Source organism: Aquarana catesbeiana, linkage group LG01, assembly GCF_042186555.1.
Source record: "Aquarana catesbeiana isolate 2022-GZ linkage group LG01, ASM4218655v1, whole genome shotgun sequence".
NCBI classification, from domain to species: Eukaryota; Metazoa; Chordata; class Amphibia; order Anura; family Ranidae; genus Aquarana; species Aquarana catesbeiana.
In genome coordinates, this window is record NC_133324.1 from 105,771,069 (window position 1) to 105,843,157 (window position 72,089).

The 72,089-nt window shown below is 44.4% G+C and overlaps 1 protein-coding gene and 1 pseudogene across 1 annotated transcript; both read right to left on the reverse strand.

The window, feature by feature from the left end:
- Window positions 1-16,191: 16,191 nt before the first annotated feature.
- On the reverse strand, window positions 16,192-56,604 carry LOC141133213 (granzyme A-like). Its single transcript, XM_073622443.1, has 5 exons — window positions 56,487-56,604; window positions 49,870-50,011; window positions 40,503-40,641; window positions 27,959-28,225; window positions 16,192-18,529 (listed from the first exon to the last, which is right to left on the reverse strand). The coding sequence occupies exons 1-5, from the start codon at window positions 56,536-56,538 to the stop codon at window positions 18,359-18,361; spliced, it is 771 nt and encodes a 256-aa protein (XP_073478544.1). The 5' UTR covers window positions 56,539-56,604; the 3' UTR covers window positions 16,192-18,358.
- A 2,773-nt stretch (window positions 56,605-59,377) lies between these two features.
- Window positions 59,378-59,510, reverse strand: LOC141124441 (U2 spliceosomal RNA; annotated as a pseudogene).
- Between the last annotated feature and the right edge of the window lie 12,579 nt (window positions 59,511-72,089).

Below are 72,089 nucleotides of genomic sequence, written 5' to 3' on the forward strand. Positions count from 1 at the left end.
CCCCCCCTCTTCCCCATGTATCCTTTGGCAGTTCAAATAAAGCTTCGGGCCTGTGAACTCTTTACTCCCTCCCCTACCCCACCTTCTCCACCCCCCCCCCATCACACCCGTTGCCCATTTGAATGTTATTTGACTGCATGACTGGACTTTTTGTGAAATGTTTTTCTGAAGTACTGCTTTCAGGGTAATGCGGCGTCATGCATGATGTGATGTTTCGGGGTATTACTACTCTGCACAACACATTAGGCATCATACCGCAGGATGAATGTAATTTATTTGTATGCTTGGCAATGTATTGTTATGTAGTGTATTTATGCGCTGCGTCGCAGTACAGATTGGAATGTTATTTGACTGCATGACTGGACTTTTTGTGAAATGTTTTTCTGAAGTACTGCTTTCAGGGTAATGCGGCGTCATGCATGATGTGATGTTTCGGGGTATTACTACTCTGCACAACACATTAGGCATCATACCGCAGGATGAATGTAATTTATTTGTATGCTTGGCAATGTATTGTTATGTAGTGTATTTATGCGCTGCGTCGCAGTACAGATTGGAATGTACCCTGTTTAAGTATTTGTTTTTTGTATATTTTCTTGCAAAATAAAGTATACATTTTCAATCAAAAAAAACTTGATTTATGGTACCATGGTCACTTCACCACCACACATTTTTTTTGCACCTGTCTCTAGGGCCGAGCCTTTTGGTTAGGACCAGGGGAACTTTTTATTCCTGGCCGGAGGGCCAGCCATTGTATTACACAGTCATCACTTTTCACTCTCTTGCTTTCTTTTTATTCATCCCCGTGTTTGTCCCTTTTTTTGTTTGATGTAGGTATACATGTTGGTCACTATGTGATGAGTAGGGTGTGGGTCCTCGGGCCTACTCTGAAAGTCTTGGGAGGGGGTGGACATAGGCCTTCTGGCTTGGTTCGCCCTCTCTCATGGGGGGGGGGGGGGGTCTCCTTTCAGGGGAGTCCCACCTAGTACTTGGGTGGGTCTGTTTTGGCAGACCTTCAAGAGAACGGGGGTCAGTCTGGTTATGGCCAGAGGGACCCAAGTGAAGTACCTCAGTGTCTGGAGCCTAAAGTCCTGGGGGATCAGGGTATCACCCGTTGCACGTTTTTGTGTGTCGCTCTTTATATGTATGCACTTTTTTGGGCACCGGGTGGAAGTTTTTGGGTGTGTTTTGCACTCCACTGGCTTTAAAAAAAAAGTATGTGCCCCTGGAGTGGCAGTCCAGGGGTGCCATAAAATCACTGTGAGTGAGGGTCACTTTGATTTGTGGCACCACAGTCACTGCACCATTACATGCTTTTTTTTGCACCTGCCTTTTGGCTGGGATTGGAGGGCCTGGCCATTGTATTGCTCAATGGCCACCTTTTCACTCTCCTCTACTTCATTCTCCCCCACTTTCTTTTTATGCATTTCCCTGTGTGTCATGTTTTTGTATTTTTTTGTTTGTAAACGGTTTCGCACTGTGTGACTGGTAGGGTTGCAGGTCCTCGGGAGGGGGTGGACATGGCCTTCTGGCTTGGTTCGCCCTCTCTTGGGGTCTCCCTTGGGGGGAGCCCCACCAAGTACTTGGAGGGGTCTGTTTCGGCAGTCTCTCCAGAGAAAAGGGTCCGTCTGGTTTCGGCCAGATGGACCAAGTGTAAGTATCCTTGTCCCTGTCAGGAACCTAATGCCCCGGGGGGATTCAGGGCAAGGCCCTCTGATTTTAGAGAGCTTGTGTACCGTTGCACTTTTTTGTGTTTCACTCTTTATGCGTGTGCACATTTTCTTGGCACCGAGTGAAGTTTTTGAGTTTGTTTCACACGCCATGGGCTTTAAAAAAAACAAACATAATTGTGCCGCCCGGCGCCATTTTCAAATCAATCAAGAGAGACCACAGCGGCCAGGTGACTCTGTCCTGTCATGTAGTGCATGAGTGCACACTCCTCATAGGCGGAGGTACCGGAGGATAGTGAAGCTGTGGGGGGATATTGGTCGTAAAAGGAGGACATTACTGGGAGCCAGGAGAAGTAAGATGATGGTGGACAGAGCACATCAAGTCTCTGTCCCCTGCATGGCACATACAGGGGACAGAGACTGATGTGCTCTGTCCACTATCATCTTACTTCTCCAGTCCACATCATCAGTGTGCTGTGTTCCCCTCCTGTGCCCCTTTCATCCCTCCACAGGTCAGGGCAGCACAGTGAAAGGGGCACAGGAGGAGGACACAGCACACTGATGATGTGGAGAAGTAATATGAGGGTGGGCAGAGGATGAGGCTACTGTGAGGAGGACACTATCATGTCCACAGCCTCTGTCCACCTCCTGTAGTATGTCCGCAGCCTCTGTCCACCTTCTGTAGTATGTCCACAGCCTCTATCAAACTCCTGTAGTATGTCCGCAGCCTCTGTCCACCTCCTGCAGTATGTCCGCAGCCTCTGTCCACCTTCTGTAGTATGTCCGCAGCCTCTATCAAACTCCTGTAGTATGCCTGCAGCCTCTGTCCACCTCCTGTAGTATGTCCGCAGCCTCTGTCCACCTCCTGTATCATGTCCGCAGCCTCTGTCCACCTCCTGTATCATGTCTGCAGCCTCTGACCATCTCTTGTCTTTTATCATGTCTGCAGTCTCTGAGGGGATCCTAGAAAGGGGTCAAGAGTGGGAGCGCCGCCACCGGGATGGGGGTTACGGGAAGAGACAGACATGTGTGGACTGTGGAGAGGAGACTATAGAATAGCCGCCAAGCTGGAGCCGTATAACTGAGCCCTGCACGGTGCACCTTAGAGGGGTTCAGTGACAGCACCGCCAGGCCAGTCTGACGGGGGTCACTGATGTAAGGGTGGAGTGAATACAATAATGTAAGGGGGCACTGATATGAAGGTTCCCCCTATATTAGTAATCCCCCGTTACCTTAGTGTATTGACTCTGTGGAAGGTGGTCTCTGGTCACCATCCTGCAGACTCCTGATGTAAGGGAGAACACTGTGCTGGCTGGGTTATAGTATCCTGACCTTCATGTAAATTGAGAAATATGTTTTTTAACTTTTGTTTAACTTAAACACATTGCTAAAAGCACTGGCTATGTGTTTATAGTTCAAATATTGATATTTGCACTGTTTAGCACTAAAAACAGTAATTTTAGGTACTTTTTTTGCATTACCAGTAAAGAATGTGGAGCTGCCTGTAAATTTCATGATTTTCTGCCAGTAAAATTTGATTTTCTGCCGTTTGTAAATTTTGGCGTTCTGCCAGTAAATTTCACTTCGGGGGGTGGGGGGGATTGGCAACACTGGTATATGTGGTATCTCAGCCAATGGGCAGGGGTTTTCTTGAATCCCTTGGCCTGCTGGGAGCACCTATATATTTGGGTGGAATCAAGTGATCTGCATTCTGTGCCACCTGGACGGCTGTCTGGGTGGACGTGTGTCATACGCTCTGGCTGCTAGGCTGGGGAATGGGCCTATCCCAGAGGCATCTAGCTGCTAGGCTGTGTGAGGGCCTATCCAAAAGTAAAGAGAGCAGCGCAGGGTTGGAATTGCGGCTTGCAATCCAAAAAGAAGTGATGGTTCTGTCGGCCAGAGAACCTGTCAATGGTTGGAGGTAGAAGGGAAGCTGTCGCCACAAAGGGACCAACCATCTTTACCAGGGAGCACATTCTTACCAAAAGGGCACAGTGGAGAAGTCAGGGACCCAACCTGCGGAGGAGACGCTTGCAGAGCAGCCTTGCGAGTCAAGACAGGGACCTCGCCGGTTAGCAGGGGTGAAGCTTGAGAAGTATCTGGAGGGCCAAGCTAGGGACCCAGCAGGTAAGTGTGGGCGACGCTTGAGGTGATACCACCAAAAACCTTGGAGGACCTCAAGGGATTCAGAGTCCGTGAATCAGAGGGTCTAGTGAGAGACAGGGAGCTCAGTGTTGTCTTCAACAACAAGAGGCAGTTGTAGTGAAGCTGAAAGGACTGTATGTTTGAGTTGGGAATTGTTAAAGCCTGTTACCATAGGAGACAGCATTCCTGCATGTGCAGGAGTGGCACCTTGCTGGGGACTTTCCCTGCACGACTGTCTTCCTATTGAAATTTCGGAGTCTGCCAATTAAATCTACAACTACTTAAAGGGTGTTCTGGCCCTAACCCTCTTTCCCCCAAAAAATACAAAAAAGGACTGTCAAAAGAAATAAAACCTCTTTTACATCCAAGAAGTGTCTGGCACCCAATGGCTTTCACCATCTTTGCACCCACTATGCCACAACTAGGGATGAGCTTTGTGTTCGAGTCGAACCCATGTTCGACTCGAACATTGTCTGTTCGCCTATTCGCCGAATTGCGAACGATATGGGCCGTTTGTGCCAAATTCGTGTGGCGCGTCACGGCCCATAATTTACTGCGGCATCGCAGTGCATTGCTGGCTGATGATTGGCCAAGCATGCACTATGACCCGCATGCTTGGCCAATCACAGCGCCGTCTGAACAGAGAGCCGTAATTGGCCAAAGCCAAGGAGGCTTTGGCCAATTATGGCTCAGGGGATTTAGTACACGCCCCACACTATATAAGGCCGCCTGCACGGCGGCTCTGTGTAGTGTGTGTTCCGGCGTAGAGAGAGAGAGAGAGAGAGAGAGACAGTGACATTTGATTTGAGTTAGATAGATTAGGCAGAACAGTCAGTCAGTTTAGCTGCACTTACAGTGTATTGTGTATATATATGCATCCCAGGTGTTGCATATATATATATATATATATATACACTGTATTCAGTTTAGCTAGATCCGTTCCTGTTATCTTCCTACTGACAGGCAGGCTTGTCTTGTTACAGTATTTACAGCTACCTGAAGAAAATTACTGGTGTTCTTTTGATCCTATTAGTACCACAGTCAGGCAGCTAGACTATTTACAGTTAGTGCAGTGCGTCCTGCTGACAGTGTTCAGCTAAACCTACAAGTTAGTGGGGTGCGTCCTGCTCACAGTGTTCAGCTAAACCTACAAGTTAGTGTGGTGTGTCCACCTCACAGTGTTCAGCTAAACCTACAAGTTAGTGGGGTGTGTCCACCTCACAGTGTTCAGCTAAACCTACAAGTTAGTGTGGTGTGTCCACCTCACAGTGTTCAGCTAAAACTACAAGTTAGTGGGGTGCGTCCTGCTCACAGTGTTCAGCTAAACCTACAAGTTAGTGAGGTGTGTCCTGCTCACAGTGTTCAGCTAAACCTACAAGTTAGTGGGGTGTGTCCTGCTCACAGTGTTCAGCTAAACCTACAATTTGGGGTAGTGAGACCTCTGCACAGTGTTCATCTAAAGCTACAAGTTAGTGCAGTGCGTCCTGTTCACAGTGTTCAGCTAGATCCGTTCCTGTTATCTTCTTACTGACAGGCAGGCTTGTCTTGTTACAGTATTTACAGCTACCTGAATACAATTGCTGGTGTTCTTTTGATCCTATCAGTACCACAGTCAGGCAACTAGACTATTTACAGTTAGTGCAGTGCGTCCTGCTCACAGTGTTCAGCTAAACCTACAAGTTGGTGTAGTGAGACCTCTGCACAGTGTTCATCTAAAGCTACAAGTTAGTGCAGTGCATCCTGCTCACAGTGTTCAGCTAAAACTACAAGTTAGTGCTGTGCGTCCTGCTCACAGTGTTCAGCTAAACCTACAAGTTGGTGTAGTGAGACCTCTGCACAGTGTTCATCTAAAGCTACAAGTTAGTGCAGTGCGTCCTGCTCACAGTGTTCAGCTAAAACTACAAGTTAGTGTGGTGCGTCCACCTCACAGTGTTCAGCTAAACCTACAAGTTAGTTTTTTGCGAGCTCTGCACAGTGTTCAGCCAAAGCTACCTGTAGAAGGTTGGTGGTGTTCTCATACTACAGGCAGGCAATTGATTTTGCTAGCTGCAGTATCAGTACATATATATATATATATATATATATATATATATATATATCCCAGCTTAGTGCAGCTACAGGCCATTAGTATGTCTGGAAGGCCAAGAAGGAGAGGCAAACAGTCACAAGCCAATAAGAGAGGGCAAGCAGGCTCTGTGTCTAGTGCTGGTCGTGGAGACGGTGCATCCTCATCAGCACGTGGCCGTGGGACACGCTTGGCCTTTTTTTCGGCAGCTGGCCGTGTTGAGCCGCAATATGCGAAAGACTTGGTCGAGTGGATGACCAAGCCGTCCTCATCCTCCTTATCCTCTCTCACCCATGCCCAGGGTACTTTGTCTGGCAAAGCAGCGGCCTCTTCCCTCGGCTCAGTGTCATCAGTGACTCCTTCCCTAGCCCCACCAAGTCCTCCTGAGGAGTCCCTCGAACTGTTTGACCACAGTGTTGGGTACATGCTCCAGGAGGATGCCCAGCGTTTGGAAGGCTCTGATGATGATACTGAGCTCGATGAAGGCAGTAACATGAGCACGGACAGAGGGGGTGCCCAAGAAGGACAGCAATCTGGCAGTCATGCTCCCCCTGCTGCAGCATACTGCCAGGTTTGCTCCAGTGATGAGGAGGGAGGGGATGATGAGGTCACTGACTCAACGTGGGTGCCTGATAGGAGAGAGGAAGAGGCGGCACATCACCAACGAGGCAGGATGGCCAGGGGCCAGCCTAAGGGCATCACATTGACTGCATCACACCCCAAAGCTCCACATGTGCAGGGCGCTGCAGTCTCTGCGCGTTATTCAAAAAGTTCTTTGGTGTGGGCCTTTTTTGAGACGAGTGCATCAGATCGCACCGCTGCTATTTGCAACATATGTCTCAAGCGTATCTCGCGTGGCCAAAACATCTCCCGCTTGGGTACCACATGCTTGACCAGACATATGTTGATCTGCCATGCAGTTCGTTGGCAAGCGTATCTAAAAGACCCACACCAAAGAACAAAGAGGACCTCTCCTTGCTCCTCATCAGCTGAGATCTCCAACCCCACTATACCTTCAGTCCTCTCTGAGACCTGCACTGAGAGGAATGAAGGTGTAGAATTAGGTGTGTCACAGCCAAGTACTTGTTGGCAATCTGCTTTTGGTACACCGACGTCAGATTGTACCAGGCAAATTTCCCTGCCCCAGCTGCTGCACCGCCGAAAGAAGTTTGCTCCCAGCCATCCACATGCGCAGTGGTTGAATGCTAGCTTGGCAAAATTGCTAGCACTTCAACTGCTGCCTTTTCAGTTGGTAGACTCTGCCCCCTTCCGTGAGTTTGTGGAATGTGCGGTTCCTCAGTGGCAGGTACCCAAACGCCACTTTTTCTCACGGAAGGCGATTCCGGCTCTCTACCGGCATGTGGAAGGCAATGTCCATGCCTCGCTGGACAGGGCGGTCAGCGGTAAGGTGCATATTACCGCTGACTCATGGTCCAGCAGGCATGGACAGGGACGTTACCTAAGTTTCACGGCGCATTGGGTGACTCTGCTGGCAGCTGGGAAGGATGCAGGACAAGGTGCAGTAGTGTTGGAGGTTGTTCCGCCACCATGCCTCCAAAATGCTAATGATTGTGACACACCTCTCTCCTCCACCCCCTCCTCTTCTTCTTCCTCCATGGCCTCTTCCTGTGCTTTGTCCACGGAACCAGCAGTGCTCCGTAGCCATTCAAGGGGCTACGCAAGTACGCAGGCCAAAAGATGCCATGCGGTGCTTGAGCTGGTGTGCTTGGGGGACAGGAGCCACACTGGGGCAGAGGTTCTGTCAGCTCTGCAGGGGCAGGTTCAGAGGTGGTTGACGCCACGCTAACTTAAGGCAGGAATGGTGGTTTGCGACAATGGCACCAACCTCCTCTCTGCCCTCCGACAGAAACAAATGACCCATGTGCCCTGTTTGGCTCACGTCCTTAACTTGGTGGTGCAGCGGTTCTTGGGCAGGTACCCGGGCTTACAGGATGTCCTGAGGCAGGCCAGGAAAGTCTGTGTGCATTTCAGTGCTCGTCTGACGGACCTCCAAAAGGAGTTTAACCTGCCCAAGAACCGCCTAATCTGTGACATGCCCACCAGGTGGAACTCAACGTTGGCCATGCTGCAGCGGCTGCACAAGCAGCAGAGGGCCATCAATGACTACCTGTGCGACTATGGCACCAGGACAGGGTCAGGGGAGCTTGTTTTTTTTTCCCCACGCCAGTGGGCCATGATCAGGGATGCATGCACTGTCCTGTCACCATTTGAGGAGGCCAAGAGGATGGTGAGCAGTGACAGTGCATGCATCAGTGACACTGTCCCCCTTGTCCACCTGTTGGAGCACACGCTGCGTGGAATAATGGACAGGGCACTTGAGGCAGAACAGAGGCAGGAAGAGGAGGACTTCCTTAGCTCTCAAGGCCCCCTTTATCCAGACAGTGTTCCTGCGTGCCCGCCGATCACACAGGAAGAGGACGAGGAGGAGGAGGAAGATTGTGTCAGTATGGAGGTGGAGCCTGGCACTCAGCATCAGCAGCAGTCTTTAAGGGATCAGTCCCAAGAAACACATGGACTTGTACGTGGCTGGGAGGAGGTGGCTGCGGACCATGTCGTCCTTGGTGACCCAGAGGACTCCGGACCGAATGCCTCAGCAAACCTAGGCTGCATGGCCTCCCTGATCCTGCAAAGCCTGCGTAAGGATCCTCGTATTCGTGGTATCAAGGTGAAGGACCAATACTGGCTGGCAACCCTCCTTGATCCACGTTACAAGGGTAAGGTTGCGGACCTTATCTTGCCATCGCAGAGGGAGCAGAGGATGAAACATCTTCGGGAGGCCTTGCAGAAAGGTCTGTGCAATGCATTCCCAGAGACTGGGAGGTTACCAACTCCTGTTTCTGGACAACGTGTTGCTGAGGCTTCGGTCAGTCAAAGAAGGAGCGGTGGAGAAGGTGGCCGTCTGATCGATGTGTTCAGACAGTTTTTTGGTCCGCAGCCCCAAGGTATGATCGGTTCCAGCAACCATCGCCAGCGTCTGTTTTACATGGTGCAGGAATACCTAGGGGCAAGATCAGACTTGGACACCTTTCCCACCGAAAATCCTCTGGGTTACTGGGTCTTGAGGATGGATCACTGGCCAGAGCTTGCACAGTATGCAATTGAGCTACTGGCCTGATCTGCATCCAGCATTCTTTCGGAACACACATTCAGTGCTGCTGGAGGCATGGTAACCGATCACAGGGTGCGTCTGTCCACCAACTCGGTCGATCGACTGACCTTAATAAAAATGAATCAGTCTTGGATCACCACCAGCTACCAAGCACCTGATGCTGATGTAACCGAATAATTTTTTGGGAAATCTCAGATCCCTTCAAAGACTGCCTATGCTGATGCTGAGTGACTATCCCTGAGTAATTATCCTCTTCCTCCTCAATCATCACGCTGATAGCTTGTAAGAACATTTTTGGTTCTGGGCACCACCACCAGTGCCTAAGGCCCAATTTTTCTGCCCCTGTTTTAACAGGGGCGTGTAATTACAATTTTTGATGCAATACTTTGCAGCAGGGCTCGTTCCTGCGTTCCAACTAGAGTGTCTGTGAGGGGTTGCAGTGTTGTGGCACCAGCACCACCAAAGGCCCAATTTTTCTGCCCCTGTTCAACAGGGGCATGTAATTACAATTCTTGATCTAATATTTCACAGCAGGGCCCATTTCTGCACCCACCAAGAGCGAGTGAGGACTTACAGTGTTGTGGTACCAGCACCACCACCACAGGCCCAGTTTTTCTGCCCCTGTTCAACAGGGGCATGTAATTACAATTCTTGATCTAATATTTCACAGTAGGGCCCTGTGAGGGCTTACAGTGTTGTGGCCACAACAACACCTAAGGCCCACATTTCTGCTGAGTATATAGGGCAGGCCCCTACTTTCAAACATCTAACTTACAAACGACTCCTACTTGCAAACGGAAGGAGACAACAGGAAATGAGATGAAATCTACCCCTAGGAAGGGAAATTCACTCCTGTAAGAGTTAATATGGGAAAAACATTTCTCCTTTCCACTGATGCTTTCCAATCCTTGTTCCACAAAAACCCAAAATTCTCAAAAAGCATTTGTCATTGGGACAAAAAGTGAGGTGAAATCTTCCAAAGAGGAGGAAAGACAGCAAAAAAAATGTCACAGGGGTGATAACCCTTCCCTATGTTTTCCAAAAAGCTTATAAAAGATTTTTTGGCTGGAGCTAAACACGTTAAAAATGTACCCATTCAAAATGACATACAGATTCTACTTAACAACAAACCTACAGTCCCTGTCTTGTTTGCACCGCCTGTATACTGCTGTTCAGAGTATATAGGGCCTGGTGGCCCCACACCTTTCCTTATTTTAATTTGGGTGCGGGGTTCCCCTTAATATCCATACAAGACCCAAAGGGCCTGGTAATGGACTGGGGGGTACCCATGCCGTCCGTCTCACTGATTTTCATCCATATTGCCAGGACTGGACATTACATTAAACCCGCAAGCAGTTTTAAATGAGATTTTTTCCTTTAAAAATGACATTTGGTGCAGGGACTGTTCTAAACACGGGAAACACGGGCCACTTTACAGGCATACTATAGACACCCCAGGTACGATATTTAAAGGAATATTTCACTTTTTTTTTTACTTTAAGCATCATTAAAATCACTGCTCCCGAAAAAACGGCCGTTTTTAAAAGTTTTCTTTGCATTGATACATGTCCCCTGGGGTAGGACCCGGGTCCCCAAACCCTTTTTAGGACAATACCATGCAAATTAGCCTTTAAAATGAGCACTTTTGATTTCGAACGTTCGAGTCCCATAGACGTCAATGGGGTTCTAACGTTCGTGCGAACTTTCGGTCCGTTCGCAGGTTCTGGCGTGAACCGAACCGGGGGGTGTTCGGCTCATCCCTACTCACAACCCACTACATATTAAGGGATGTCAGCTGTCTTTGGCCTTGGAGGTACTCAGACTTCATACACAATTGAAGCACAAAGACAATTTATGGTTTATAATTTGCTTATACACAACTGAAGCACAAAGACACTGTCTGGTTTATGAAATATATATTACTTTTATATTAATTTGAAGCACAGAGACACCCTTTTGTTTATTAGATATTTATTTTTGTAATTATTATATGAATTGGTTTTGTAGGACTGATTTTCTCTAATACTAATTTTGCAGGAGTGTTTAGCAGCTTCTAGCACATAATATTAGCACTAATATTATTTGTAGTCAGAGTCTTCGAGTTTGGAAAGTGATACTCCTAAGCACCAAGGCCTGAGGTGTGCCTTGACCTGACTGGTCAGTATGCCTGAAAAGAGGGCATACCCGGAATGTAAGAAAAGTAATATAAGTATGAATATTGGGGGAAACGGGTGGGTGGGAACCCAGAACGCCCACGAGCCCTGACCTGACAGAGGAGGAGGTTTAAATAGCCCTCTCAGACTCCTCCCACAAATGCAGGCTAGCCTTCGGCCAGCCTTTGTACTTGTAGTCAGAGTCTTCGAGTTTGGAAAGTGATACTCCTAAGCACCTGAGGTGTGCCTTGGCCTGACTGGTCAGTATGCCTGAAAAGAGGGCAAAAAAGACACAAATTTAGGTGAAAAAGGGAAGGTAAAATCCATCAAGTGGAGTAGTGCGTGCCCGAATGGCAACAGTATATAACTGATAAGTGTCCGTTATGACAGGAGAAACCCCCGACTTGGTGATGAGACAGAACCCCTTGTAGAAACCTGCAAATCTACCCCGAACCCAACGAAACGTCCCATGAACGCTTGGGCAGAGCCTGGAGCCCGAGACGACCCAGACATGAGAATGAACTACTGTGAATGAGAGGATGCGTGGGGGAAGGGGAGCCATGGCTGTCCCAAGTAGCCCCTGCAAAATGATAGCCGAGAAGATCAAAACTTCGACCAGACCCTGGGAAGTGCTCCGTGAAACCCTCCCCCCAAGCCCCGGCCCACCCATACTGGTATGGGAAAGAGCGAGGGTAAGTGCCAAAGGACAACTGGCAGGAGTTCAAAAAGCTAAATACCTGAAGGATGTGATGGAGTAGGTGGTTGAGGCCCAAACCCTAAGGCAATAAGCACTGACGACGTGGAGAAACCATGCCAGACACCGAATGCTGGTCCCACCTGATTTGATCAGGTCGTGCTGCAGCCGAGTCTGAATCCTGAACCAAGGAAGCAGGGCCAGACTCCACACCGAGGAAATAAGTCACATGGCCTGAAACAGTCATACCCCAAAGTGACAGAAAACCCCCCTACTTGACACCGGCTGGGGAACGGAAAAAATGACTGAACTGACGTCCCTGAGCAGTCTTCCAGGCCACATCCTAGACAAGATATCAGGCCCGAGTGTAGAATCCAGAATTATGACGACGTTTGCCCAAACCTACCACTTAAGGACCAACAAGGGGATGATGGCTGCCAATGCAGCCCAACCTGAGAACATGAACAAGAGAAATGACAGGCAACAATACATGAGAACAGCAATCCCCCTCTGAGCCTACCCAAGTATGAGAACATGAGCAGAAATGTCAAGACCACTGCGCGTGAATGAAGCTGATGATGGACCACCCCCCCCGTGTAAGTAGTGACTGAGCCCGAGTAACCTGCTGCGCAGAGACAGGTAATTGACTGAAAACTCAGGGCTGGTGTACCCACAGACCGTGGTGGGCAATCGTACAGGTGTGGTGAATGAACGTGCATCGCATGACATATGTTATACGGGCGAGAAGATTGTGGTCAACAATAATTAACAAACGAAACCTCAGCCCGTATGGATCTGTAGACGTGACAGATCCTGACATGTGAGCCCTAGCTAACTGACCCAGGTACAAACATGAACGAAGATACAATGAGACATGACAAACAACGAAGATAGAACCAGCTACCGAAGTATGCCGTGACTGAACAACAACGCCCCTCTGAGAAACGTTGTGACAGGAATGCTGAGACTGAACACTGAGGTAGAAAGGCTATGCTAGAAATCTCGGGGCAGAAGCGCACTGACAGCAATGTCTGACAGAAAAAACCCTATGACAGGAATGCTGAAACTGAAAGTTGAGGCAGGAACGTGAGAACCGAAACTCTGGGCAGAGCGTAATGACAACGGCAATAACAGAAATCCTGGGGCAAAAACACTATGACAGAACACAGACAGAAACGCAGAGGCAGAAAAGCAAAGACAGAAATCCTGGGGCAGAAACGCAGAGGCAGAAATGCCATGACTGAAATCCTGGGGCAGAAACGCAGAGGCAGAAATGCCATGACCGAAATCCTGGGGCAGAAACGCAGAGGCAGAAATTCCATGACCGAAATCCTGGGGCAGAAACGCAGAGGCAGAAATGCCATGACCGAAATCCTGGGGCAGAAACGCAGAGGCAGAAATGCCATGACCGAAATCCTGGGGCAGAAACGCAGAGGCAGAAATGCCATGACCGAAATCCTGGGGCAGAAACGCAGAGGCAGAAATGCCATGACCAAAATCCTGGGGCAGAAACGCAGAGGCAGAAATGCCATGACCGAAATCCTGGGGCAGAAACGCAGAGGCAGAAATGCCATGACAGAACTCCTGGGGCAGAAACGCAGAGGCAGAAATGCCATGACCGAAATCCTGAGGCAGAACGCTATGACAGAACACTAAAGCAGAAATGTAATGACAGAAAACCTGGGGCAGAAACACCAAGACAGAAAAGCTGAGACTGAACGCCAAGTCAGAAATGCTGGGGCAGAATGCCGCTGTGATAGAACTCCTGGGCAGAAACGCTATGACAGAAATCTTGGGCAGCCATGCTGTGACCGAAAACCTGGGGCAGAAACGCCTTGACAGAAATGGCGAGAGAAATGCAGGGGCAGAACGCTATGACAGAAATGCGGGGGCAGAACTCTATGACAGAAATGCGGGGGCAGAACGCTATGACAGAAATGCGGGGGCAGAACGCTATGACTGAAATGAGGGGGCAGAACGCTATGACTGAAATGCGGGGGCAGAACGCTATGACTGAAATGCGGGGGCCGAACGCTATGACAGAAATGCAGGGGCAGAACGCCAAGACAGAAATCCTGGGGCAGAACGCTAAGACAGAAATCCTGGGGCAGAACGCTAAGACAGAAATCCTGGGGCAGAACGCTAAGACGGAAATCCTGGGGCCGAACGCTAAGACAGAAATCATGGGGCCGAACGCTAAGACGGAAATCATGGGGCCGAACGCTAAGATGAAAATCCTGGGGTAGAATGTTAAGACAGAAATCCTGGGGCAGAAACGCTAAGACAAACGCTGAGACCGAAATGCCGGGGTAGCACGCTAATGATGGAAATGCTGGGGCAGAATACTATGACAGGAATGCTAGGTCCGAACGCTGAGACAGAAATGCTGGACATTGCAACAGAAATGCTGAGGTATAAATGCTGCCAGAAATGCCGGCTGAACATGACAGAAACGCTGGGGCAAAAACGCCATGACAGAAATGCAGGGCTGAATGTGACGACAGACATGCTGGGGCAGAACACCTTGACAGAAATGCTGGGGGAGAATGCTGCGACAGAACTGCTGAGGCAGAAAACGCTATGACCGGAACGCTACGACAGGAGTGCTGTGATAGCAAAACGCTGACACTGAAACGCCTAGATAGAAACCTGAGGCTGAAGCACTATGACAGAAATCCTGGGGCCGAAACACCATGATGAACACTGGTACCTGAAGCGGTGAATGCCCGGGAGGCGTGTGGGGGATCCCCCCCCATAATGCCCCATGTAAGTACCGGGAAGTGAGCAGGCGGGTGAGCACCCCCCCCCAATGAGAACCGGGAAGTGTGCGTGCGATTCCACCGTGCTGCACGGTGTGAGTTCCAGGGAGGTGAGGTAAACAGAATGCAGGGGCCAAATGCTAGGTGAGTGGATAAAGATGGACGAACAGACGCCCCCCCCCCAGGAGAAGCAGGCGGCCGCCCCCCCCACCCCACGCTGGCAGGACACACAGGGATGAGGGACTAGGGAAGTTGATGTGGGTGAAAATGATTGACGGCCGCGGCGCCCCCTCCCCCCATGAGCGCCGGGAGAAGCGGGCGGGCCACACTTGACTGGCTGCTGCCAAGGGGAAGGAGGGTGAGTGGAGGATGGACGGCCCCCCTCCCTTCCCTCTGCAAGATCACCAAGGAAATCGGGCAAGCGGGCGCCGTGTGCAGCTGGCTGGACACCCCCCTCAATAGCCGGAGAAGCGGTCGGCCGCTCCCCCCCTGAAGCGAGCTGGTAAGGGGAGACAGGAGCTGGCTGACAAGAGGCTCCCTCGTGGAGCTGCATGCATGGGGAGAGGAGTCGGCGGGCGGGCGGCCGATCGCCCCCCCCTGCTAAATACCAGAAGGGGGATCCGTGAATGTGGGTGCCGAAGGGGGAACCAGGTGGGTGGAGAGGTGCACTCCCTGGTAAAGCACCGAGAGAGACACCGCCACCATCTTGTAATTGATCCGGAAGTGACGCGTAGGCCCCGCCCCCTACTGAACCCAGAACGCCCACGAGCCCTGACCTGACAGAGGAGGAGGCTTAAATAGCCCTCTCAGACTCCTCCCACAAATGCAGGCTAGCCTTCTGCCAGCCTTTGTACTTCAACATGGTTATTTTATTAGTAGCAGTGGATATTCATTTTCATATAAAATATATGACTATAGGAGATTGTGAGAGACTGGACATGCTACTGGTGTGGTTAGGATATGTTGTAGGAGGCAGCACCTTTACAAATCAATGCTCCTACTCCTGGCTGCTGGGGTCCCTAATGCACTAATGAGACATGTCAGAAAGGTGTGAAATGAATACTATTAGCTTGCTGTGCATGCTACTTTTTCTTAGTTCATTGAATAAGCCAGTTATTAGGAGAAAAAAATGAAAACAAAATGGTTTAACTTTATTGTCTTATTTCAATTTTATGCATTGTGTTAAACACAAACTAAGTATATTTATCAGAGACACAGCAACCAGTCTGCTTTCAATGGGAATTGGCTGCTGTGAATAAAATTGACAAGTTTCTCTCTACCTGTTTTACATAACACCAGGATACATCTAGTAATACTAGCAGTCATTTTAAATTTCAATGTTTTTATTTTTTTTATTGTAAAGATCTCCAGAGGCAGAGGTACCCTGTAAAGGCAATAAAATCTCGACATTCCACAAACTACAAACAAATCAAGTACAGAGCTATACAAAACAACCAAAGCATCCAAAGTACAGAGTCATCTTGAGCACAGCGAGGAAAAAAAGTTTTTAATCCCCTGCTGATTTTGTACGTTTGCCTACAGACAAAGAAATTATCAGTCTTTAAGTTTAATGGTAGGTTTATTTAAACAGTGAGAGACAGAACAACAACAAACATATCCAGGTTATAAATTGATTTGCATATTATTGAGTGAAATAAGTATTTGATCCCCTATCAATTAGCAAGATTTCTGGCTCCCAGGTGTCTTCTGTACAGGTAGTGAGCTGAGACTAGGCGCACTCCCTTAATGGGAGGGCGGCCAATGTCAGTTTGTTACCTGTATAAAAGACACCTGTCCACAGAAGCAATCAATCAGATGCCAAGCTCTCCACCATGACCAATATCAAAGAGCTGTCCAAGTATGTCAGGGACAAGATTGTAGACCTACACAAGGCTTGAATGGGCTACAAAACCATCACCAAGCAGCTTGGTGAGAGGGTGACAACAGTTGGTGCAATTATTCGCAACTGGAAGAAACACAAAATAACTGTCAATCTCCCTTGATCTGAGGCTCCATGCAAGATCTCACCTTGCGGAGTTGCAATGATCATGAGAATGGTGAGATATCAGCCCAGAACTACACAGGAGAATCTTGTCAATGATCTCAAGGCAGCTGGGACCATAGTCACCAAAAAAAAAATTGGTAACACACTACGTTGTGAATGACCGAAATCCTGCAGCACCTGCAAGGTCCCCCTGCTCAAGGAAACACATGTACAGGCCTATCTGAATGATTCAGAGGTGAACCTGGGGAAAGTGCTGTGGTCAGATGAGACCAAAATAAAGCTCATTGGCATCAACTTAACTCGCCGTGTTTGGAGGAGAAGGAATGCTGCCTATGATCCCAAGAACACCATCCCCACCATCAAATATGTAGGTGGAAACATTATGCTTTGGGTGTGTTTTTCTGCTAAGGGGACAGGACAACTTCACCGCATTAAAGGGACGATGGACGGGGCCATGTTCAGTCAAATCTTAGGTGAAAACCTCCTTCCTTCCATGCCATTGAAAATGCGGCCTGGATGTGTATACTAGCATGACAATGACCCAAAAAACAGGGCCAAGGTAACAAAGGAGTGGCCTAGCCAGTCTCCAGACCCTAATCCTGTAGAAAATATGTGGAGGGAGCGGAAGTTCGAGTTACCATACATCAGCCTCGAAACCTTAATGACTTGGAGAGGATCTGCAAAGAGGAGTGGGACAAAATCTCTCCTGAGATGTGTGCAAACCTGGTGGCCAACTACAAGAAACGTCTGCACAAGAAACGTCTGACCTGATTGCCAACAAGAGTTTTGCAACCAAGTACTAAGTCATGTTTTGCGAAGTGAAGGGGTTAAATACTTATTTTACTCATTAAAATGCAAATCAAATTTATAACTTTTTTCTGGATATTTTTGTTGTAATTCCGTCTCTCACTGTTAAAATAAACTTACCATTAAAATTATAGACTGATCATTTCTTTGTCAGTGGGCAAACATACAAAAACAGAAGGGGATCAAGTACTTTTTTCCCTCACTGCATGTGGGATCAGGAAGATCGATAGAATTATGGGTCTGCTGTATGACATTATGCCATAACTTGGAACTGCGGTGAGAGTAAAGCTTCGTACACACGATCAGATTTTCGGCAGGGAATTGTGTGATGACAGACTGTTTGCCTAAAAATCCGTCCGTTATTACGCTCCATCAGACATTTGTTGTCCAACTTTCTGGCAACAAATGTTGGATGGCAGGCTAGTAAGTTTTCGGTGGACATCAGATCTGTTGTCCGATTTTCGTATCGTGTATATGTAAGTCTGTTACACAAAAGTCCAAAGTACAAACACGCATGCTCAGAATCAATGCTCACCAAGCACAACATTAGCAGAAAGGTGCTCAAAGGGTGGAGCTCAAGAGCGGAAATTCCACATAGTACGTCACTACGTTCGTGCTTGTTGGCCGACAATTGTGTACCGTTTGTATGCAAGACATGTTCCCGGCACATGCCCTTCGGACAAAAGTCTGACGCTCTGTTGGCCAACAATCGGATCGTGTGTATGAGGCTTAAGTATAAGTCTGTATGACTCGTAGAGATACCTATTTAAAATGAAGAAAGTTTAGAGAATTTTGAAAACAGGAAAGGGGTGTTATACGATAGTTGAGCAAATGGAAGTAGACTTCAAATAACAATTATCCACGGGAGAAGGGATCAGGGATCAGGGAAGAGGAACTAGCAGTAATTTTAGATATCAAAGCACAAAAGGGCTAGTAAATAGTATTTGTTTTCTTATTTATTTCTTTTTTAATCCAATTGACATAATCTTTGGTGAGGAATGTGTAGACACTTGGTAGTTTAGGGTTCGCACATAGTTCTGGACCAAAAGAAACAATTCCCCGAAACATTTCCTCGCATATTAAAGGTCCTCCAGAATCACCCTGAAATATATATAAAACAAAATAATATTAAAAAAAATCTACTAGACTATGTAGACATAATGACCATGTGGTATAGGAAGAGCCAGATCATCTACAAGGCAACTTAGGCAGGAACCCAGAGCTTGATGAATGTGCAAGGGTCCAGCTACAAACTTCATGCTCCTACAGTAAACCAGGAAGATAACACTGTTGATCATATATGTGAACCTGCCTGTCACTTCACAATAGATGATACATTTAAGCAGTTGGTGCCTATTGCAATCTTTATTAATGTCAAAGGATTATGGAAGGGAGGAGGCAAAGTTGCTACCAGGGACGGATATCCCAATAGACACTGTAGGCATGTGCCCGTCTGTAGGAGTTTTGTTTTTTATTAAACCGTTGCTCAGGGCCAAGGGCCAATGCAAGCAGCATAAGGCAGCTTTGGCATCTGTTAGGACGCCAGGATGGGCCAGCCGACCAAAAAGAACAGAGTGTGGCCGCAGTGAGAGAGGAACACATGCCAGGGATAGTGATTCCTCCCCCTACCTTCTCCCCCAGCAGCTGATTGGGCACTCACTCCTATTCGGAACATCCCGGAGATGGAGGCTGCAGTTAGGCTCGCATTTTGATTGGCCAGCACTCAGGGAGGATGTGTGGCCGGCCTTGGAAATGAATACACCCAGAGAGCAACACGAGGGAGGTGCGTGTGCTGTGTGAGTGTGCTGGATCATGTGGTGATAATAGAAAGAACACATAGAGAATACAAGGAAAAGGATGATGGCTGGGTTACTAAGCAGAGAGGGATGAGGATGATCCTAAAAAAGTAAGGGCATGATTATGGAGAGGAAGTTGGAGATGAGGATGATAAGGATAGATGTGTAATAAGAATCTAGAGATGAGGATGATTCTGGAAGAAGAAGAGAATGATGGAGTTTTTTTGGTATAACTCGCTGGACTATCTTTAATTGTATAGCTAGAGATTGAAAAAGATTTAAAATGATTAAAGTTTAAAAGGTACTCATTTGGGAGCGTATAATTTATTTATTTATTTCAGGTACTTATATAGCGCCGTCAATTTACGCAGCGCTTTTACATATATATATTATACATTCACATCAGTCCTTATACCCTCAAGGAGCTTACAATCTAAGATCCCTAACTCACATTCATACCTATACTAGGGCCAATTTAGACAGGATCCAATTAACCTACCAGCATGTCTTTGGAGTGTGGGAGGAAACCGGAGTACCCGGAGGAAACCCACGCAGACACAGGGAGAACATGCAAACTCCAGGCAGGTAGTGTCGTGGTCGGGATTTGAACCAGCGACCCTTCTTACTGCTAGGTGAGAGTGCTACCCACTGCACCACTGTGCCGCCCCATAATCTGCCATGTGTCTCCTCAACCTGCATATCCTAGGTGCACGGGAAGCTGCTTTGGGGTGACACATGTGCACGCGCCACGTTGTCTCTGTTTGGCGTGTTTAGACGCCATGGCAGCCATTTATAGGGCAGGAGAAGACACACAGCAGGGAAGTTCTTGCCAAACCTAGCCTCTGAAGCACCCAGTGGTGATCGGCGAAACTGATCAGGCACAGAGACCCTTCCACCTCCAACTGTTAATTTATGGAGAATACATGCCTATAAATGGGATTATATGCTGGACGACCAGCCTAAGGATTAAAGGATTCTGTCACTGAACAAGATGACTGAGTATACTCCTTCTCCACATTCCTGTGACTGTTGAAGTATAGGGGGAGCATTTACTTAAAGGGGTTGTAAAGGTAATTTTTTTTTTTAAATAACAAACACGTTATATTTATCTTCACTGTGCAGCTCGTTCTGCACAGAGTGGCCCCGAACCTGCTCTTCTGGGGTCCCTCGGCGACTGTTTCAGCTCCTCCCCGCAAGAACTAACCACCTTAATGCGAGCTCCCTCACATGGTGGTTAGTTCTTGCGGGCGCGCTCCCGTGATACAGCCGGCGGCTATAGCCGCTCACTGTATCACTCGGCCCCGCCCCCCAGCGTGCCGCGTCATTGGATGTGATTGACAGCAGCGCGAGCCAATGGCTGCGCTGCTTCCAATCCATCCACTGTAGCCAATCAGTGGCCAGGCTGAGTGGCGGAATGGATGTCGGGAGCGAGCAGCTGACTTTCGAGGGGTCAGGTAAGTAAAACGGGGGGGCTGGGGGCGGCGGTATTGTCAGAAGTTTTTTCACCTTAAAGCATAGAATGCATTAAGGTGAACATTTTTTTACCTTTATAACCCCTTTAAAGCCCTGCATACACATACATATCTTGACAACGGATGGTTCCATACAATGCACATGGACAATTTATCAGTGCCATTCATGGAAGCAGTGGCGGCTGGTGCTCAAAATTTTTGGGTGGGGCGCAAGCGGACTGAAAAATTCAGAAAAATACTGAAACAAAAACATCAATTGCAGCCACTGTGCCATCAAATGCAGCCACTGTGTCCATCATATGCAGCCAACTGTGCCCAGCAAATGCAGACACACTGCCCATCATATGCAGCTAACTGTGTCCATCATATGCAGTCTCTGTGCCCATCATATACAGCCTCTGTGCCTATCATATGCAGCCTCTGTGCCCATCATATGCAGCCACTCCACCCATCATATGCAGCCTCTGTGTCCAGCATATGCAGCCAACTCTGCACATCATTTGCAGCCACTGTGGCCATCATATGCAGCCTCTGTGCCCAGCAAATGCAGCCTCTGTGCCCAGCAAATGCACCCAACTGTGCCCCATAAATTGCAGCCTCTGTTCCCATAATATGCAGCCACTGTGCCCAGCAAATGCAGCCAACTGTGCCCATCAATTGCAGCCTCAGTGCCCATAATATTCAGTCACTATGCCCAGCAAATGCAGTCAACTGTGCCCCATCAATTGCAGCCTCTGTGCCAATAATATGCAGCCACTGTGCCCCCCGCACGCTCGCTGTCTGCCCAGCACTTATCCCATCATGGTGGCAAGCTGTGAGACGGGTAGCACGGCAATGGCTCCTGTGTCCTCCATGTGCATCTTCTTCCTGTTCTGCTAGGCGGCCAATGACATCCCCTCTGCCTTCAGCCAATCAGGTGGCTGGTATTACATCCGCACATCATGAATGGCTGGGAGACAGTTCTGTGTTAGAAAAGCAAATATTTATTTACTTTGCTAACACACCTGGGTGGACTCTAAGCGCAATGGTTTGTGCTCACAGTTCACCTTTTTTTGAAGTGACAAATAGTGATAACTTGCATCGCTCATGTGCGCTTTTAATTTAAACGCCGGTGGAATCTTTTTTTTGCTGTCTTGCAACAGTTTCACTGCTATGGTATACTAACACTTTATACTTAATCCTGTGCAGTGTATTTGCAATTTTTAATAAACCTTTTAGCTCTCTGCACTATTGGAGTCCCCCCTTTTTTCTTTTTTATGGTTTATCCTTGCTGGAACACTGGCCACTTGAGTTTTCCTGGAACCAATTGTTTGCTCTGAGTGTTTGCTGCTGCTGCTGAGAAGTTAACATCAAAGACGATCAGAGGGACATCGGTTGCGGTTCCAACAGGATATCAACAGTGACCTGCTGAGCCTGTTTTGACCCCCCTGAATAAGGGCAGTTGCAGGCTTTCTGGTAAGCCTCCATTTTCTCCGGTGGTGGGCGGCACTATTGATTGGATCATTGGAGTGCGACTCTGCACCTTTATAATATGTTTTTGGAATATTTTTTTGGACCGTTTTTTATTCACTATTTATTTGTAATCACTGTTTGGATTATATTTTAAGCTTTTTGAGCACGTTTTTTATTGATGAAAATTTTACACACTGGTGGTTCATTATTATTATTATGGATTGCTCATAGTATCTTATTTTCACATTTTCTTTTGTTGTCAATACTTTTTATTAATATTATTATCACTATTTGTCATTTCACTTAGATTTATGTCCAGCGCTACACTGATTATTATCGATACTATCTTTGCCTTATATCGGGGTTATAGTGTTTAGCAGCAGGACTCCTATCACGGATTTTTTTCATTATTGATTTTTCATTTTTTCACTATTTATGCACCTAGCGCAGTTCTTTATTTATTTTTAACACCTTTTTTTGAAGCCTATTAGAGCCTATGGCTCTAATCAGGTGCTTTAAAAACACCCCCCCACCGCTGTAATTCAGGCGCCCGGCATCTGAAAAGGGGCCAGATGCCTGAATAGCGGGTGGCTACAGCGCCCATGGATAGATTCATGCAATGCATGAATCTATCCATACTACACAGAGGGGGTGGCTGGAGAGAGGGGGGTGGCATCCCTTAATGGATGCACCGCCACTGCATTGAAGAGTTATATCAATTTATGGTGTGAGGGAGATTTTCCTGGGTTACAGCCTCTGGTGAATAACCCTCTGATGTAACTCCAAGGACTGACCATTTACATTGGGAACACACTATTGCCTCCTCTGGACCACCATAGGACTTTGGAATTATTAAACTGGGCTACTGCTGTGCTGCATACTTTTGGAGATGAAATCATCCCTTCATAACAGCATAATTGTGGATACTTATTACCCATGGATGAAGCTACTATTATATTTTCTATTCTATTCCATCGATTGACTGTAATGCTGGTCTCCCGCAGGTCTACCCTATTACCTCAATTTTCCAATCCCATCATTTGTTTTTGTTTCTCCTTACTACTCCCATTACTAGATTACCAAGAAAAGTTATCTACTTATCCAATTCCCACATTTTGTGGACTTAATCAGAGTAGAAAGCTGGGCATACAGAGTTACCTTTTTGTTTTACTAAAAATCATATTTGGAACTCTAGGTATAAGAATTCTTTAATGAGATATGTCAGTGGAATGACTATTTCAGACAAAAGTAATCCATAAACTGTCAATGATGAGGTCAGGCAAAACTTCTTCCCACTGTAAGGGCTCATTCAAATGGGTGGTTAAGCTCATCCTCCTTGCAGAGACACCGGCAGATGTATGTGGATCCACCTTGGAGCTGCATACAGGCAACCCATAGAAGTGGATGCACGCAGTGACTGCACAGACACAATCACATGTCAGATCGGAATGCAGAGACTGTGCATTCGGATCTGTGCACCAACTCCCTGCCCCCATGTCCAAATTTGACATGGAATTGTGTCCGTGCAGCCTGCGTGTGCATTCACTTCTATAAGCTGCCTGCACACGCATCTGCCAGCGGCTCTGCATGGAGTATGGGCTTAATTGCCCATGTAAATGAGTCCCAAGAATAATTTGTTAGATGCCTCACTGAAATTTTTGGACACCATCTGTATCAAAATGAAAATAATTTGAGCTCAGTATGTTTTGTTAACCTTTTAAACCCAAAATATTGTTTTGTTATTGCTGGTTGCTTGGGCATAGTAATGAGCCAAAGGTGCCTGAGTTTGTTCCAGGGGCATTTGCTGAACAGATAAATTAAAGTCTGGAAATTGGGATTGTTCCCCGAACCAAAATGAAGTCTATGGGGGGGGGCAAAGGGGCAAACCCTGCAAATTCAGTTTTCCCATTTTTAAGGCTAACAGGAAAGGATTGTTAAACAAAGGGTTTGGGGAGCTGAGCTAGGGGTAACATCTACCAATGCAATTTTTTTTTCTTTGTTTAAATACCGTTTGATGGGAGGCAGCTCTTTTTAATTCGATTTAAAGGACAACATAAAAAATGCACAATTACTTCAGATAACATTCTTGGGGGATGCTCTAAACCTGCTTCTGAAAGGGCACCTGTACAATATACTAAAGCAAACGTGACTTTTATAAAAAAAAAGCCATTTAAATTGCTGGAATATATAAAGTTGCCAGAGATGCCATTCTGTTTGTAAACAATCTAGGGATTCCCTTCAACATCTACTGTATACTAGACCTTTATCAAGAAAAAGGGTCCAGTGTGGATTCTGAGGGACCCACACAAAACACTAACAAAAAGATAGGCGTATTGACGACAGATCGGTAATGCATTTCAAAGCTCTTGCATTTGAAGAAGTCTGAAGAAGAAGCAAGAGCTTCGAAATGCATTACCGATCTGTCGTCAATACGCCCAGCACGCCCCTGTGACGTCATTTCTGACCAGACACGGGTTTGCAGTGCACACTGGTTACGGCAGCGGTCGGCCACTTCCTGGTTTCATCCCCTTACAAAGCCTGTACTCGAGTCCACAATGGCCATAGGACGCTTTGGAGAAGCTGGTGCACTGATGCTCACTACAATCCAATGCCTGTCACACTCTACCATTTTGTGAGTTGCCAATCTGTTTTATATTATTAAAACTTACCTTCTATTGCTACACTTAGTTTGGCGCCCCTTTGTGTTCATCTTCACCTACAGAGTTCATTGTTTCGCTCCAGGGTGCTGCCTCTAGGTGCTGCTTTGTTAAGAATGTTCTCATATGGACTTTTTATATGGACTTATATATAAATCTCGATGAACATTATGTTTTAACATGGTTTTAAACGTCAGTGTCATGGTTCTCTACTAGTGCCACTGCTTTTTCAATATTGTGCTATTATTGTTTTTTTATTTTTAGTCATTCTCAGACTTACTTCTTTTGACGCCATGTGTTTTTCCTGTAGTGTACAGTATATAATACAGTGCAGGCAGTGTACAGTATATAATACAATGCAGTCAGTGTACAGTATATAATACAGTGCAGGTGGTGTACAGTATATAATACAGTATAGTGTGGTGTGAAAAAAATCCCCATCATGTCCTGAAGGCCACCAAGGAGAGGCAGAAGCTCACAGGCCACAAAAAGAGGGCAAGTAGCCTCTGTGTCTACAGTGAAAAGTGGTGGTCGCAGACATAGTGTATCCTATGCAGGCGGGCCACGCTTGCCTTTTTTTCCTGCTGTTGGCCATGTTATTGAGCCACAACATGCAGAAGAGTTGGTGGAGTGGATAACTAAGCCATCCTCATCCTCCTCATCCTCTGTCACCCAGGCTCACACTAGTTTACCTTCCAATGCAGCTGCCAAAGTGACCTATTCCACTGTCTGCTTGTCCACAGTTACTCCTTCCATAGCCCCACCGTCAAGCATTGAGGAGGAGTCACCAGAATTATTCAACCATGTCAGTTACATGCTGATAGAGGATGCACAGCAATTTGAATGTTCCGATGTTGGTTCCCAGGTTGTCGAAGGGAGTACCGTAAGTCCTAGAGAGAGGGGGGAGTCACAGAAGGACAAGAAACTAGCAGTCATGTTCCCCCAGCTGCAGCATACTGCCAAGTTTGCTCCAGCGATGAGAAGGGAGGGGTTGATGAGGTTACTGACTGTACTTGGGTGCCTGAGAGAACAGGAGGAGGAAAGTGACCTCAAGTTCTCTCAAAAACCTGCACTGAGAGGAATGAAGGTATTGTAATAGGTGCCACAAGTACTTGCACCCAATCTGCTAGCAGTACACCACCTGTTGATTTCGCTACCCCAGTTGCTGAACCGTAAAAAAAAAGTCCCAAATTGTTAGCACTGCAACTGCTGCCTTATCATCTGGTAGATTCTGCCCCCTTTTGTGAATTTTTGGAATGTGCTGTACCACAGTGGCAGGTTCCAAAAAGAAATCTATTTTCATGTAAGGCCATTCCAGCTCTGTGCCGTCATGTAGAAGGCAATGTTTTGGCCTCGTTGGACAGGGCTGTCAGCAGCAAGGTTCAGATTACAGTGGTGTAGTGGGTAGCACTCTCACCTAGCAGTAAAAAGGGTTGCTGGTTCGAATCCCAACCACGACACTACCTGCCTGGAGTTTGCATGTTCTCCCTGTGCCTGCGTGGGTTTCCTCCGGGTACTCCAGTTTCCTCCCACACTCCAAAGACATGCTGGTAGGTTAATTGGCTTCTGTCCAAAAAAAAAAATTGGCCCTAGTATATGAATGTGAGTTGGGGACCTTGGATTGTTTGCTCCTTGAGGGTAGAGACCGATGTGAGTGTGCGATGTATGTGTGGAGCGCTGCGTAAATTGACGGCACTATATGGGTACTTAAGATAACTAGGGATATTTGTAGACACGCACCCACACTCACTCAGATTGAACTGGATGGACTGGTGTCTTTATTCAACCTTACTAACTATGTAACTATTATTGCTGACTCATGGTCCAGCAGGCTTGGTCAGGGATGTTACATTTCCTTCACAGCGCACTGGATAACTCTGCTGGCAGCTGGGAAGGATGCAGGACAGGGTTCAGTGTTGGAGCTTGTTCTGCCACCATGCCTTCAAAAAACTGGTGGTGATTCTGCCACATCTGTCTGCTCCACCCCATCCTTTTCTTCTTCCTCTATGGCCTCTTTTGCTGAATTGTCCTTTGAGCCATCAGTGCTCCCTAAGCAGTCAAGGAGCTACGCAAGCAGTCAGGCTAAAAGATGACATGCAGTGCTTCAGTTGGTCTGTCTAGGGGCAGAGATTCTGTCAGCTCTGCAGGGGCAGGCTCAGAGGTGGTTGATGCCATGGCATCTTGAGCCAGGAATGGTTGTATGCGACAATGGCACCAACCTTCTCTCTGTCCTCCGACAGGGACACTTGACACATCTTCCATGCTTGGCATACGTCCTGAATTTGGTGGTGCAGCGTTTCTTGACCAGGTACCCAGGCTTACAAGATCTTTTGAGGCAGGCCAGAAAAGTCTGTAGGCATTTCCAGTGGTCATACAATGCCAGTGCTCGGCTGGCTGACATTCAATGGGAATGCAACCTGCCCAGCAACCGCCCCAATTGTGACATGCCCACCTGGTGGAACTCAACATTGGCAATGCTGCAGTGGCTGCCCACACAGCAGAGGGCCATCAATGAGTACCTGTGTGAGTATGGCACCAGGACAGGCTCAGAGGAGCTTGGCTTCTTTTCGCCACACCAGTGGCTACTGATAAAGGATGCATGCACTGTCCTGTCACCATTTGAGGAGGCCACAAGGACGGTGAGCAGCGACAATGCATGCATCAGTGACACTATCCCTCTAGTCTTCTGGCTGGAGCATACGCTTCATGGAATCATAGACAGGGCACTTGAGGCAGAACAGAAGACTTCCTTTCCTCTCAAGGCCCCCTTTTTTTTTACAGCAAACTTTACTACCAATTTAATGGAGGTAGTAATACCGCAACTAATGAAGGACTTCCAGCACAGCTGGAGGTTTGATGCAGAGTCGGGCAAACAGGTCATTTAATTCACAATGCGCAAACAGCTAGAGCAGGGATATGCAATTAGCGGACCTCCAGCTGTTGCAGAACTACAAGTCCAATGAGGCATAGCAAGACTCTGACAGCCACAAGCATGACACCCAAAGGCAGAGGCATGATGGGACTTGTAGTTTTGCAACAGCCGGAGGTCCACTAATTGCATATCCCTGAGCTAGAGTTTGGGGCCAAACTAGCATTGCCCTGAACCCTACTTGGAAGGTTTATCCTGAATGACAATAACTATTCCATACTTACTCTGCATACATCTTTCTTTCCACTTGCATCAAAGGTGCACATCATGTTTTTTGTGATCTTTATGTCAGATTTCCATTTTTCAGCACATTTCTCTCTGCTTATTGCTGTAAGACTGACTTCCATCAGCTTGTCTGCTGGTTGCAGGATATCCTTTTTGGTTGTACCCCACCCTGCTGTGTTACACACAGTCCCATCTTTGACATCATCAAATTTCTCTGGTAATGGCAGAATGTTCACAGCTGTGTTTAGCTTTGCTTTTCCAGACAGCTGAAAGAGATTTTTAAAAAAATCATATTTTTTTTTAACTCAAATAATCCCCTCCTCTGACTGGAAAATTAGCTTGAGAAGCAAACACAAATCATATTTAGAGATAAACAGGAAGATTTATTTTGGAAAAATTTGGGACATTGTGCCCAAATTTCACTATAGAGAAGACAAATTCATAAGATTGCATTCGGTTTTAAATAGATCACATGAGCTGCAACCCTAACCTTTATGAAAGAAATTTTAAAAATTCTACATAAAACTGTATCATTTTTTTACCATGTGAAACTCTGCGCTAAGTGCAAAAAAAAAGACCTCGAATATAACAATTCAATCTTCAAAATGGGAAGCCGAACTCAAATTATGGGATTACAATAGAAGACAATAAATAAAATTATAAATTATGTTGCACTGCCCCTTTAAATAAGATGCAATTGTTGAAGAAAAAACACATTAAACAGTGCCCAGTAACACTTTTACTTAAATGTTGCAAAATTTGTTTTGCGCTATACTTTTAAACCAACACAAAAGAAAACTGTGTACAAATCAAAAACACATACAGTGCCACTGCACAAATACCAGTGACAATGACATAAACTGAAGTTCACATCCAATGTATATTCAGTGTAAATGTTTCATGAAAAACACTTTCAAATGTGTGAACTTCAGTGTTACATCACCCACACATTCAAACTTCTTTCCAGAAGCACATGACTCCCACAAGCTAAGGTCATGAGCACATATGGATACTATAGAACAGCCCCGGGGCTGGATGTGGCCCTTTGCTTGCCTCTACCTGGCCCTTGGGGCACTATTCCCTCCACAACTGACACAAATAATGGGGCACTATTCTTCCCACTGACACCAGTAGTGGGGCACTATTCCAGCCACTGATACTGAAAATATGGCACTATTTTATACACTGATACTGACAATATGGCACTAATTATTCCACTGATACCAACAATGGAGCACTAATGTTCCCACTAAAACCAATGATGGGGCATTAGACGCTGGGGCATTTTCTACTCCCACTGTCCACAGTCCGGCCCCCCTAAACTCTGAAGGACAGTAAGCTGGCCCTCTGTTTAGAATGTTTGGAGACCCCTGCAATAGAACATTACTGGGTAGCAGGTAAGTCTCTTCTGTAACAATCCAGCAATAAGCAACAATTCACCTAAACATAATAGTAAACATATGCAGCAAGGATCATGAAGGGGAAACAAATAAACCACATAGCATAAGCCAGTACAAACATTATAATAATTTAAATCAAGAGGGTACTCACAAGCCAGAGAATAATAAAAGCATAAAACTCCACTATGGTCCTTCCTGCAGGCGTGATTATGTCAACAAGCTCAGCTCAAACCAATGCGTTTTGTCACAGAGGATGTCAGGGACTGGCGCAATTGATGTTATTTTGTCACTGTCATTATTTATTTGTATTGGAACTGTATGCATTTTTTGATTAAATTTTTTTCATGGTTTTAAATCACTTACAAGTGCCCCCAAAGCAAGCAGCCTGCTATTGGGGCACTCAGCATGGGGGAGGTGCCAGAAGCACTGGCAGGGGACTGTATAAGAGGAGGATTGAGGCTGCTCCATGCAAAGCCATTGCATAGAGCAGGTAAAAATGACATGTTTCTTATTTTAAAGAAAAAAAAAAATTTTAACTAGTAATGGCAGCGAGCTGCAATTTTTAGCGGGATGTCAACATTGTGGCAGACAGATTGGACACTTTTGACACTTTTTTGGGACCATTGACATTTATACAGCTATCAGTGCTATAAAAATGCACTGATTACTGTGTAAATGTCACTGATAGGGAAGGGGTTAACACTAGGGGGCGATCAAGGGGTTAAATGTCTTCCCTCATGTGTGTTTCTAACTGTGGGGGCAGTGTACTGACTGGTGAAGGAGACAGATCGCTGTTCCTGAGTACTAGGAACAGCAGCTTTGTCTCTCCTCTCCTGGCAGATTGGGGATCTGTGCATTTACATACACACATCCCCGTTCTGGCTTTCATGACGGCAATCGCGGCCACCGATCACGCACATCAGGTCCCCCCACCTCGCAGTAGGCGCGCACCTGCTATTCCCCTAAAGGTGCCGATGTACACATACGGTGATTTGCGGGATCGTGCTGACCTGCCGAAAGTCAGCACGATCGGCTGGTCAGCAACTGGTTAAAGACCGCCTGGAGACTGCACTGTCAACTATTTCTTGGAAAGCAGTGTTAAGAGAGAGTAGGAGCCATCAACATTAAAAGTTGTAAACTGCAAATGCTGGAGTAAGAATTTTAACTTTAACTAAAATTAAACTAAGAATTTTACTGGGGAATGTTTATTTTATTGTGCTCAATGTGTTAAAGGAGTTGTAAAGTCTCAGGGTTTTTCACCCTAATGCATTCTATGCATTAAGGTGAAAAACTTTTTGTGCTGCAGCAGCCACCCAGAGCCCCCCTTTTTCTTACCTGAACCCGATCGTTCCAACGATGAGCATGAGCCCAGCAGCTCCAGTCGCTGTTTCTGGTCCTCATTGAATAGATTGATAACAGCAGGAGCTATTGGATCCCGCTGCAGTCAATCAAATCCAGTGACACATGGGAGCTGGGGGGCGGGACCGAGTCCTGCTGTCTGTGTCCATGGACGCAGCAGCAGGACTCAGGGGTGTGCCCGCATGGGTACCTCCATAGAAGTCGGCACTTCGTGGAGGCACTCGCCAAAGAGGAGGAGCCAGGAGCGCTGCCAGGTTTCTAGTAGAATTTAGTTAGGGGTATCAGAGGAAAGGGGGCTGAATACAAATGCACGCCACACTTTTCAGATATTTATTTGTAAAAATTTTGCAAACCATTTATCATTTTCCTTCCACTTCACAATTATGTGCCACTTTGTGTTGGTCTATCACATAAAATCCCAATAAAATACATTTACATTTTTGGTTGTAACATGACAAAATGTGGAAAATTTGGAAAATGGCAAGGGGGTATGAATACTTTTTCAAGGCACTGTACGTGATTGTGCCTGTACGTGCTGCCCACCCACAATAAATGTACTGTGGAGGGTCGGCAAGCGGTTAAGTTAAATATATGCTCACTTCTATCTTTTGGGATTTTTTTTATGTTGTTAATTATATTCTAGTGCTATGTTAAAAAAAATGCAACATTAAAAAAAATAATTTAGTTCATAAGTTACTCCAACATGCTTTGTACAAGAAAGAAAAACCTAGGGCTGTGATAAATTGGACAAATCAGATAATAAAGTTTGGGTAACAGTAACAATAGTGTTTATGCCCCTGTTAAAATCACTGGTCTAGCTGAAAAAAATCCCATAGGTTTTCCTTATTTGGCTACTTTTTTAAAAAAAACTTAAAAAAAAACACAATTGTTCTGTTATAATTGAACTTGATCCTGCTGGAAATATCAAGGTGTAGCTAAACCAAAAAATAAAAATATAATATTTTGCAATATCAATCTTTAGATGTAGTGCCTGTATGAATTCCCTTTTTAATGCTAAGAAAATTTTACTCAAATACAGAAAATGTATGTTGATTTTGCCAAAAATGCAGTGTTCTTGTCACTTTATGAAAGCTTAAAGGGTAACTCCACTTTCATGGGGAAATAAAATAGCAGAAAAAATATAGCGTATATAATTGCGACACAAGTCATATTGTAATTGAATATTATTAAAAATTACCTTTCATTTTAAATCTGCAGCTCTGTAATTTTCTAAAAATGCAATGCAATATGGCTACCTGGAGATGTTCTGTACACAGAATGTGTACAGAAAGCCAGAATGTGTACAGAACACCCCCCAGAAACATAATTTTCTGCTGTGTGATTGGCTCATTTTCCCAGAAGTCTGCCCTAAGATACAAGTCAGATTTCTGGCATCCCCTGCAACAAAATGTCATTTTTGGTAAGATACTCCCAAAAAGAAATCACGGCTAAAAGGATACAGGCCCAGCAGCTTATATTATTAGTGCCCTGCAGGTGCTGCAACTGATTTATAATTATGAAACCACTCCCATTAGACTCACTTTCCCACATGGACACAGAGAAACACACAGGGTTTTCTTCAGAACAACAAAAGGTAGGAATCTGCAACAGTTTGTTAAAATCCCTGCAATGTACATAGATCACCCAGGGGGGAATGTTTTTTTCTCAACAAAAGTGGAGTTACTCTTTAAAGTGGTTGTAAAGACTGAAGGTTTTCTTTTTTGTGTGCAGCAGCCCCTCTCAGCTCCCCTATTACTTACCTTAGGTCTATCTAGATCCAGCGATGGTGCAAGAGTGTATCAGCTTCCCAGGACTCTACCTCCTCATTGGCTGAGACAGCAGTGTGGCGCCATTGGCTCCTGCTGCTGTCAATCAAAGTCAGTCTGCCAATGAGGAGAGAAAGGGAACGGGTCCGGCCACAGTACTGTGTCTGAATGGACACAGGGAGCTGTGGCTCGGCTCGGGTTCCCCCATAGCAAGCTGCTTGCTGTGGGGGCACTCAACAGGAGGGAGGGGTTAGGAGCGCCAAAGAGGGACCCGAGAAGAGGAGGATTTGGGCTGCTCTGTGCAAAACCACTACATAGAGCAGGTAAGTAGAACATATTTGTTATTTTTAACTAAAAAAATTAGACTTTACAATCACTTTAACAGCATAAACAATGCTATCTCCACCTTTTGCATCAATCAATCATGTAGTAGAGATGAAGAAAGGCAGACATGTTTAAAGTCTGGCCAGTGTGACATAGATACCATAAATACAGTGAAGGAGTGAGTGTAAGACATGAAAGGATAGGAAGGGTACTATTCACATGATTGTCAAATGAAAATAAGAAAGAAAAGTATGAAAAAGCACATCTAATGCCCCATACACATGATCGGACATTACAACAACAAAATCCATGGATTTTTTCCGACGGCTGTTGGCTCAAACTTGTCTTGCATACAAGGGGTCACACAAATCTTGTTGGAAATGCCGAACGTCAAGAACACGGTGACGTACAACACGTACAACGGCACTAGAAAAGGGAAGTTCAATAGCCAGTGCGCCACCCTTTGGGCTTCTTCTGCTAATCTCGTGTTAGTAGAAGTTTGGTTAAAGACGATTTACACTTTTTAGCCTTGTGCTTTTCCGATTGTTACTGCTCTTCAGTTTGTGCTTGTGGGTTAGTATCTGGTTTTCAGTGCGTGTAGTCAGTTCACATTTGTTTTTCAGTGCGTATTTTATAGTACGTATTTGATTTTGAAGTGCGTTCTTGTCCCCTCGTTTCTGATTTTCAGCTCGCTCTCGCTCTGTTAGTTCATTCTGACTAGCCGACCATTTTGAAGCCATGTTGCGGGTAAGTACTCATCGTAGAGTTCGTGCTGTGCAGGGGCTTGGTGTTGGGGTTCTTATTACTTTGACCCAAGCCCAGTCCATGAACAGGGCGGGGAGGAGTTCATGGACCAAGAATTGGTTGCTCCAGCTAAAGGAAAATCCACTTTGCACTCCAAGTGCACTGCAAAAGTGCACTTGAAAGTACACTTGTAGTGCAAAGTGAATTTGCCTTTAGGAAATAACTCCCATTGTCACTGTATACAACAACTTACTCCAAAAACTGCTATTGAGCATTGAAAGAAGAAGCCACACACTATTGAGTCTTAAAATTTTTACTCTGTGCACATTCACATGTGCGTTTGAAAAGGGTTTTTGAACAAACCAACATATTTTAGGAATAACATTTTTGGTATAGACAGTACAAATAGCCTTTTTTGTGTTAAATAGGCATGTTTAAAACCATAAAACAATACCCAATTCAGGAACTTACAAAGTTCAACTTTGAAAAAATGAAGGCAAGATTAGACATTAGTATGTCCAAACTGTGTTGATCTTGCCTTCATCAAATGGAGTGATGTCACCCGTGTAAAAGCCAAATATTGAAGATGCACACAAATTGAGAGTCAAAATGGGGATTTCACTCCTCATCCCATGCCTAATGTCAACATGTGCTAGCTCCCATCATGGGGGATCAATGGACATGTTTCTGGGGGTGCAACCTGTGATGGCAGATAGCACATGTTGACACACTGTGTGCATCTTCATAATTTGGCTTTCAAGATACTTAAAAAATTGGTGAAAAATAACAAAAAAATAAAGACTTTAGGTGTTTTTTAGATTCGGCCTAAAACATCAATGATGTTTTTGAGTCTTTTTTCAATATCATTGATGTCTTTCTTGATCTTTTGTAAATCACGATTGCACACCATGATCTCCCCAATGAGGATGTGTGCACTTGAAATTGTGAAATGCAAATCTTCTTCCACAACATCCACATCACCTAAAATAAAAAAACACACCATGTATTATAAATATACAGGCATCTATCTATTAAATGAAGCTGTGGTCTCAGACACTCACCTGTTGTGATCACTATTTCTCCCACTTCATAAACCTCTCCTTCCTCCACATCTTCTGGTTGTGGTGTGGGGATTTGCTTTTCTTTTGGAGGTGGGGATCCATGGTGTCCTCAGATGCCCCAAGGCTTTTCTTCCCTATGTGAATAAAAAAAAAGTATACATAGCACATAGATATTTGAAGCCAGAAATAGTAATATGAAACATTGCTTGGAAGTGTCGTACAATTGTCTTTTTTGGCAGAGCTCCAAACTGAAGACATTATTTTTTTCCCTTTCTAAAGCTGGAATACTTACCTTTTTGTACAATTTTCACACATGGAGACACCCCTAGTATCCACTGGAGCATCTGTGTGGGACACCCTAAAAAGTTTGTTCTGGTGTTCTAGTGCTCCTGCATCCAGATGTGTAAGCAGCTGCTGAGTGTCCTCTCCTTACACTGAATCAAGTTTGCATTTCATTCTAGTACAAACCCATCTAGACAACAATGTCATTAACTTCTTTTAATACAAATAGATCTGAACAAATGTAGTTACCCTGTATCTGCCAAAAACATAGTATTAGTGGGCGAACAAACAATGTTTACTACGAACAATTACTGTGCCCACGAACCTGAAAGTTGCCATTTTAAAAAGTACAACAATAAAGAAAAGCACATGGAGCAGCATGCAAGTAATAATAATAATAATAATAATAATAATAATAACACACGACCACTACTTACTTTTTTGAAGAACTCTCTCGATCCTTCTGTACTGATCGAGCTCCCTCAATTTCAGGTCTGACCAGCATTTCTTCAGTTTATCCTTGGTTCGCTGTACCCCAAAAGTCCGGCGCAGACTCTTCACAACTTTAGCCATGATCTTAGCCTATGACATTTGGGTCTGGGTAAGGTCCATGCTTCCCATCATAGTCAGGCCCTCTTCAAGATGTCCACCATCTCCACCATCTCTACAAAGGACATATTTGAGAACCTAAATCTCCTCCGGGATCGGGATGTTCGTGGCTCTGGGCTTTCGTCGTTGCTGCTGCTGTCTGCATGCACTTGCTCTTTCTCCGCCATGTGCTCTCCCCACTGCACAGAAAGAGAAGGGGTGGGGAATAGGTTCGAAAGAAGGTCAGGGGCAGGTGGAGTTTCACGTATGCGCAGTGTATATAAAGCATAACTTGCGTGCTTCATACGTACGATCTGTGAGCGGAGGAAGAAGTATCGGAAGTGCCCATCGTTAGAACGAAGGTACAATTTGAACTTGGGGCATCAGTGGTCTATACTGCTTATAGATTGAGGCCTATATTAGGACAAGATTAGGAGAGTTTAGCCTGACATTAGGGTTTGTCTTGTGTTGTGTCTTGCAGAGAAAATGGATGGCTTCAACGACCACAACTTCCTCCCCATATTCATAGACAAAAGAGGCATGCAGCGCTGGAGAAACTGCTGGAGTTGGTGATACCGCAGATCCCCACGGCAACCATCCCCATTTGAAGGCAAAAATTGGTGGGCTGAGGAGCACTTATAATAGGGAGTGCAATAAGGTCCAGGATTCCATGAGATCAGGAGCAGCAGCAGATGCCATTTATGTCCCCAGGCTGTGGTACTATGACAGACCATGTTTTCTGTCAGACCAGACTGAAGTCAGGCAATCCCTCTCAACCCTTCCTTCCAATCTTCCTTCCACGCTTCCTTCCACCCCAGCTGAGGCTTCTGACATCCAACCTGGGCCTTCCAGCCAGGAAGAAGAAGTGGAGGAGCCCGGCTTGAGTCAGGTATAGCATTGTTTAACATATTTCTGGTCGTAAATAATGATGTTAACTAGATGTTTTTTTTGATCACGAATTTCTGATTAAAAAAAGTGTTTTACATATCAATAGACAGTAGTGGCCAAAAATGTTTGGGACAAAAATGAAAAATGCTGGTCTCTTTTCTATTTGTTAACATTCAATTTGCAACAGTCATGAGCTGAAAATTGTGTGTGATTGATGAGCAAAAAACTAAAACTATGTTCTTTTTTCATACACAGGAAAGCCTTAGCCAGGAGGAGGGCGTGGAATGTGGCAGCCAGGAGGAGGGCGTGGAATGTGGCAGCCAGGAGGTGGCGGGGGTAAGTGGCAGCCAGGAGGTGGCCGTGCCCAGTAGCCTGACAGAATCCCAGGTCCCTCCCCTCCGCCTTCCAACCAAATGGCCCAGGAAGGGGAGTAATGTGCAGGAGGCAGCGCTTGGGCTGATTCAGGAGGCTAAGGCGGCCCTCAGAGCCACCGCCATTCTTCAAGAGGCCTTGGCCTGCATGACTGCCAGCAAAATGCAGGAAATGGAGGAGGGCCAACGTCTCTTGTGTGAGGAAACTATTTATACAACCCTAAATAAGGGGTTGAAGGGTCAAATCACAACCAAAACACACCTGTGTGAGTTGGACCATCCTCCTCCTCCTCCTCCACCTCCTGCCACACCTCCAAAACCACAGCCACAGCCTGGAACCAAACGGGGAAGGAAGAGTGGAAGTAAGACAAGAAAGTGATGGCCTGGGTTCAGTCTGGTCTGACAAAAGACGCAGGCTGTTGTATGACCACAGCCTGGGGACATATATGTCATCTGCTGCTGTTCCTGATCTCTTGTAGTCCGGGACCGGATTGTGCTCACTGTTATATGGACTCCTCAGGCTACCAATTTGGTGTGTAAAATAGTTGATGTGTGCCCTGGGGTACAAAGGCTTCGCCAATTTCACCAATTTCTCCAGCGTTGTCTTCCTCTTTATTTTGTTAGGACCCAGAATAAATGGCTATTTTGTATTCACAAATACTTGCCTATGTGTTTTACTTTAAAAAGGACAGTTTGTTTGTGAGTAGGCGGGTACATTTCCAAAATACAATGTCAAATTAACAAGGGACACCAACACAAACCAACCTCGAGGTTAAAAAAAAATACAAGATAATGGTGTTGTGGTAACTTGACACACAAAATGAAAAACAATATTATAGAGAGCACTAGAAAATAAAAAAAAAAACAAGGAGATCTTGATAAAAAAAAATAAAAAAAACTATAAACAAAAATTTAAATACATTATTATGGAGATCTGACGAAAACCAAAAAATAAAATATTCAGGAGATCATGAGAAATAATAAAGAAATAATTTTTTCAGAACTCTGTGTGAATATCAGCAGCAAAACAACTTCATTATTCTAGCATTCTAAAGAAGAAGAGAATGCGCTGCATTAAAAGATTTTAAAAACTGCAGCATGACGAATGTGCTATCTCCATTACGAACGCTAGTTTTACCAGACCGAGCGCTTCCGTCTCGTACTTGATTCTATACATGCGTGGAACGTTGTGCGTCGGAATTGTGTACACACGATCGGAATTTACAAGAACGGATTTTGTTGTTGGAAAATTTGAGATCCTGATCTCAAATTTTGTGTGATGGAAATTCCGATGGAAAATGTCCGATGGAGCCTACACACGATCGGAATTTCCGACAACAAGCTCCCATCGAACATATTCCGTCGGAAAATCCGACTGTGTGTATGGGGCATTAGAGTTTGAAAGCTGCTTTAATTTTTTGTTTTGGATTTGGATACACTTACTCATTAACCACTCCCCCCCCCCGGAAGGTTTACCCCCATCAGGACCATTTTTTGCAATATCGCACTGCATTACTTTAACTGACAATTGCACGGTCATGCAATGCTGCAGACCAATAAAATTGATGTGCTTTTTTTCCCACAAATATGTTTTTTTTGTGGTATTGATCACCTCTGCGTTTATTTTTTGCGCTATAAACAAAAAAGTGTCAATTTTGAAAAATAAAAAAATGTTTTTCTTTATGCTATAAAAATATCCAATAAAAAAAATTTACAAAATCAATTTCTTCATCAGTTTAGGCCAATATGTATTCCCCTACATATTTTTGGTAAAAACAAATCACAATAAGCGTATATTGATTGGTTTGCGCAAAAGTTATAGCGTCTACAAACTAGAGGATATTTTTATGGAATTTTATTTTTTTACTAGTAATGGTGGTGATCAGCGATTTATAGCGGAACTGGGACATTGCGGCGGACAAATCGGACACTAACTGACACTTGACACATTTTGAAGACCAGTGACACTAATACAGTGATCAGTGCTAAATAATATGCACTGTAACTGTACTAATGACACTGGCAGGGAAGGGGTTAACATCAAAGTGATCAAAGGGTTAAGTGTGCTCCTAGGGAGCACTTTCTAACTGTGGGGGGAATGCTGTGACTGGAGAAAGACAGAGATCCAGGTTTCTGCTTAGCAGAAACACAAGATCTCCATCTTCCTCTCTCACAGAATGGCCGTGTGCCTTGTTTACATAGGCAGACCGCCATTCTGCCTCTCCTGTGAACGAATGGCTGCCATACCCGCTGATTGGAGCTGGACGCCGGTGGCGCGTGCACTCCCCAGACCCGCTGCATGAAATCATGTACCTGTACGTGATTCCGCATAGGAGGGCTACCCTGCCACAGTATATCTGCGTTGGGCTGTCCTTAAGTGGTTAAAGTGTGTGCATTGGCAAAATAAACATAATAAAAACATATTTGGTACATTCCTCTCTTACATACACAATTTCTCATGTATTGTCTTTATAAATTCTGCAATTACAGAAAACCTGTTGATCCTGCTAGAAATCCAGTGAGCTCATAATCTGATGTGCACCAATTCCTCTGCAGTTCTAAAATCCCAAGCAGCATTGTTCAGTTCTCATTTGTGGACTACAGAACACCTCCCCCTATGTTATAGAGATGAGGAGAAGGGTAAGTGTTCAATATTCTTAAAGAAGAAGTACAGCCAAAGCTAATTTGGCTGTACTTCTAGTGTGGCTCACAGGAGTGCAGTCCATTCTGCACTCTTGTGACCTTTTTTCACCAGACAGCGGGCTAAAGCTTGCTGTTGGCTGACGTCACAGAACCAGTCCAGGCTCGGGAAAGATTGCAACCATATGGTCTTGATCTGCCCACATGCCTGGACTGGCACCCGGCTCAGCCTCTCACCGAACCGCTGAGAGCTTGAGCCGACTGCTCCCGTCCCTCCACAGTCCAGCGCTCCAGTGAGAAAGGAGGGGGCAGACCCTAGAGCCGGTGACTAACAGTCACCAGCTCATGCTTGGGGAGCTGTGAGAACCGAGTGATCGGCGGTGTGTGATTGCTTGGTTCTTGGTGTTAGAGCCTGTGGGGACAGATGCAGCATCAAACCAATGCTGCATCCTACTACATAAGTAGGATTCTGAAAAAAACTAAATTCCCATACTTCTCTTTTAAAGAATATGTTACCCCACCATTTCATATTCCTGATGTGTGCCTATTGTACCATACTTGTGTTAAAAAGTATCCTGTTCTCTTTGTATTGCTTCTATTGTGTGAAATACCTGGTGTTCCTGCCAGTCCCCCTACTTTCCTATTTCAAACTGCCCATGCTAGGCATGAGAGCACATCTCAATGTAGTCAGTTTTTTGTTTGTGGTGGGAGCACAGCCTGCCTGTCCTCTAAAGGCCAAAACTTGTGCTGACAGGCCTCCCTGCACAGCAATTCAACGGGAAGATCAGTGTCCTGCTGTTTATCCACCTCGATGCAGCTGAGAACAGAGGTTATGTGATCACTTATGAAAAAAGAAAGGTATTTATAGTGTTTTTTTTCATATATACACAAATGGTCAGCCTTTAATTTCTATTTTAAACTAGATGGGTTGTTTTACAAGGTAAGAGTTTTCATCTACTTTAATATACTTTCTGTCCTAGGTGACAACATTATTCCTCCATAGATACAGGACAAACATAATGCAGCCACCACATCCAAGTACTGGCAAGCTGCAATATATTTTGTTCTTTTCTTGGGTTTAAATACACTTTGATTTTTATTATTTACCTGATGTTCTTACCTGTACAATCTTAAAGTCATTATTCCGTGTTCTCATATTATAGTTCCTTTTTTTGCTCCTTAAGTACTTGAACGTCTGTACATATTTATTTGCTACGGTCTTTGAGTGGACACCCAGTTTGATTGTAGTTGCAGAATTGCTTAAAATTAATAAATGAGCAAAACAATTGGTTTATCTACCATTAATATATATGCAAACCCTAACTGGACAACATTTAATATTAATTCCATAAAATACTGCTTTCCAGTCATACCGGGATCATGGTTGAGGCTACAACCATAATCACAGTATCATGTTTTTAAAATGGTACTTCTCTTTCATGTAAAAGTACTCTGCCACCGCCACTGCCTATACTAGGCTCTCCTAAGCGATCTGGAAGCCCAGTAACAATGCGGCCGGCAGCATCCAGTTCTGGACTCACAGTGAGAGGAGAAACTGAAGCTGTTCCTCCCACTGTGTGATGTCAGATCCTGGAAGCGATGACTATTTTGTCATTTCCGGTTCCCGGCTCTTTGTTTACTGACCGTACACCAGCCAGTGAAGCAGCTGATCAGATCAATCTGTGTCTGATCCGGTGCATTGGAGCCAAAAGGAGAGATGGGGGGGGTCTAATAGGGCACTCCCAAAGAAACTCCACAACTTTTTTTTAGAGCAGAGTGTGTTGCATTTTTTACTGTGCTATGTGGCAAAGTAGCTCATGGGACATTTCGGCGTGTTGTGGGTTGCACTGTGCGTTTTATTGCTTTTGTCACTTGTTTTTTCATGTGGCAAAATGTGTGTATGCTTATGTGTTTGGTGTGCCGTAACAATTAATAGCACTGAAAGCAAAACTAGTTCATTTTAGGTGTAGAAAGATGGCCATACATTATACAATCTGACTGTACAATCTCTGTACAATCTCCTTAAGGTTTACCAAAGCTATATAATAAAAGGATACACCATGTATCCAAGCACTCTGTATCCAATTAAGCAGGCACTTGCACTACATAGTTGATGATAGATTTAAAGGAGATTGTACAATCAGATCGTATAGTGTATGGTGAGCTTTACAGAACCCAGGACACACTTCTCCTGTTTTCAACACTACAGCTATCCACATAGGCTATTATCTGATTGCTCAGCTCCTGCACACTCTGCCAAATGAACCATATATGTACGATGAAATTAACCACTTAAGGACCGCCTCACGCTGATATACGTCGGCAAGGCGGCACGGGCAGACAAAATCACGTATATGTACGTGATCTGCCTCCCGCGGGTGGGGGGTCCGATCGGACCCCCCCCCCCCCCGGTGCCCGAGGCGGTCCTCTTTTGTCCCCCGGCGATCGGAGGTGAGGGGGAGGCTATCCATTCGTGGCCCCCACCTCGCGATCGCCGCCGGCCAATCAGATCATTTCCTTTGCTGTTGTACGCTAAACAGCAGCAAAGGAAATGATGTCATCTCTCCTCGGCTCGGTATTTTCCATTCCGGCGCCGAGGAGAGAAGACAGGAATGTGAGTAAAAACACACACACACACACACACACACACACAGTGGAACATGCCAGGCACACTAAACACCCCCGATCCCCCCCGATCACCCCCCAATCACCCCTCCACCCTCCCTGTTACACTGACACCAAGCAGTGTTTTTTTTTTTTTTCTGATTACTGCATGGTTTCAGTTTGTGACAGTTACTGTGTTAGGGCAGTGAGTGTTAGCCCCCTTTAGGTCTAGGATACCCCCCTAACCCCCCCTAATAAAGTTTTAACCCCTTGATCACCCCCTGTCGCCAGTGTCACTAAGTGATCATTTTTCTGATCGCTGTATTAGTGTCGCTGGTGACGCTAGTTACGGACGTAAATATTTAGGTTCGCCGTCAGCATTTTATAGCGACAGGGACCCCCATATACTACCTAATAAATGTTTTAACCCCTTGATTGCCCCCTAGTTAACCCTTTCACCACTGATCACCGTATAACTGTTATGGGTGACGCTGGTTAGTTAGTTTATTTTTTATAGTGTATTATAGTGTAGTGTATAGTGTAGTGTATTTATTACCGAATAAAAGTTTAGCCCCCTGATTGCCCTGCGGTGATATGCGTCGCCCCAGGCAGCGTCAGGTTAGCACCAGTACCGCTAACACCCACGCACGCAGCATACGCCTCCCTTAGTGGTATAGTATCTGAACGGATCAATATCTGATCAGATCTATACTAGCGTCCCCAGCAGTTTAGGGTTCCCAAAAACGCAGTGTTAGCGGGATCAGCCCAGATACCTGCTAGCACCTGCGTTTTGCCCCTCCGCCCAGCCCACCCAAGTGCAGTATCGATCGATCACTGTCACTTACTAAACACTAACCGCATAACTGCAGCGTTCACATAGTCAGACCTGATCCGAGCGATCGCTAACAGTTTTTTTGGTAGCATTTTGGTGAACTGGCAAGCACCAGCACCAGCCCCAGGCAGCGTCAGGTTAGCGCCAGTACCGCTAACACCCACGCATGCACCGTACACCTCCCTTAGTGGTATAGTATCTGAATGGATCAATATCTGATCCGATCAGATCTATACTAGTGTCCCCAGCAGTTTAGGGTTCCCAAGAACGCAGTGTTAGTGGGATCAGCACAGATACCTGCTAGCACCTGTGTTTTTCCCCTCCGCCCGGCCCAGCCCAGCCCACCCAAGTGCAGTATCGATCGATCACTGTCACTTACAAAACACTAAACACATAACTGCAGCGTTCGCAGAGTCAGGCCTGATCCCTGCGATCGCTAACAGTTTTTTTGGTAGCGTTTTAGTGAACTGGCAAGCACCAGCCCCAGGCAGCGTCAGGTTAGTGCCAGTAGCGCTAACACCCACGCACGCACCGTACACCTCCCATACTGCTATAGTATCTGATCGGATCAATATCTGATCCGATCAGATCTATACTAGGGTCACCAGCAGTTTAGGGTTCCCAAAAACGCAGTGTTAGCGGGATCAGCCAAGAAACCTGCTAGCACCTGCGTTTTCCCCTCCGCCAGGCCCAGCCCAGCCCACCCAAGTGCAGTATCGATCGATCACTGTCACTTACAAAACACTAAACGCATAACTGCAGCGTTCGCAGAGTCAGGCCTGATCCCTGCGATCGCTAACAGTTTTTTTGGTAGTGTTTTGGTGAACTGGCAAGCACCAGCGGCCTAGTACACCCCGGTCGTAGTCAAACCAGCACTGCAGTAACACTTGGTGACGTGGCGAGTCCCATAAATGCAGTTCAAGCTGGTGAGGTGGCAAGCACAAGTAGTGTCCCGCTGCCACCAAGAAGAAGACAAACAGGCCTGTCGTGCCCATAGTGCCCTTCCTGCTGCATTCGCCAATCCTAATTGGGATCCCCAACCAAATGCAGTCGGCTGCATGAGAGGCATTTTCTTTATGTCCTCCCGAGCACCCCTACCCAACAAACCCCCCCAAAAAAGAGGTCGTGTCTGCAGCAAGCGCTGATATAGGCGTGACACCCGCTATTATTGTCCCTCCTGTCCTGATAATCCTGGTCTTTGCATTGGTGAATGTTTTGAACGCTACCATTCACTAGTTGAGTATTAGCATAGGGTACAGCATTCCACAGACTAGGTGCACTTTCACAGGGTCTCCCAAGATGCCATCGCATTTTGAGAGACCCGAACCTGGAACTGGTTACAGTTATAAAAGTTAGTTACAAAAAAAGTGTAAAAAAAAAAAAAATATATATATAAAATAAAAAAAAAATAGTTGTCGTTTTATTGTTCTCTCTCTCTCTATTGTTCTGCTCTTTTTTACTGTATTCTATTCTGCAATGTTTTATTGTTATTATGTTTTATCATGTTTGCTTTTCAGGTATGCAATTTTTTATACTTTACCGTTTACTGTGTTTTATTGTTAACCATTTTTTTGTCTTCAGGTACGCCATTCACGACTTTGAGTGGTTATACCAGAATGATGCCTGCAGGTTTAGGTATCATCTTGGTATCATTCGTTTCAGCCAGCGGTCGGCTTTCATGTAAAAGCAATCCTAGTGGCTAATTAGCCTCTAGACTGCTTTTACAAGCAGTGGGAGGGAATGCCCCCCTCCCCCACCATCTTCCGTGTGGCTCCAAACATCTCTATGGCCTAAGAAACCGGAAGCTACGAGCATTTCATGACTTAGATTTCGCCGGATGTAAACAGCGCCATTGGGAAATTGGGAAAGCATTTTATCACACCGATCTTGGTGTGGTCAGATGCTTTGAGGGCAGAGGAGAGATCTAGGGTCTAATAGACCCCAATTTTTTCAAAAAAGAGTACCTGTCACTACCTATTGCTATCATAGGGGACATTTACATAAAAAAAAAAAAAAAAAAAAAAAAAATGAAAGGAACAGTTTAAAAATAAGATAAAAAAGCAAAAAAATTATAAAGAAAAACAAAAAAAAAACAAAAAAAAAAAAAAAAGCACCCCTGTCCCCCCCTGCTCTTGCGCAAAGGCGAACGCAAGCGTCGGTCTGGCGTCAAATGTAAACCGCAATTGCACCATGCATGTGAGGTGTCACCGCGAACGTCAGATCGAGGGCAGTAATTTTAGCAGTAGACCTCCTCTGTAAATCTAAAGTGGTAACCTGTAAAGGCTTTTAAAGACTTTTAAAAATGTATTTAGTTTGTCGCCACTGCACGTTTGTGCGCAATTTTAAAGCATGTCATGTTTGGTATCCATGTACTCGGCCTAAGATCATCTTTTTTATTTCATCAAACATTTGGGCAATATAGTGTGTTTTAGTGCATTAAAATTAAAAAAAGTGTGTTTTTTCCCCAAAAAATGCGTTTGAAAAATCGCTGCGCAAATACTGTGTGAAAAAAAAAATGAAACACCCACCATTTTAATCTGTAGGGCATTTGCTTTAAAAAATATATAATGTTTGGGGGTTCAAAGTAATTTTCTTGCAAAAAAAATAATTTTTTCATGCAAACAAAAAGTGTCAGAAAGGGCTTTGTCTTCAAGTGGTTAGAAGAGTGGGTGATGTGTGACATAAGCTTCTAAATGTTGTGCATAAAATGCCAGGACAGTTCAAAACCCCCCCAAATGACCCCATTTTGGAAAGTAGACACCCCAAGGTATTTGCTGAGAGTCATGTTGAGTCCATGGAATATTTTATATTGTGACAAGTTGCGGGAAAGAGACAATTTTTTTTTTTTTTGCACAAAGTTGTCACTAAATGATATATTGCTCAAACATGCCATGGGAATATGTGAAATTACACCCCAAAATACATTCTGTTGCTTCTCCTGAGTACGGGGATACCACATGTGTGAGACTTTTTGGGAGCCTAGCTGCGTACGGGACCCCGAAAACCAAGCACCGCCTTCAGGATTTCTAAGGGTGTAAATTTTTGATTTCACTCTTCACTGCCTATCACAGTTTCGGAGGCCATGGAATGCCCAGGTGGCGCAAAACCCCCCCAAATTACCCCATTTTGGAAAGTAGACACTCCAAGCTATTTGCTGAGAGGTATAGTGAGTATTTTGCAGACCTCACTTTTTGTCACAAAGTTTTGAAAATTGAAAAAAAAAAAAAAAGTTTTTTCTTGTCTTTCTTCATTTTCAAAAACAAATGAGAGCTGCAAAATACTCACCATGCCTCTCAGCAAATAGCTTAGTGATTGAATAATGAAAAAAAAAAAAAAAAAGTGTCACTTTCCCGCAACTTGTGTCAAAATATAAAATATTCCATGGACTCAACATGCCTCTCAGCAAATAGCTTGGGGTGTCTACTTTCCAAAATGGGGTCATTTGGGGGGGGGGGTTTGTGCCATCTGGGCATTTTATGGCCTTCAAAACTGTGACAGGTAGTGAGGAGTGAAATCCAAAATTTACGCCCTTAGAAATCCTAAAGGCGGTGATTGGATTTCGGGGCCCCGTACGCGGCTAGGCTCCCAAAAAGTCCCACACATGTGGTATCCCCGTACTCAGGAGAAGCAGCTGAATGTATTTTGGGGTGCAATTCCACATAGGCCCATGGCCTGTGTGAGCAATATATCATTTAGTGACAACTTTTTGTAAATATTTTTTTTTTTTTGTCATTATTCAATCACTTGGGACAAAAAAAAAAAAAAATATTCAATGGGTTCAACATGCCTCTCAGCAATTTCCTTGGGGTGTCTACTTTCCAAAATGGGGTCATTTGGGGGGTTTTGTACTGCCCTGCCATTTTAGCACCTCAAGAAATGACATAGGCAGTCATAAACTAAAAGCTGTGTAAATTCCAGAAAATATACCCTAGTTTGTAGACGCTATAACTTTTGCGCAAACCAATAAATATACACTTATTGACATTTTTTTACCAAAGACATGTGGCCGAATACATTTTGGCCTAAATGTATGACTAAAATTGAGTTTATTGGATTTTTTTATAACAAAATTAGAAAATATCATTTTTTTTCAAAATTTTCGGTCTTTTTCCGTTTATAGCGCAAAAAATAAAAACCGCAGAGGTGATCAAATACCATCAAAAAAAGCTCTATTTGTGGGAAGAAATGGACGCAAATTTCGTTTGAGTACAGCATTGCATGACCGCGCAATTAGCAGTTAAAGCGATGCAGTGCCAAATTGGAAAAAGACCTCTGGTCCTTAGGCAGCATAATGGTCCGGGGCTGAAGTGGTTAAGGTAGGAAAAAAAAAATTATGTTTGTGTATTTAGTGAGAACATGATCTCTGATTGATTGCCTTTCAGGAAACCATGCACCTGAGGAGGTGGGTGGAAGGCATCTTCTGAAAGGGGAAGGCAGCAGCAGGGTGTGTGCTAATCAGGTAAGCTGGTGAAATCCTTTGTGTCTTAACGGTTTTGATGACCTAAGGTCTGTCCTGGATGTAATGGAGACGTTTTATTATACAACAAGCTGGACACTGAGGTAAGGGCTGTGTAGGTTAAATAGAAAGCTTTTTTATTTCTGCAAAAGAAGCTCATACAAAAAAAAAATGGTGAATTTATTTTTAATGTGCACATTTAACCAGTCAAGTGGCTGAAGACCCTTGGCACCTGTGACTGACAGGACCACTGACACTGCACCACTGGAGGAGGTTGATTGACTAAGTCATAATGTGCTAATATGCTGTGCATACTAGTACATTATGGCCTAAAGCTCCTGGGGGTCCTTATTTAAAAAACCTTTTAATGTTTTAATTCTTCTTTAACTGAGTGACGTCACTAATGTGCAGTGCTGTCTGGCAGAGTTGTGCAAATCTCAGAACTGGTTGGACTAAATTACAAACTGGGATCTTGAAGGTGCCACCCACAGCTAGCTAAACTGAAATATATGTTTAACATTTTCAAATGTATTATATGAAATATGTTAAAACACATATAACATACGTATAAAATACATATAACAACTATAATCTATTCCCTCCACAATGCTAGATCGGTCACTGCAGCCTCTTCTCCCCCTGCACACTGATCTAAGGTCCTCTGAAGTCATCAAGTCCAATGCATGGACCAAAGCCCTGCATTGGACATAAGGAGGCTGTGGGCCAGTCCACTGCCAAAACAGAATAAAACACTGAAGGAGAGGACCTTTTTGTTTTCCAGGGTTCAGCTTTGAAAAACAATTGAAACAGTTGGCTTTAAACACTTCACTTTAACCCCCTTCCTGCCCATGCCAATTTTCCAGCTTTCAGCACTGTCGCATTTTGAGGGACAATTGCACAGACATGCAACGCTGTACCCAAACAAAATTTTTATCATTTTTTTTTTAGACTGATAGAGCTTTCTTTTGGTGGTATTTAATCACCACTGGGTTTTTTATTTTTTGCTAAACAAAGGAAAAAAGACCAACATTTTTGAAAATAAACATTTTTCTTAGTTTCTGTTATACAGTTTTGGAAATAAGTATTTTTTTCTCCTTCACTGAAGTGCGTTGATGAGGCAGCACTGATAAACACTTAGGACGAGGCACTGATAGGCATTGATAGACGGCACTGATTGGCATCACTGATGGGCACTGGTGGCCATCACTGTAGGGCAGCCCTCAAATTTTCCACTCGAATGGAAAATGAGGGCTTGCGAGCTGGGCTGCCTGGGAGTGGGGGGGGTTAGCACCGCCTGCGGGCGCGGTTGATTGGGAGCCGTTCTTCCAGCGATCGCCCCGGGGGGAAGAGAGCATGGAGGAAGAGGAGAGCCGCAGGATCACAGAACAGGATAGCACACTGTTACAGCTTACATTACAATTGTCTCTGCTCTGCTCGACACAGCCTCGCCTCCTCCTGACCTGTGCCTGTGATAGACAGAATGCCAGTCCAATGCTGGGATGTGTTCTGTCTATCCCAGGCACGGGGTTAGAAGGAGGTGGGGCTGTGTCAAGCAGAACGGAGACAGTTGTAATGCAAGCTGTAACAGCGTGCTATCCTGCTCTGTGATCCCGTGGCTCTCCTCTTCCTCCAGTCATGCATTCCTCTGCCCAGGCAAGGCTGCAATAGTGGGCACAGTGAGGCTGCAATAGTGGGCACAGTGAGGCTGCAATAGTGGGCACAGTGAGGCTGCAATAGTGGGCACAGTGAGGCTGCAATAGTGGGCACAGTGAGGCTGCAATAGTGGGCACAGTGAGGCTGCAATAGTGGACACAGTGAGGCTGCAATAGTGGACACAGTGAGGCTGCAATAGTGGACACAGGGAGGCTGCAATAGTGGACACAGGGAGGCTGCAATAGTGGACACAGGGAGGCTGCAATAGTGGACACAGGGAGGCTGCAAACAGAGAGGCTGCAATGGTGGGCACAGGTGAGGCTGCAATGGTGGGCACAGGTGAGGCTGCATTGATAAGCACAGGTGATGCTGCGTTGAGGGGCACAGGTGAGGCTGCATTGATAAGCAGAGGTGCGGCTGTGTTGAGGGGCACAGGTGAGGCTGCACTGATAAAGTTGTTGTTAATATTTATTTTTGTAACTTAATTCAACATAAAACATTTAAGTGTCATTTCATGAGATAATTTATGAGGGCGTGTTTAGGGGCGGGATGGGGTAGGGGTTGGGTGGGGCACTGGTGGCGAGTAACCCTTGAGGCCTGGCTAGTAGCTCAGGACTTGAAATTTTAAAACCCTGCTAGAGGGCACTGACAGGCATATCAACGGGGGGCGATCTCCCCAGTGAGGAAACTGCTTATTGGCTCTCCTCTCCTCATTTCCTATTTACACTGTGATCAGTTGTGATTGGACACAGATGGTCAGGCTCTTTACCGAGATCGGTGATGCAGTGTGTCCGAGGGACACACCACACTCGCTGTGCACCCTGTTCTGAGGGATGTCATATGACGCCCAGTCAGAACAATAAAGCCCCCGTCTGGCCGTCATTCTGCTATAGCCTGGGCGGGAAGGTGTTAATGTGCACAGAAAATCTGATATTCACTTACACTTTGCAGTGAGCTGCAGTTAACACCCAGTCAGCTTTTATTAATGTTCCAGCACATCGGTATCCATTTGTTTCCAGTAGAGCCATATATGGTCTAGAGTGAGGAGCAGCTTCCTGTCCTCCAATGATGTCACTGCATTCACCTGTACAATAATAGGAACACACAATGAAATAAACAAAAAGCAATGAAAAACATTTTAAATAAATCTGTAAGATACAAGGGCACTTTAATATATTACAAAAAAATTCAAAGGTTACCCTGTATTGATAATTCCATGTCAAAACAATGGGTGGATCAAGATATATCAGCATCTGAACTTGTATGCAAATCACCCTTCACAACTTACCAAACCACCCTTGTCTTCCTTTAATGTATTCGGCAGCCCTACTGACCAACAGCAAGGTTTGGAAAGTGGTATGTAGGAAACAGTCAAAAGTTGCACTTACAGAGAATGTACTTTTTTAAAATATATTTTTATTATTTTTGAAATAAAAAAAATTAATAAATTTGTTTGTACTTTTTAAATCAGAAACATATTAAAAATACTGTAAATGATTATGTTGTATTTTCATTTTAGTCAGCTGTTTGCCAGATTAGTAGACTTGGCTTCTTTACTTAAAAAAGTCAATTTATTTTATGCACAATCTGCCTGCTATCATACCCTCAGGACTCATCTTCTACGCATCCTGGCTTTTAAGACTCTTTAGTAGGGATGGGCGAACGGTTCAGCCCAAGCAGAAGTTCGGGCCGAATTTTGGTTGTTCAGATGTTTGGGCGAACAGCGAACATTATGCGGTGTTCGGGGCAAATTCAAAAGCCGCCGGAACCTCGTTAAAGTCTATGGGACACTAACATGAAAAATCAAAAGTGCTAATTTTAAAGGCTTATATGCAAGTTATTGTCATAAAAAGTTTTTGGGGACCTCTGTCCTGCCCCAGGGGGCATGTATCAATGCAATTTTTTTTTTTTTAAATGGAATTTTTTCGGGAGCAGTGATTTTTAATGCTTAAAGTGAAACAATAAAAATGAAATATTCCTTTAAATATCATGTCTGGGGGGTGTCTATAGTATGCCTGTAAAGTGGCAACAGTACTGCAGCAAAATGACATTTCTAAAAAGGAAAAATTGTCATTCAAAACTGATCGCAGCTGTAATGAATTGTCGGGTCTTGGCACTATAGATAAAACTCATTGAAATAAAAATGGCATGGGGTCCCCTCCCAGTCTATTACCAGGCCCTTTGGGTCTGGTATGAATATTAAGGGGAACCCCCGAACCAAAAATTTTTTTTAAAATTGCGTGGGGGTCCCCCCAAAATCCATACCAGGCCCTTCAGGTCTGGTATGGATATTAAAGGGAACCCTGTGCCAAATTTTAAAAAAAAATGACGTAGGGGTCCCCCACAAAATCCATACCAGACCCTTATCTGAGCGCGTAACCTGGCAGGCTGCAGGAAAAGAGGGGGGACGAGAGAGCGCCCCCCTCCTGAACCGTACCAGGCCACATGCTCTCAACATGGGGAGGGTGCTTTGGGGTCTGACCCCAAAGCACCTTGTCCATATGTTGATGGGGACAAGGGGCTCATCCCCACAACCCTTGGTTGTGGGGGGGTATGTGGGTGGGGGGCTTATCGGAATCTGGAAGCCCCCTTTAACAAGGGGACCCCCAGATCCCACCCCCCGTGTGAATTGATAATGGGGTACATTGGTAATGGGGTACATTCACAAAAAAAAGTGTCAAAAATGGTAAAAAAGACAAGAGACAGCTTGGGACAAGTCCTTTATTAAAAAATAAAAATGTCCAGCGATGTCCATTCATCTTCTATCACAAGGTGCTTTGGGGTCAGACTCCAAAGCACCCTCCCATGTTGAGGGCATGTGGCCTGTTATGGTTCAGGAGGGGGCGCTCTCTCGTCCCCCCTCTTTTCCTGCAGCCTGCTAGGTTGCGTGCTCAGATAAGGGTCTGGTATGGATTTTGGGGGGACCCGTATGCCATTTTTTAAAAATTTGGCGCAGGTTTCCCCTCAATTTCCACAGCAGACCTGAAGGGACTGGTATGGATTTTTGCGGGACCCCCACGCAATTTTTTTTTACATTTTTGGTCTGGGGTTCCCCTTAATATTCATACCAGACCCAATGGGCCTGGTAATGGACTGGGGGGGGCCATGCTGTTTTTTTCAATGAGTTTTATATATATTGCCGAGACCCGACAACTCATTACAGCTGTGATCAGTTTTTAATTACAATTTTTCCTTTAGAAATGTCATTTTGCTGCAGAACTGTTCTAAACACGGGAAAACTGCGCCACTTTACAGGCATCTAAGGACACCCCCCAGGCACAATATTTAAAGGAATATTTCTTTTTTTTGTTTCACTTTAAGCATTAAAAAAAAAAAATCACTGCTCCCGAAAAAACGGGCGTTTTTAAAACTTTTTTTTGCATTGATACATGTCCCCTGGGGCAGAACCCAGGTCCCCAAACACTTTTTATGACAATAACTTGCATATAAGCCTTTAAAATTAGTACTTTTGATTTTTCATGTTTGTGTCCCATAGACTTTAACGGTGTTCGTGTGTTTTTGCTGAATTATTTGGCCTGTTCGGATGTTCTGGTGCGAACCGAACCGGGGGGTGTTCGGCTCATCACTTTTTAGTTTGTTTTATCCCACACCTTCTCATTCTGGTGTTGTATTAGTAATAATGCATATGCACATGGTCCTGGTAACTTCTCCATAAGTGTGTGTGCGTGTGCGTGTGCGTGTGTGTAATTTTTAACCACTTCCCGCCCGCCCTATGGCGGATTGACGTCCGGGAAGTGGTTCTGTTATCCTGACTGGGCGTCATATGACGTCCAGCAGGATAACATGGGGGCGCGCATCGCGGCGATCGGTGTGTCAGTCTGACACACCGCTACACCGATCCTGGTAAAGAGCCTCCAGCGCAGCCCCCCCTCAGATCAGCACACTGGACCACCAGGGAAGGGGCAACATGTGGATGGCCAGGTATGTACCCCATGGCCATCCACATGTGCCCAATCTGTGCCAATCAGTGCCCACAAATGGGCACTGATTGGCACCATTATGTTGCAGTGATGCCCAGCAATGCCACCCTTAGGGGCATCACTGCAAATAACCAGTGTCATCAGTGCCACCCATCAGTGTCCATCGGTGCCACCTGTCAGTGCCCATCCCTGCCCATCCCTGCCCACCTATCAGTGCCCATCCGTGCCCATCTGTGCCAACTATCAGTGCCACCCATAAGTAACCATCAATGCCACCTATGAGTGCCCATTGGTGCCGCATACCAGTGCCACCTGTCAGTGCCACCTCATCAGTGCCACCTCATTGGTGCCACTTAATCAGTGCCGCCGTATCAGTGCCCGTCATTGAAGAAGAAAACGTACTTATTTACAAAAAGTTTTAACAGAAACAAAGAAAAACTTGTTTTTTTTCAAAATTTTCGGTCTTCTTTTTTTATTTGTTGCGCAAAAAATAAAAACCGCAGAGGTGATCAAATACCACCAAAAGAAAGCTCTATTTGTGGGAACAAAATGATAAAAAAATTGTTTGGGTACAGTGTTGTATGACCGCGCAATTGTCATTCAAATTGCGACAGCACTGAAAGCTGAAAATTGGCCTGGGCGGGAAGGTGTCTAAGTGCCTGGTATTGAAGTAGTTTAAAGTATCTAAGTTGGTTGGTACATTCAGAGAGGTATATAGAGGTACAAATACAGTTTATTGTGGACCTTTTAAAGTGTTAGTTCATCTTTACAGAAAAAATGTAAAAAGGTATACTAACACCGGACACCCTCCCCATCTCACCTAACTCCAGAGTTGCAGAACTATCGGTACTCCCACAGCCACTCCAGCGGATTTGAAATTGAAGGGAACTTCTAATATGAAAAAACCCTTTAGGGACCATTTTGAAAAATATATATTTTTTTTTTATTTAAACAGGACTAATATTTACAGCTATGTGGAGCCATGATGGGTTCAAATGCAGCTCCTCCATATGCAACTACATTTATGACAAGGTGGCACAGAAATGTATTTATTCCCATGAATTATTTCAAGTACAAAGCCTGCTGGTGGATCACTTTATAGATAACATGTTCACCATATGGAGTGGAGACACATCAGCCCTGGACTGATTCCTCAGAAAACTAAATGTAATGGTGGAAAATGTAGAATTTAATACACAATACAGTGAACAATGCTTTTAGGGGCATCATGTGAATGAACCCCTGAATTAAGATAAGGTGGAGATAGGGAATAGGTATTAAAGAGGAGAGAGGTGAAATTGATACATGATCTAAATAATTTACAACGGTGGAGGCTTAATGTGGGTTTTGATCTACATTTATTCTTATGGATTTGGATGATTGCAATGATCAATTTTGATACAACAGATTATAAATAGTTTGAAAGATGACATTTGTTGTCAGCATGTAAATGTGAGAAGTTACTTCTGTGGCTGGTCCTTGAAAGATGTGTCATAGCCAGAGAACACAGATTTAGGTATATGTTTAAGTTCACCTTTGAAACATGTTACACCCGTATTTAGAGTGGCACAAGTAGCATGTGTTAGCTCTTCTCACTGTACCCTCTGTCACAATTTAAAAACAGTGCAGCCATGCAGCACTCCGTCCACATGGGTGCACAGTCACAGAGTTCTGTGAATGAATGAACTACATCTACCAATGATCTCTGTGGCCAATGGCTTGTAGTTCTAAATGAACTTGGAGAGTGCTGGTGAACACACTCATAGTTCAGTGATTCTTCCCACTATTTAGTAACTGCCTGCCCATATGAGGTGCAGGCAAACAGCTTACTGGGAGCCTGCAGGATACAAGCATTGCACCCATGATCTGCTGCTCACGAGTGCAAAACCTTACAGACTGCAATGTAATACCAAAATGCACATTTTTTTTTTTTTTTTAATAAAATGTGAACTTAGCTTTTAAAGTATAAGGTCACGCTAAAACTAAAATCTGTAAATCTACAGGAATCCACAATCTAAGACTAACCTATCTAGCTCTGTAAAGAAGAAATCTGTATACATACCTTTTTTTTTTTTAAGCTACTCCGGTCCGTGGCTTGAAGGGGTTATACCGGGATGATGCCTGCAGCGCCCGAAAATGTAAACAATGTTCAAATCACTCATGTGAGGTATTGCTGCGATCGTCAAAGTGAGAGCAATAATTCTAGCACCAGACCTCCTCTGTAACTCTAACCTGGTAACCGTTAAATCTTTTTAAAACCTCGTCTATGGAGATTTTTAGGTACTGTAGTTTGTCGCCATTCCACGAGTGCACACAATTTCAAAGCATAACATGTTAGGTATCTATTTACTCGGCTTAACATCATCTTCAACTGTATACAAAAAAATTGGGCTAACTTTACGGTTTAGTTTTTTTAACTTCATGAAAATTTATTTTTTCCCAAAAAATAAGTTTGAAAGACCTCTGCGTAAATACCATGTGACATAAAATATTGCAACAATCACCATTTTATTCTCTAGGGTCTCTGCTAAAAAAAAAAGAAAAAAATTGATTATATATATATATATATATATATATATATATATATATATATATATATATATATATATGTGTATGTATGTTTGGGAGTTCTAAGTTATTTTCTAGCAAAAAATGCAGATTTTAACTCGTAAGCAACAAATGTCAGAAATAGGCTTAGGCGTGAAAGGGTTAATGTTTTCACTTCCCTTCTCCGCCTGAGAAGAAAAGTGAATGAAATACGCAGTGAATAGCCGATATGATATTACAAGTAAGATTTAAGCCTATGAGATCGGGGATCCAATATTCCAGAATGAAAAATACAGTGTAAAAGTTGACATAATAAGAGTTAAAAAAACAAAAGACCTATGTGAGAGGGAATGCTTATATATTGTGTTTTTATTTAAATCAAGACATTCCTGTGACATTTGTAACCAAGTGTATTTAGCCATAAATGCACTTGGGTACAAGTGTCACTGAAATGTCCTGATATAAAATTAAAACACAATTATTTATATGTGATAGGGACTATTATCTGTCACCTTATTAAACTCACCATTTGTAAGAATCACTAGCAGCTTTTCAATAAACTGCAATAAGAAGTGCAGAACATCCTCTCCACTCCTCAGTGCAGCTTATTAAACTGCTACACAGTGGAGAGAAGTCACTATTGCAGCATATTTCATTTTAAGAAACATTCAGTAAATCCGAAAGCAATGAACACAAGTGTTTTGAGGATCAGACAATAGGCTTGGGGAAGGTTAAAGGAGTTAGACCCAACACTGTTGCCAATATATTGTCTTGTTTGTAACTTTAAAAACAATGAAGATTTATTATTTCTGATGGATTAATAAAGAGGATAATGCTGCAACAACTTGGTGTTAATATATAAATAAATAATTCACCACTTGTAGAAAGTCATATGCGTCATAAAAAATAACCTCAAATTTAGGAGAATAGAACAAATTAATTGCAAAATGAAAGCAATATTTGCTAATAAACTATTTAAACATTAAAAAGCAAAAATGACTTTAAGCATTTATGATAAGAAAAATGCCTTTCATTACCTGCTTTGATTTCGCTTTTATAGGTCAAACTTACCATTTGGAAGCAGTAGGGAAGCTAACAGACATGCCAAAATCCAGAAGAGCATCTTGCTTTTGGTTTTTCTAAACAGCAAAGATAGCAACTGGAGTTTTCATCGTACTTATATACACTGTGGGCAGACATCACCTTAATTGCAGTTTCACTTTAACTAGACACCTAACAAGGCAGTGTGTTTAAAGGTCAACACACCTCACTCATGCAATGCAGGCACTAAGTACATATGCATATGTAATTTGTCTTTAAAAACAGAATTGCTATATGCAATTACTGTAGAACTATTTAAGTATATGTTTAGCCATTTCCAACGAACATAAAGACAATGGCAGATCATGACAGTCATACATACTTGTATATAAAAAAATGTGTTGCGCTGTCTAAAGGAGTAAATGTGAATCAAACATGCAATATATTATAGTAAAAATATCAGAAAATAATTAAGTAAATGAAACATCAAAGTCCATAGTGTGATGTTGTGCAAAGTCATTGTATTCAGTGTAACACCCAGTCAGGCAAAATTATCTCCTTACCAGATCCAAAGACCTATCAAGGTCTATATTCACATCTGTGAGCTTTATTACCCCTCACATTAGGTGCAGATCATCTTGATTTATCCAGCCTCCTCGTTGGGGATCGTTGTTGAAAATGTGCCAAAGATAAAGCTACAGAAGCCAATCCAACCATTTATCATTGTGAAAAGGAAAACTCATTGCGCAGCATCCAGATTAAAAATGAGCAATTTATTAAAAAACTACTTACAGCAAAACTGTAATGACAGGCATTGGAGATAAAATCGTCCTAGCACTCTCGCGAGCGTACTGACGTCACCACTATTTCCTGCCCTGCCGAAAGTAAATTTCTTCTGAATAGACATTTTCTGTGAGGCATTAAGGGGCATATACATACATTCATAGCATGCCTTGCCTTCTTCGAAAATAATTTTCACTGGCAGAACAGCACAACAAACAACTTGCTGTGATCCTTGTGCTCCAGTCCCGACTGTCATCTTCACCATCAGAACTTTAGCGGTGAAATAATTGTTGGAGGCTGCATTTAACTAACATTTTTCAAGAAAGAAGCAGCAACCAACAGTGGGTAACACATTATTAGAGGTATCTTTTTGGAACCTAGCTAATGTCCCAATAAAGTTTTTGCTTTGATGTAAATTTGAAAGCAGTTTTCAATTATTTTAAATCTGCAGCTTTAATGAAAATATTTGGTGACCCTGCCATGAAAATCCTTTATCTGGCACTTCTGTAATAAGGTGAAAATTCTCCATCTCAGTCTTTAAATTATGCTTCTGTGTTGTCACCCATTTCAACACAGATAAGGTCCACTACTGTCTCCATCAGGATGTATATATAGATCTATATATATCTATAGATGTATAGATCTATATATATCTATAGATATATATAATTTTTTTTTTATTTTAAGTTAGGTATTTAAAAAAATAAAAAATGTGTTTTTTTTTTTTTTCATATATTATATATAATATATATATCACATATACACATACATACATACATACATACATATGTATATTTTAGAGAAGGATATGTATGTTTTTCTCTCGCTCTTTCTGTTCTTTCCTTTCTTAATTTTCCTTTCTGTTACCATGCAGTCCCATTTGCACCTTTCTGTTCTTCCGCCAGCATGAGCCTACCGCCACATAACCAAGACCACCGCGCTATCAAGTAAGGGCCACCTTTGGGTAAGGAAGAAGATGTGGGAGAAAAGAGTGCGTTAGGCCCTGACGAGTGTGCCTTCTTGTCTATTTCAGCCCTGGCCACTCCTCGCACTCCCACTCTAGGAGGCCCAGAGACCCTCTGGATCATCATGAATCTTAAATGATGTCACTCTATCGAAAAGCCAGTGGCGTGCAAAACACACCTCAAAAACTTCCACCCGGTGCCAAAAAAAAGTGCCCACACATAGAGAGTGAAACACAAAAAAGTGCAACGGGTGTACAGAGTCCTCCACTAGGGAAGGACCTTACCCTGATCCCCCGGGGCGTTAGGCTCCAGACAGGGACTGAGGTACTCAGACAAAGGGTCCATCTGGCCGAAACCAGGCGGACCCCCACAACTGGAAGGACTGCCGAAGCAGACCAACCCAAGTACAGTGGGGCTCTCCCGAAGAGAGACCCCTCAAAGGAGAGGGCGAACCAAGCCAAAAGGCCTATGTCCACCCCCTCCCAAGACTTTCAGAGTAGGCCCGAGGACCCACACCCTACTCGCCACACAGTGACAAAACGTGTATACAAAGACAACCAAAAAAAGACAAAAAGGTGACAAACAGGGGTAAAAGAAAGAGTGGGGAAGATAGTGAGATGGGTGAGTGAAAGTGGCCATTGTGCTATACAATGGCCGGCCCTCCGGCCAGGCATAAAAATTTCCCCTGGTCCTGGCCAAAAGGCCCGGCCCAAGAGGCAGGTGCGAAAAACGTGTGTTGTGGTGAAGTGACCATGGTGCCATAAAATCAAGTGTTTTCACACCGTGACTATACGGCACCCCTGAACTGCCACTTCAGGGGCACATTCACCACTGGCTTTTCGAAAAAGCCCCAACCCCCCAGCCCAGACCACAGCAGACCCCACCACAGGCAGAAAGGATATGGAGATCAGGAAGCCAGAAAGAGTCCTTTATCAGGCTCTGCCGTCGCTCCCATCGCTCCCTCCTAATTACGTTCGGGAAGTACTAACCACTCCCCTCCCCCCGTAAGAGGGAAGTAAGCGTTCTCTCCCGAATAACTGTCCGGAGCTAGATCTGCCCCAATCCAGGCCAGAAGGCCAGGATCCCGACCCTCCGGTTCAGATCTCGTGGTTCTCCATCCCCATCAGAAGGCTTCCCTTTCGGCTACAAACCGCTCCAGGTCACCTTCACTCCAGCAGGTTTTGCATAGCAACCGCAATCCCATCTCTATTTCGCCATAGATCAGGGACGGAAGCAAGCGCCACCTCCTGGAAACTGATAAGAATAGATACTACACTTGATCTTCGCCAAAAGGCCGAGAAGCAATTAGCAATAATCACGCCTCAGTTGAACCTCATTGGCTATGATACTGCCAATGATGTCACTATACAACTTTTCCAAGACCTCTCTCCCATAACGCTCAATAGGAGCGCTGTCAGACCTCTCTTGGATGTACTAAGGGAAAAGGGAAAACCTTATAGATAGAAATTTTCTTTTGCGGTCCAGGCTACCTTTAATGGGAAACAATATCTCCTACGCACCCCTGATGACCTACCTATCTTTTGCAACAACATCCAAATCAACCTGGTGGATTTACCTGAATGGTGCCAGGAATTCCGTCTGCCTCCACCAGTGACTCCTATATCACCTTCGCCCAGAACCTCTCCCTGCAAATCCTTATGTAAAAGGAGGGAAAACTACAATCTTGCCACCCCTTCTCAAAAATCACCCAAAATAAAGGACACTCGTTAATGCTCCCCGTAATATAGCTGTCAGAGGTTAGTGACATGCTATTTAACTACACAAAAAACATTCTACAGTTTAACAATATATTTTCTGGATAAACTTGATTCTGAATTTTCTGGTTGTAAAGCATTTATTCTTTCAAAATGCGGTTCCATGAAACGCCACTAGATGGCAGCAGTGTACTAAGAATCTTTTCTGCAATATCACTTGCTTGAACTTCTACAATAACTACTGAACAAATATTCACTGTAGAGTTACCTTTATTTAAACACCTAAGAAATACAATATACATTGGGATTTAAGGAACTCACACCTCTACAGCATAAGTGTACACTAAAATACCTTAAGTTATCACAGCGGAACAATCTACAAACACCACTAACATAACGAAAGGTTTTGCTTTACTTGTGCTACTTTGTTTTTGATTATACTGAGTTGATTCTACTCTCAACGTTTGACGTACGCATAGAAATATGCATGCACTCTCGTGGACGTAGATGTCAGTAACATCATATATTATTACGTCTTTTGTAGGAACTGATGCCCTTTTGATCAGTACAGCCCTGTACTTTGATTTCATCCAAAAAGTTATATTCTATATAGATGGTCCTATGTTTTATGGACACTTTACTGTATTTATTTGCACGTGCTTGCTTGTATCTTGCAAACATGATGCACTAAATAAATAGCTAACTTCTGTGCCCCTCTCTCCTTTAGAGATAATTCCACCTTTTGGGGACTAACCAAAACACTTTGAGCCTGCATGGTCGTATATTTATATAAATACAACTCCCCCTCCTCCAAGGTATGTAACTTGACTGATACGTGTTTATATATTATATAATATATATATATATATATATATATATATATATGGAGGTGTGTACTGTTCTAAGTGTATTGTCTGTCATCCCTTTAGGATGACTTTGGATGCTTTTGACAACACTTCTTCTTCCTATATATTTTTCTAACAGGCTAGTAATAGCTGTATCCAGTGCCTTTCGATAAAGCTCCCTTGCCCTCCAGGGTGGGTCGCCTTTTTGCCAGGCTTTTGGCTTCTTGACACCCTCCGGTAAGATGTATGGGTGTTTATGCAACAGATATCTTTTATACATATATGAAATGTTACTTGCTTTATTCATACAAAGTATTCTGTAAATAATATGTATTTTCTTTATTTATTTAGTTATATGACAATCATTCTTCTATACCATCTAACTATACAAAGCTCCTGAAGAAACGGCAAAGTCCATGAAACATGTAGAGTAACTAGTATCTACATGGTTTTTGACACCCTAGTTGTTAAAGATAGGATGCAATTTTCCTGATTAGTCATAATTTGTTTTTATCTATCCTTGTAAAATGAGCTACTATATTCTCTTTTGTAATAAAATTGGCATTGGCTGCGCCAGTGATTTTAGCATCCTAGTGCATGAGTCTTCTTGGGATGATAGCTTCATGTATCCCGATGATCCCATGGGCTCACTGGAGACTCAGAGTTTTTTAACAGGGCTTCCTGATACAGTGGAAGAGCATTCGTCTAGCCCAACCAATCACGTTCACCAGCCGGATGCGCCAGAGTCTCTGGTGGTGGATGAGACAAGAAACACTAGTGCAGCATCATCCATTTGAGCCGCAGCCATGGATCATTGTTACCACAGATGCCAGCGCAGCGGGGTGGGGCGCCACCTGCGAACAACTCAAGATCCAGGGCAGATGGGAATTTCCCACTCAGGAACTAATTTCTAATATTCTGGAACTTCGAGCAGCATTCATGACATTGGCCACCTTGCTGCCTCACATACAGGGTCGCCCAGTCCTGCTCCATCTGGACAACACAGCATCAGTGTCCTATATACAGCAACAAGGCGGGACACACAGCCAATCCCTCTTGAGAGAGGTGGAACCAATCATGATATTAGCACAGCAATATCTCCCAGATTTGAGGGCCATATATATTCCAGGCTGTCAGAATTTGGAAGCGGATCGTCTATCCAGACAATTCAAGGATCCCAACGAATGGTCCCTTCACCCCGAAGTGTTCAAACAGATCATCCACGAGTGGGGGTGTCCACAACTGGATCTGTTTGCCTCATCAACCAATTACATGGTGAGCCGGTTTGTCTCCTGCTACCCTCATCTATTAGCGGAGGGGATGGACGCCTTGACCCATCCCTGAGTTGCACAACTGGCCTATGCCTTCCCTCCAATTTCTCTAATACTGAAATTCCTGAAGAGATTGTTGGCAGAGAATCTGACAGTCATTGCAATACTACCCCACTGGCGTCGCAGGCCATGGTTCTCTCTGGCAGTGGATCTCAGCGTGTGCCCACCAATCACTCTGCCGGTGACTCTTCTTCTCCTGTCACAAGGAGATATCCCACATCCGCAACCATCACAACTGGCACTTAGCTTAGCTTAGCGCTCTGGAGATTGAAAGGCAGGGGTTACAAGAGTTAGGATGTTCTCCAGAGGTTATTAGGACTTTACAAAATTCCAGAAAGGGGTCAACCAATGCCATATACTCCAGAATATGGGATAGATTCATGAGCTTTGCAGCCAGACATCAGTTTGACCCTAGTGACCCGAATGTGTCTCAAATACTGGTCTTTCCTACAAACCAGATTGGATTTGGGGCCCAGCCTAAATTCACTTAAGGTGCAGATTTCAGCCATCTCAGCTTTTACCCAAAAGAAATGGGCAGCAAACCTGCCGGTGGAACGTTTCATGAGAGCGGGACTATGCACTCCCAAGAGAAATAGGTTCCCTTAATCGGACCTGGCAGTAGTCCTCAATTTTCTAGCAAACCCTCCTTGTGCTCCCACGGAAGACTGTTCACTATGGGATATCACCTTTAAAAACGACATTCCTAACAGCCATAACTTCCGGGGAAAGGGTGTAGGAACTCCAAGCATTGGGAGCAGCCGAACCTTATACCATATTCTTCCCATACAGGGTTGTGCTAAGACCATTGGATCACTTTGTCCCAAAAGTGGAATCATTATTTCACCTCTCCCATGAATGGGTGCTTCCAGCCTTCCCAGCAGAAGCAGATGCTGGCCTGCATGAGTTGGACATTCCCAAAGTCCTTAAAGCCTATCTCCAGGCTACTTCTTCATTCAGATGTTCTGACAGACTTTTTATTATACCTATTTTTTAAAGGGAAAGAGGCCTCGGCCAGAACTATCTTGGCCTGAATTGTAAAAACGATTCACCGGGCATATAGAAGGACCCTCTGGAGATGGTTAGAGCTCATTCAATCAGGGCGATGTCTTCTTCTTGGGCAGCGCCGGCAGGAATGTTCCTGGAGACAGTATGCAAAGCGGCATCACATGTTCCTGAAACACTACAGGGTGGATCCAGCAGCTCTTACTACAGTAGAGTGTGGGAGGAGCTTCTATGTCTATTGTTAAATAAAGACTAAGTTTTCAGCATTAAACCCCCCCTCTCAAAAGCTCATTATTTATCAAATGCCATGTTGGCGTCAGGAAAATGGAAAATTGTATCAAATATTTACCATAATTTTTCTTTCCTGATGCCGATACATGGCATATATATGGAGAATGGGGGAGGTAGCTTTCAGTTAGACTTTTATAGAGCTAAACAGGTCCTGTGGGTGGATATAGAGACAGAGCTATATCATATGTATGCTGCCATGTATTGGAGTCAGGAAAGGAAAATTACAGTAAGTATTTGATACAATTTTCCTTTTTACAGATCATGGCAACACATTCCCTCACTCCAATACACTACTTTCTAAAAAAATTTAAATATTGCTCATGTCCCATAAACTCGCTTACACAATCAACCAAAAACCAAAAACACCTGCGCCTCTTCCTTCTCTACCTTACTCAACCCATGCATCATCATTACTCACACCTTATCCACTCCAGTCAGTCCCCTTATTTTCTCCATTGCCTTCCATAGTTCTCTTTCATAGTCAGTATACTGACTAGGGTTGTTCCGATACTAGAATCGGTATCGGCACCGATACCGAGCATTTGCCCAAGTACTTGTACTTGGGCAAATGCTCCCGATGCTTCCGCCAATACCTGTACAGTCAGTAGTGATCGGCGTGTGGGGGAGTTACAAGCTTCTCCCCCCCGCGGCTTTCAGCTGCTTAGTGACATACAGCGGTGATCAGTGCTTGTAACTCCCCCACACGCAATCACCGCTGAATGTCACCTCATCCTCCATGCCCCCTCCATTCCTCTGTCCCCCTCCGCTGTCCCCCTCCGTTCCTCTGTCCCTCTGTCTTCCTCTGTCCCCCTCCATTGTGCTGTCCCTCTCCGCTGTGTGAATGGACAAAGTCAGCTGACTCTGTCCATTCACATAACTGAAACATTGTAATCTCCTGTGATTACGATGTCTCAGTTTATGAATGGAGAGGAGCCGCTGTCTTCTCTCCATTCATTCTCAGTGTAGCTGAGGCTGCAGAGAAAGGGACAGGGGAATCTCTATCCTCGGTCTCTTTCTCTGTCTCAAGGGGGAGATATCAGGGGTCTGTTAAGACCTCTGATATCTCACCAAAGCCCCCGAACAGGGCTGATTTAAAAAAAAACAAAAAAACATTGCAATAAAGAATAAAAAAAAATATTATTGTAAAAAATAATAAATGTAAATAAAAAAAAACACAGACACCGTTCTCCCCCCCCCCCTAAAAAAAAAAAAAAAAAAAAAAAAACCACAAAAAAAAACACAAAACACTGTCACATGACATTAGAAAAAAAGTATCGGTAATCGGTATCGGCGAGTACTTGAAAAAAAGTATCGGTACTTGTACTCGGTCCTAAAAAAGTGGTATCGGGACAACCCTATGGTTTCAAGGAGTTTATGAGGTGCAGAGCACTATACAGAGGTCACATTGATGATGAATTGTACCACCTTTGGCTGCCGGAGGCGCCCTCGCATAGTATTTAAAAGTTATGCAAAAAAGAAACGCCAAAGCTATGGTTCACATGTATTTTGGAATAATGAAATATTCGAGTAAATGGTTTGGCTTATTACTTTCATACTGTTTTACTTTTTCTGTGTTGTCCTTCCCTTTCCTTTTTGTATGTTTCCTTTTTTCCTTTCATATGTGGCACAGCTATTATTATCCCAGAGTTGGACTTGAATTTTAACAGGAATTTTTTGCAAGGGATGCGTTTGTTGTAGAAAAAAAAAAAAAAGGTTTTACTTGCATTTTAGGCACGTTACCAACTCTATGTAACATGTTTTTTTAAGCAACACATCTAGCAGGTTACCAAAGAATCCGCTCTCTAATAGTCTGCAAAACTTGGAGAGAACCTAAATTCTCAATTGCTCAGCGAGCATATCTTCCGTATCGCCACAGCACAGTAGATCCTCTCTCTCATCTTGCCCCCTGGTGCACCACCCCTGACCATCTCTCTTCCACAGACTATGGACCTGCTAAAAGATCTCTAATTTCTGGGACCAGGTATTACAGTTTATTGACCGATTCCAGCAAAAAACTCCTACTGAAGGACCCCTTGCTTTGTCTCTTTAGTTGTGACACTCTGCCTGGCTCACCGTCCACATCCAGCTGTGACTCTTTCCCTCAGTGGGCCCACATCTGCCTCTTAGCGCCTCACAGAGCCATCATGCAAGCCTGGATACATCCCACTCCGCCTCAGATTGCATCAGTGAAACAAATGCTTCAAGCCCTATTTCTCATGGAAAAATTGGACACCATCACTCAAAATTTTAAATCTTTAAAGCGCTTTATTACTAGATGGTGACGCTACATGGACCGCTCCTTCTCATCAGAAGAAATTTCTCTACACATGAAATCCTTTTGTTTTGCAGACTGGTATTTACGTGCTGACCTTGCCAATACATTAGGCAAACTTAGAATCAAGGATACCTCTCACTCTGACCTTCCCCCTTAGACATTCCACTTGCTCTGATTTGTAACTGTCTTTTCATTAGAGACGTACACATATCTGCAACCTATCGTTTATTTAGTCATTGTGATCATAAGCTTCCACTCCTCAGGTCATTTCTTTGGTAGATCCCGAGATTTGTTACTTAAACCTAACCAGATACCTTGTTCTCAGATATTATATGATTATCACTGCTTTCAAGTTTTACTGTTTTGTCTATCCAGCTCTATTGTCTTACATTGTGAAGGCCATGTTATATGCCTTACACCTTCACAAACATCTTATTCTTCATATGGATTTTGAAGGCCATTCTATATTACTTCTGTACTAACAAAACTTTAAAACCTCAATAAACATTTGGGAAAAAAAAATGCAATTAGATAAAAAAAATTCTCTGTGCAGCAGCTCCCCTTAGCCCCCTTAATACTTACCCGAACCCCATCTCGATCCAGCGATGTTGCATGAGAGACTCTGCTGTCCGGGACTCTTCCTCCTAATAGGCTGAAACACACAGCAGGCACAATTGGCTTCCACTGATGTCAAAGTAAGTGAGCCAATAAAGAGAGAGTGGGCAGGGCTAAGCCACGGCTCCCTATCTGAATAGGACACACAGAACAGCAGATCGGCTCGGATGCCCCCATAGCAAACTGCTTACTGTGGGGGCACTCGGCAGGAGGGAGTGGCCAGGAGTGCAGACGAGGGACCCAAGGAAAGGAGGATCGGGGCTGCTCTGTGCAAAACCACTGCAAAGAGCAGGTAGGTATAACATGTTTGTTATATTTAAAGTAAAAAGAACAATACTTTAGTATCACTTTAATGCATTGATCAGAAGGTTACAGTCATGAGTTCTCATTGGAAATGTAAGACCAAACAATATTACAGTGAACATTTGCTCCTGAGAGAAATTTATAGGTTTGTAATAATATTTTAGAATGTTCAATGAAATGTACCTGAGGTTTAGGTGATCAGGAAATGGTTTGTGGAAATAAAAATGAGTCATACAGTATCTCACAAAAGTGAGTACACCCCTTCCATCTTTGTAAATATTTTATTATGCCTATTCATGTGACAACACTGAAGAAACACTTTGCTACAATGTAAAGTAGTGAGTGTACAGCTTGTATAACAGTGTAAATTTGCTGTACCCTCAAAATAACTCAACAGCCATTAACGTCTAAACCGCTGGCAACAAAAGTGAGTTCCCCCGGCCCATGCGTGGCACCTGATGATGGCGGACGTGTAGTTTGTCTGCTCCCATCCCACCATACACCCTGCAACATTCTCTTTCTCACTTAATCTCACACACATACTTACATACTTTACCACCAGAAATTTCTCAATACTCACCATACCTTTCCCGCCATTCATTACTCCTTTCATTACTTTCTCTCTTTTCAACTTCTCCATCTTAGACGACCAAAAAAAGGAAAAACACACTCTCACAATTTGTTTCATCACACTATCTGGAGCTGGAAACACATAATATAAAAATAACAAAATCGGAATCACAACAGCCTTCACAATCAACACCTTCCCTTCCAACGATAAAGTCCTTAAAGACCAAAAATCTATTTTCTTTCTTACTTTCACCAGCGCATCCTGCCAACTCTCTCTCCCATACAAATCAGAATCAAACTTAACACCTAAAATCCTCACTCCTCCCTCACAAAACTTCCAACCACACTGTTCAATCCCCCTCCATACACCAAACAATTTGCACTCACTTTTCCCCATATTCACACAGAAACCACTTGCCATACAAAAAATCTCAATCAACAACTTCACTCTTTTTAGCCTTGCCATATCTCTACAAATCACTGTAACATCATCCATATATCCTATTACTTTCAAAACCCTGCCACCACTCCCTGGATCCTCCACCCCTCTCACACACTTATCTTTCATCAACATCCTTAACAAAGGTTCAATCACACAAATAAACAACACGGGTGATAACGGGCAACCCTGTCTCACACCCAACCTAATGCTTATATCACTCGTCATCCACCCATTCACCAAAACCTTACTTACCATACCTCTATACAAACACTTAATCCACCCAATCAACACCTCAGGTAACCCCATTCTCCTCAACACTTTAAACATAAAATCATGCGACACTCTGTCATACGCTTTTTCAAAATCCACAGCCAACACAGCCACTTCCTGCTTCCTCTCCTTACAAAACCATAACACATCCCTCAAGCTCACCAAACTTTCTGCAATAGACCTCTCAGGCACCGCACACGCTTGCTCCTCCCCCACCAATTTCTCCACCACCGCACGCAACCTATTCGCCAATACCTTCGCCACCACCTTATAATCTACATTCAACAATGATATAGGCCTCCAATTTTTCAACTCTCGCTTATCACCTTTTTTATACAACAAAACAATCACGCTTTTTAACATAGATTCAGGCATCCTTCCCTCTTCCAAAACTTTCATCACCATCTCATACACGCAGTCACCAATCACCTCCCAAAACGTACAATAAAACTCAACTGGCAAACCATCACTCCCAGGCGTCTTACCTTTCTTCATACTCCCCAGACATTCATCAACTTCACCTTTACTCACTTTCTCCCCTAACATACTCTTATCCCCTGTATCCAGACACATCTCCACCTGCTCCAACACTTCCTTCTCAACCCTCTCATCCCTCTTCTTTTCCATATATAAATCGGAATAAAACTTCCAGATTTCATCTCCCAACCTCTTTTTTCCACTTACCACCTGTCCATTCTCATCCAGCACATTTGACAAATCCACCTTCCCACCATATACCTAAGAAAAACCACGTACACTTCTCATCCTTCTCCTTCACCACCATCCTTGCTTGTGACATAATCTCTCTCCCCCTCCGCTCCATAAAAATTCTCAATTTTCCTCTTGCTTCCACCAACTCACACCCCACATTCTCTCCCCATTCCCTTAGTACTTCCAAATATTCCAATCTCTTCAGCCACCATTCATACACTTCACGTTCCTTTTTCGCAATCTCACAACCCTTTCTTACAAAAAACATCTTAGTCTGACCTTTCACCCACTCCCACAACTCAATCACACTTAAAAAATCATTCCTCCTCTTTTTAAGTTTCCCAAAAAACTCAACATAATCTCTTTTCACACCCTCATCTTCCAATAATTCCACATTCAGCTTCCACACACCTTTATCATACGTTACCTCCGATTCCATACTCACAACACACTCGATCCGACCATGGTCCGAGAAAGGCTCCCGCTGAATCATAAAGGATTCCGGCTGCAAATTTTTTGAAACAAAACAAAAATCAATTCTAGATTTAAAAGTACCCTTATCACTAAAATAAGAAAATCCACCACCTTCACCCACATCCCTTAACCCAAACAACTGCAAAATCTCACCCAACTCCTTCCCAGATTTATCAACATTCCCACCACCACCCCCACCCCCACACCTATCCCCACTACGTAAAATACAATTAAAATCCCCCAACACAATAATAGGATCCCTCCCCCCCAGAAAAAACTTCATCTTCTCAAACAGATCCAACCTCCCCTTTTTATCAACTGGTGCATACAAACAAAATAACTTAAAACAAACACCCCCATACTCCAAAGTAACAAACAAACATCGTCCCACCTCCACCTCCACCTTCCTTAAAATCTTAATTTTATTATTTTTAATCAGAATCCCCACGCCACTATTCCTGCTCCGACCCAACGACCATACCGCATCCCCCCGGGTCCATCTTGCAGTATATGGTTCCTCCCTCATATTGCAGTCCTGCAAGCAAAAAATATCGTCAGCATAACCAGATAAGATGTTAAAAATTGCTGCCCGTCTAGATGCCGTCCCAATACTTCTGCAATTTAGGGAAGATACCCGTAAGCGCATTGAAAATTAAGAAGGGATCACATTCCTGTCATGATTTTTTCTTTTTCCCACTTTTATCCCGGGCCCTAGTCCTTGGTCCCACCCCCGGCCCAAGGCTCACCCCGCCAGATTTTTTCTTTGCCTTCCCCTTTGGCACCCTGCAGTACTCTATCACCTTCTGCAGTTCGGACACCTGACCAGTGCTCACATAGGATGGCGCCTGCGAGGAGTCCGAGTCGATCACCACATCCAATGCTTCAGGGTCTGGAGAGTCCGGGAAGGAGCCTATGACCTGGGAGGACTCAGCCATCTTTCTTTTTAGGGAGAGTTGCCCCACCTCCATTTCCTCCTCCTCCTCTGAGCCCTCCGATTCCTCACCGCTCCCCTCCGACTCCCCCTCGGCCAGGAGGTGCCCAGGGACACTCTCCTCATGTACAGGAGAGGCCCCCTCCTCCCTTACGGTGTCAACAGGGGAGGGACCTGGCTCACCCTCCATAGGTGGGCAGACATCAGCCCGCACCACCACTTCCTCGGGCATCTCCTTGTTCGTCCTCTCCGTGAGGCGATCGCGGCGATCGAGTCCGTGGGACCCACAACCCGACTCACGGAGATCGCGGCAGGCACACGGCGGCAAATTCAAGGTAATGTACGGGTACGTTACTTTGCGCAGCCGTGCCATTCTGCCGACGTATATCTACAGGAGCCGGTCGAGAACCGGTTAATTACGGAAATAAATCGCCTTCTATGTCAATGAGAAGATTGCCCTCTGTCTATTCTAGGTAGGATAAATGTCCTCAAGATGCCTATACTCCCAAAACTCTTGTACCTTTTTGAAACCCTGCCAATAAACAGTCCCAACTCAAAAATATTCAAAAATCTTTTACTAAATTTATTTGGGTAATAAAGCTCATCGGATCACTAGCACTGTAATGTTTGCTCTTCGTTCCCATTGGGGGGCTGGGACCCCAGACATCACCAAATACTAGGCTACCCATCTTAGAGCGGCCATCTCCTTGACAGTACGTTTTGCAACAGATGGTCAGAGTTAGAGCTGAGCATAACAAGTCCTGTGCGTCTCTGTTCCATGCTCTGGTCTGATCTAACTACCTCTCTCTCTGTTAAGAAATATATGTCTGGGACCGATGTTGTTTACTTTATCCATTCTGGAAGAAATGTTCCAAAAAGTTCTCTTTTCTCCATGCCCACCTCTCCTAAATATACTATTCAACCTGGATATTCCAGATAGCTTACCCTACCAGCAACATATTCCCATGGTCACAGGTGCGTATTTTTCAGCTCCGTCACCTTTTCACCCTGTGACTAGTAAGTTGCTTTCGTTCTAGGAGCTCCGCAACAAAATCTTTTTTTTCCCCTCTTACCTTCAATTTAAACATTACTTTTACTCGAAATAACCTTCCCTATCCCTGGAAAAGCCTAATGCCTTCGAAGTATTATGTGCCCAGGGCCCATATATACCTGGCCTCCATATCCTCTATATACAAAATCCTTCATGAATCTACTCCACCTACGGTAAGCTCTCATGCTTATATGCGGAAATAGGCCAAAATCATTCATATACCTATTTCTCTTCCTCAATGGCAAAAGATATTGGACTCAATATCAAAAGCTTCCAGATGCGTGGAGCAGAGAGAGACAGCTTATAAAATCCTGTTTTGGTATAGGACTCCAAAAGCTATTCATAAATATGACCCCTCCGTGTCCCAGAATTGTTGGAGATGCCTTCAAGACGTAGGTACACACTATTATATCTTTTGGGATTGCCCGATGATCCTACCTTTTTGGATCCCGGTCCAATCTCCCCTCCAAAAACTTTTTGGGATAGATTTCCCTTTAGACCCGGTCCATTACCTATTGGGCCTTCCAGTCCCCGAGGTCCCTAAATATATAAAGATATTGACGTCTGATATCTTATTAGCTGCCAAAAGAGTAATTCCCACCCGTTGGTTATCCTCTAATTCTCCTACACAACTCCAATTGATACAGACCATAGCACACATACACAGAATGGAACATATGACAGCAGTTATTCATGACTCCCTACCCCAAGTCTCAAAGATATGGGATCCTTGGGATAACTCGATTTAATTCACGTGGATGCACTTTAACCACTGGACGACCGCCGCACGACGATATACGTCCTCAGAGCGGCACAGGCAGGCAAAAGGACATACATATAAGTCCTTGCCTTCCCGCGGGTGGGGGGTCCGATCGGACCCCCCCCGGTGCCAGCGGCAGTCGCCTTTGGTCTGGGAGTGTTCAGTGATGAGGGGGAGGCAATCCCATCGTGGATGCCCCCCCTCGCGATCGCTCCCAGCCAATGAGAATCCTCCCCTGCCTGTGTGTAGTACACACAGGCAGGGGATGTGATGTCATCTCTCCTCGGCTCGGCAGTTTC

Bases quoted from the DNA above. Each gene is read 5' to 3' on its own strand.
- LOC141133213 (XM_073622443.1), bottom strand. From the start codon at position 56,538: ATGCTCTTCTGGATTTTGGCATGTCTGTTAGCTTCCCTACTGCTTCCA. The intron at 40,642-49,869 runs GTAAGTGAATAT...ATTAATTTTAAG, and splicing joins ACTGCAGCTCACTGCAAAGT to CAATTCTGCAACTACAATCA. The intron at 18,530-27,958 runs GTAAGTATGGAA...TATATATTTCAG, and splicing joins GAAAGAAAGATGTATGCAGA to GGTGATTCTGGAGGACCTTT.